The sequence below is a fragment of the Ornithodoros turicata genome, chromosome 3, assembly GCF_037126465.1.
Source record: "Ornithodoros turicata isolate Travis chromosome 3, ASM3712646v1, whole genome shotgun sequence".
NCBI classification, from domain to species: domain Eukaryota; kingdom Metazoa; phylum Arthropoda; class Arachnida; order Ixodida; family Argasidae; genus Ornithodoros; species Ornithodoros turicata.
Window position 1 is genome coordinate 35,087,329 of NC_088203.1, and position 72,089 is coordinate 35,159,417.

At 45.9% G+C, this 72,089-nt stretch overlaps 1 protein-coding gene and 3 long non-coding RNA genes across 5 annotated transcripts; 2 read left to right on the forward strand and 2 right to left on the reverse strand.

Moving 5' to 3' along the window:
* The first annotated feature begins 25,873 nt into the window (after window positions 1-25,873).
* On the forward strand, window positions 25,874-27,241 carry LOC135390206 (uncharacterized). The gene is made up of 3 exons (XR_010421770.1): window positions 25,874-25,958; window positions 26,833-26,900; window positions 27,081-27,241. It is a non-coding gene; the product is annotated as an uncharacterized LOC135390206 (long non-coding RNA).
* Window positions 27,242-28,865: 1,624 nt separating this feature from the next.
* Window positions 28,866-32,764, forward strand: LOC135390207 (uncharacterized). 2 transcript variants are annotated; one of them, XR_010421771.1, is made up of 7 exons: window positions 28,866-29,179; window positions 30,038-30,138; window positions 30,249-30,419; window positions 30,586-30,715; window positions 30,813-30,860; window positions 32,271-32,481; window positions 32,606-32,764. It is a non-coding gene; the product is annotated as an uncharacterized LOC135390207 (long non-coding RNA). The 2 variants fall into 2 exon arrangements; XR_010421772.1 differs by having other exon boundaries at window positions 30,324-30,419.
* A 13,812-nt stretch (window positions 32,765-46,576) lies between these two features.
* Window positions 46,577-50,298, reverse strand: LOC135390208 (uncharacterized). Its single transcript, XR_010421773.1, has 3 exons — window positions 50,221-50,298; window positions 48,051-48,133; window positions 46,577-46,605 (listed from the first exon to the last, which is right to left on the reverse strand). It is a non-coding gene; the product is annotated as an uncharacterized LOC135390208 (long non-coding RNA).
* Window positions 50,299-51,291: 993 nt separating this feature from the next.
* LOC135389291 (uncharacterized protein K02A2.6-like) lies at window positions 51,292-51,996 on the reverse strand. The gene has a single exon (XM_064619353.1). The coding sequence runs from the start codon at window positions 51,994-51,996 to the stop codon at window positions 51,292-51,294; it is 705 nt and encodes a 234-aa protein (XP_064475423.1).
* Between the last annotated feature and the right edge of the window lie 20,093 nt (window positions 51,997-72,089).

Genomic DNA, 72,089 nt, shown 5'->3' on the forward strand with positions numbered 1-72,089 from the left:
CTTCAATAGCGAAGGAAATGAGAACACATAACACAATTATCCCTACTTGCAACTTCCACTTGTTCAAGAAGAAAGGTTTTGCCCCAATTTCTTTCTTTCCTCAATACGAAGGCTGAGTAAATGTCAGCACAACAACTGTGACAGTCAGCAAGATGTTGACAGAGCTCAGAATTGATAACAGCCAGATTAACGTTGAAATTATTTTGCATGAATCTTGTGTTCAGACAATAAACAGTCCGAGAGTGTAAGAACGAAATGACATCCTACATTACATTACATAATTTAAAACAATGCGCTTTGATAAATATTGTGTATATTAGGAATGAGTACTAATAAATACTGTGTACAATATAGTAATAAATAAACATTGGATATACTTGTATGACTACACTGGCTTAAACATGTGCAACACAAACAAGCACTGGTAGCGTATCACGAAATGGGAGAAATACACAGGAGACAATGATGCGAGCACTCCTTACTGACACTCTGACCGAGGCTCTTGATCGGCACTTTGTGTTTTCACTGGAGCTTGTTTCACTTTTCAGTGTTGATTGCTGCCGTGCTGCAGTTGTCGCTGGAAGAACAGCTACTTGGTGTATTGTGGTGACTCATTCAGCTCCTCACTTGTGCCAATACGTTATGTTGCCTACAGAAGGGCATAAAGAGGGCACATAAAATGATGAAAATACCAGCTAAATGGTTACAATTCTCTAATGTAACAGCACTATAGCACAAATGCACTTTGACAGAGTTTAATTTTAGCACGCCAGTTCGGAACAAAATAGACAGTGACAGCCAGTGGCTTCACCCAATGTGGCTCTTTGTGTCACCCCCCCCCCTCCCAATAATGAATCCCTTCCTATACCAGATCATATGTGATGCGTAATAATATAGCACATGCTAAAAAAAGAAAGAAAAAGAAACTGATGGCAGAGGGCTCCTCATCTCGCTACAGAGAAAGAGAGGTATGACGTGCCACGCTCTTCAACTGTCCCACGTAGAAATGCATATGTGCATACGTGCAGTTTTGAAAAGCAGAGTTTGGCTATTGTGGCATGCTGCAATGACGAATAAGGAATACCTTAGTGTGCACACATGCGAACTTCCAATTTGCATTCGAACTACCAATAGGGAATGTGAATTTTCATGTGCAGAATTTTTATCGAAAAGTTACATATTCATGCAGTTTGAAGCTACGCAAAAGCTTCTATACTGCAGTATAGCTTAAATACATTTTTAATTGCTCTGGCTTTTTTACACTTTCTTTCCCTGTGCACAGAATCAGCACCAAGGTGCCAAGTGCCTTAGGAGCGATAAAGGGGGCAGCTCTAATGATAAAGATTCCTCAGAATCATGTCTACACCATAGGTTTTCGGGCACTGTACATAGTGACTAGCTAATTCTTTTGAACTTGCAAGATTCTTTCAATGGTTTAACGGATCATGTTAAAGATTATATGCACAAAGTGCAGTCCCCTTTCAACGAATGTGCATTTAAAGCAGAAAATTGACATACTTGACTGTTCTGTAGCTATGTTATTGTGATAATTCTGCATGTGCTGAGTGCAAGTACCTGCATTTTGCTTCCTCATAATTGGGAATTAGTAAAACACGTGCCCTAGTGTAGTTCCGGGGTGCACTATGATGTGTAGTGCAAACAATGTCGCTATGTGCAAGTGATCCACATACAGCAATAATTAGCCATACTTTATCCAAATTTCTAAGTATCCTCTGTAATGTATATCGACCTGCTTATATAGCGGACAATATAGGGTGCTACCGAGGATTTAAAAACTCAGTCAATGTGCAGGGTATGACAGGTGCTAACTATGCAAGGTTTCAGGGAAACTCTTGGGAAACATTTCACTATAAACTGTACATGAGCTCCCAGAGGTGAAATCAGCAGAGCGCTCTGAGCTCCTTGACAAATTACCACAAAGGAATAATGCAAAGAAACAAAAACAAATTTAGATGTCATGGTGCTAGCAGCAACTGACATGCCCGCTAATTTGCTTCTTTTGACGCACATTACATTAGCAGCAGAACCGCACATACATGTTAAAATTGATATTGGAGTGCACATTCTCCTCATACCTATTCCACTGTCGTTGGCGTGAAATTCGTTTCCGGGTTCGAGTTTCTTGTGGCTTTCGGGATTCCGGCTGCGAGTAACACCATGTTTATGAAACGGTCGTCAAACGAAGCGTAGACTGATCGCTGCCGTCTCCGGGCCTTTTGCGTCGACATTTCACTCCTCGAAAGCAAACGCCAAACACAAGCGTTATCCACTTGACTAGAAAAACAACCATTGCATTGTACTAACATTTGGGCAGTTCATACATAGCAGACAAGTTTTGCGGCGCGAGAACAGCACAAACAAACAGGACGCACAAAACTGCGCCGATCATGATTTCACGATAACCCGGTGACGCAGATATCGGTGTCGTGCTCTTCTTGCGACGCAAAACTTAGCTCGATGAGTTGAAGCACTGATAGTAAACAGGTACTCACCTTCTGCGAAATGTATTTCACGCTAATCGCCCACCAAAGTCGACAGATCGGAGGAGGTCGGCGGAGATCCACACCGAAAGAACTCGCCATTTTCAATGATGCCCAATGTTGTTGACACTCAAACACGTAAAAAGCAACATATTCTTTGATGAATATCAAGAAATTTATTTGATTTCTCCAAAATCCCACGAGCTGTTTTTCGACAGTGTCCAAATACACGTTCAAGTGTTTGAAAACAAGCTTTCAAACACAACCGAAGCACACTTTTGTATCACGGCACGGTCACACTGGTTATACACGCGTGTCTTTGAACATGTTCTGACGGCGTTTTCGCAGTGTGACCACAGCTGTTGAGCCATACATGTATGGGGGATGTTTGTCAGGCATTTTCGTCAAACATGTTTGAGGGAATGTTCGTGTTTGGTGTTTTATGTTTAACCAGTGTGACTGCAGCCTAAGTGTACACAGATTTTTTAAAATATATATAACACTTTTTCCATGATGAAATCAATTGCAATATAGCATATGCTGAAGGGCACTCCCTAGGAGGGCATTAGCAAAGTCCAAAGGCAATATTTTAATGAACTTTCATTAATTAACTTGTTAATTATAAAAGCTACAAAGTTGTCCCAATGAGAACATCTGTTCCTTTCGGTCACCTGATATCGTAGCCGTTTCGAGAACAAAAATCCGTTCGATAGATCGCCCGCAAAAAATTCGTGAAGGAACGCCATTTTTTCCTTTATTTTGTTCATTGCGCTTCTTAGACGACGCGTCTTTAGAAGAAAAGAAGAAAGAAAAATTAAGAAACGTCCCAAAGAACACACACGGTCCTCAGGATGTCCTCACAGTGTCATCCTGTCCTCACCCTGCTACAGCCACCAGCCACAGGCCCACCCCCGCAAATCTTGTAAATCCGAGGAGCAAAATAATATACGGGGTGTCCCACCGAAGTGGCGCCATCGAAGAAATTTGTGTTTTGTAGAGAGCCTTGGGAGATCGGCCATGAACTGAGTAATGTGCGGCTCATTTACATACGCTCACTAATTAACTAAAGATGCTAACTTTTAGCTTTTACTTCGCACGCTTACGGAACCTCTGTTTTACGCATCGGGACCTTCAGTGAAAACTATTCAAAGAAAAAAACTCGGGGGGGGGGGGGGTCGGTCCAACGTAACGATCGCAAAAAATCTTTTAATTACCGACGTCTATCTAAGCAGCATACTTGAATACTTTTGAAACTATGAGTTTTTCAGTGCTCACGGCACTCTATATGTAAACGCATTGTTAAACGTTCAAATATTCTGTATTTCCATCTCTCATATCGCCGTGTGTACATGAGAGTGTGGCGGTACGTGACGGGGGGGGGGGGGGGGGTGAAGGAGCACAGTGCCGCCTTATCCGTCGAAGACGAGCTTTAACTTGCGGAAACAGAACAAAAACAAATGTATCGGGTGACTCCACGGAGGCTGCCCTTATCTTGTGTTGCATTTTCTGTTTTCTTTTAATCTTTTTCCAGGACGCAAGAGGGGATAGTGTGCTCTTTCCCCCTCTCACATTGGGGATGAAGGAAATACGCGTCTCCGAAGATGCGCAATGAACAAAATAAAGAAAAAGAAACGGTGTTCCTTCACGAATTTTTTGCGGACGATCTCCCGAACGGATTTTTCTTCTGAAAACGGCTACGGTATCAGGTGACCGACAGGAACAGATGTTATGGGGACAACCTAATAGCTTTAATAATTAAAAACTTAATTAAGAGATTGTCTTAGGAGTTTGCTAATGCCCTCCTAAGGAGTGCCCTTCAGCATATGCTATATTGCAATTGATTTCATCCGGAAAAAAGTGATAGTTATATTTAAAAAATATGTTCACACTTTGCTTCGACGCCCTGTATTTGAGTGGTCTACCAACCATGATAGAAATTCATAGTAAAAAACGTAGGCCCCGCAGAGACATGCGCTCAAGGGATCTTTTTCTGCCAATAACTTTTGCCACATATTGGTAACATTTTTATTTCATTTCAATTGTCAGAAAATTAATTTCTTGAATTGAACCCTGAAATTTCCCCAAGCAACCCAACGTTTTCTTTGCGGAAATGGGTTCCCCGTGCTAATTCTACTCAGTATAGCACATAATCCCACTCGTAATGCAATGGCAGTTGCCGAAATAAATTCGCAGGAAATCCGTTTAAATGAGCCCTTTGCTCCGCCTCTTTTTCGACGGCTCTTAGTTTGAGCGCAAAGCTGCGAAGAAAGGAGGTTACATTGACACGCCACACGAAGGGGGAAAGGGTTACAAGCCTTACCCACGGAACAAACACGCGCTGTGAGTACGGAAATCAGAGCTATCTTATTAAAAATGAGATCACCAGACGGCACTAACCCTTTCCCCCCTCGTGTGGCGTGTCAGTCTAACCTCCTTTCTTCGCAGCCTTGCGCTCAAACTACGAGCCATCAAAACAGAGGCGGAGCCAAGGGCTCATTTCCACGGATTTTCGGCGGATTTATTTCGGCAATTGCCATTGCATTTCGAGTGGGATTTCGTGCTGTGCTGAGTAAAATGACCACGGGAATACATTTCTGCAAAGAAAACGTTAGGTTGCCTTGGGAAATTTCGGAGTTCAATTCAAGAAATTAACTTTCCATCAATTGAAATGCAATAAAAATGTTACCAATGTGTAGCAAAAGTTATTGGCAGAAAAAATCCCTTGACAGCATGTCTCTGCGGGGCCTACGTTTTTTACTATGAATTTCTATCGTGGTTGGTGGACCACCTTGTATATGTGCAAGTACTGTATTGTCTATGTGCGCCAATACCAAGGCTTTGGCTGTTCTTGCGCACGTTAATAAAGATTATTCTTATTCTTCTTCTTCTTATTATTATTATTATTATTATTATCATCCTTTGTTCAGCGCCTCGATAACAATTTCTTCCGGAACCTTCAGCCTGGAACTCAGTGGCTTCTGCGCATGCGGCGTAAACATCTGCCTTTGTGCTCACTGCAGGCAGTGGCGAATCGTTGTTCTGTTTGACTTACTGTATTGCTTGCATTTGACAGGTAAGCGAGCCATTTTGTTTATTTTGGTTGTTAGCTTTGCCCCTGACTGCATATCTGTGAGCTGATCTCATGTCTCTGCAATGCGTAGCTTGTTTCAGACCCCTTCCCAGGGACGGCAGGTTTTTGCGTTGCTCTGAATGTGAGAATAATTACCATCCCGGAACAGAATGTTCAGGGGTAGCGGATGGCACCTTCAAGGGTATGAGTGCAGAGAAGAAAGAAAATTGGAGGTGTCGCACATGTCGCGTTGCGGATTGTCGCTGTGCTCAGTCACGATCATCACATTTGTCTGAAATCTGCAGAAAGCTAGGTGAGCTGATTCCGCTCAAGTCTGCAGTTGACATCCTCAACGCTAAAGTCAGTGAGCTTATGGGAAGCTGCGGTAGATAACTTAGCCATTGTTAGACACACCCACCATACTTGCAATCGAAGCATCCCTGGATCATTTTTCGAAGAGTTATGATGGCCCGTGTGGAAAAGTAGCTGAGTTCCCAGTTTGGAGGCCAAATGAAACTGGCAAAACAAACAGTTTCAAACTCTTTAAACGATAGGGAACAGCAACCTAGAAGCCTAAACATGGAAATTCATGGAGTTAAATCCGCCCAAAATGAAGACCTTGCTTTGCTAATGGCGAAGCTGGTCGATAATTTCAAAATCACCGGGTTTAAACTCGATGATATCCAGGACCTCCACAGGCTCCCTGCAGGACGTAACTGTGTCCAGCCAATATTAGTCAGTTTTAAAAATACTCACACGAAGAATCAGTCGATGACCCTGCGTTCTAGACCGGGAGGTTTGGGGTGGTCTGGAGAAAGGATTTATTTCAGCGATACTATTTCAGCGATTTATTTCAGCAGAGGTACAGAGAGCTGTTCTGGGAACCTAGAAGCAAAGCAAAGGCATCGCACTACCGTTTTATATGGGTCAAGAATGGACGAATATTTGTACGGAAGGCTGAAGGAGAAATGGTTATTCAGATTGCGAACCCGGCTGACCTGGAGAAGATCGTGTGATGACTGACTTTGTGTTCGTAGTTATGTAGCAATGTGCATTTGTACCACAATGACCGTTCAGTTTTCACTACTTCCAGACTTGCGGTCTCTTCGGTCTAAGCTCGATGAATATGAACATAGTGGCCATTCCGTTTGTAGGATTGTACATTTGAATGTCAGAAGTATGAGAAAACATTGGAATGAACTGGTCGCCTACGTTCACACGCTTTACGATATTATAGATGTACTCTGCATATCAGAAATACATTTACACGAAGCTTAAGTGGGGCGATATCAGCTAGTAGGCTTTACTTCTTTTTTTAAAGTTAGACCAAATGAGAAGGGTGGTGGTTTAGTGATTTTTGTTAAGCAGTGCTGGAATGCTGCCACTGAAAATACTTTCTTTACCGAAGCAGAATCGCTTCCCTTGTCGGTGTCAAAAGAGAGTTTTTGCTTTAGCTATTCTTGCTTATTATCGTCCTCCTTCTTCAAATGTTCACTCTTTCTTGTGTGAGCGGAGAAGTACCCTCTCTGCTGCTACCCTGCAGGACAATTTCTGTCTGGTTGGCGACATTAATATAAATACATTAGATTGCAATCGTTCGACAGCTTTGGATTATCTCGATTTGCTGGCGGACTTTGGAATTCACCCTACCATACAAGCTCCTACCAGAGTCGAAACTTATTTATCGCAGGTTAAAGCGTCTTGTATTGACCACATCAATGTGAGGTGCAGGGACTACAATTTGTTAAGTGCTGTGGTTTCCGAGAAAATAGCCGACAATTACTTTGTGTACCTCTGAATCGCTTCCTCCTCTCACTGTTTCAGTCGCTTGGCTAACGCATCATTCAAGTTTATTGACAACATGATCATTGATATGGCTATTGATTCCTTCGATTGGAATATGACAAAGGATGGATGCAGTGACATTCAGGTTTATGATAAGCTGGTTGACGTTTTTCGCTGCCTCTATGATTCCGCTACTGTTACAGTTTCTCAAAGGAAACGACACCCAGAATACCGTTGGCTATCTAGTGCGATTTTAGCAGAGATTGCAGCAAAAAATGCTTTGTGGAAACAAGTGCGTAAACACCCTACTGAAGGTAGGCTAAAACATCAGTACAGAGCGCAAAGAAACAAGGTGAATGCCTTAGTAAACTTAGCCAAGAGAAAGTTTTATTGAGAACAGTTTTCCAAGAATCGAGGGAACATGAGACAAACTTGGAAACTTATGAATGAATTACGGAGTTCTAATAAAGATATTAATTCTGATGGGATGCTACTTAAAAGTTTTAAAATGCCAGCAGAGGAGCTAGCTAACAAGTTTCATACTCATTTCCCCTCCATAGCTAGTAATTTGAATGCTTGCGTTCCTTCTTGTAAGGAAGCTAATAGTATGGCTTCCGCATACCTCTTTGGTATGACAGAAGCAGACTTACTCTCTATAACATCTGGGTTTAAGGACAACAAAGGACCAGGTATCGATGGTATCAGGAACAGGCACCTGAAGGCTCACTTTGATAAGTTAAAACACCTACCGCTGTTCATATTAAATGGCTAAATATTAAAGAAACAACTCTTTACAACATGGCAAACAACAACATGGTGGCAAACGCAACGCCATGGAAAATTATCGTCCGATATCGGTATTGCCTATCCTTGCTCAAATCATGGAGAAACATGTCGCTAAAAGTATCAGTGCTTTCTTGGAAACATTTGACCTACTATCCGCTTCACAGAATGGTTTTGTGCAAAATAAGGGTACTATATGTTTGTTGGAAGACTTTGCTGATTGTTTGTATTCTACACTTGACATGAACCTTGTAGCTGTTGCGCTTTCTTTGGATTTGTCAAAAGCTTTTGATTCTATAAAGCATGAGCATCTTTTGCGAAAACTGTACTCGGTGGGGTTGAGAGGCGCTTTATTTAATTGGTTACGTAGTTATTTACAAGGACGTTCACAAAGAGTAATTGTTAGTGGTAAACACAGCAAGCCAGCAGCCCTAAATACGGGCGTTCCCCAAGGTTCCTGTTTGGTCCCTATACTCTTCATCATCTATGTTAACGGCCTGTCAGATGTGGTGAAGACCACTTCAATGTTTCAGTACGCTGATGACACCGACTTGCTCTGTACTCATTTGCGACTCCAAGATGCAGTTCGATCGTTACAAAATGATACCAAAAAGGTTATGGACTGGTTCTTTGTAAATTGTATCGCAGTCAATGCAACGAAATCAAAGCTAATATGTTTCAACAATCCTCACAAACGTATTGATTATGACATCGTTTTTTATTTGCACAGGTCTCACTGTTCTAACTGCGGTTGTGTACCTTTACAATTTGTATCCTGTGTAAAATATTTGGGTATATTTCGATACTGACTTGTCAGGGAATACACATTTGTCTGACGTTCAAAACAAACTGCGCGGAGTTGTATGTCTGCTCTACAATATTAGGTCGTGTATTCCTTGCTCAGTTCTCAGGCAGATATTGCTATCTTCGGGTCACTCCACACTGGTTTAACAATATTTTTCAACTGTTCATTTACTTGGAAGAACGGGATTAACTAGGTCTTAAGATATGCCTTAAAAAGCGTGTCCTTCCGCCAACAGACGCATTCAGAATGTTTATTTAAACAAAATAATCTCCCTACATTTGATAACTTATTTGCCCAGATAGTGATTCGCAAATATTACTGGACCGATAATTTCAAGACACTGCGGATTCTTCCAATACAAACCAGACGCCCTGAAACATATATTGCCCCTAGAATCTTCACTTCTTATGAAAAAGAATGTAGAGGAGGTGAGGTCCCTCTACATGAGTCCCGATTGGTGGTGATGGTATGCCACGGAGAGGCGATGACGGTGACCTATCTCCATGGCCGCGCCGGTGGAACTGAGAAGCGGGTGCTCCAGGCGCGTGTCCATCCTCGTCGTTGTCCACCGGCAGCTACATCACTCCCCCCCTCAGACGCGGAGCGGCGATAAAGCAGATGTCCACGTGTTGGCGACCGTGGTTAACATGCACGGTTGAACAGGATGACGGCACGGCACACGGTGGCGAAGCATCACAGCTGATGAGGCATCACGATCCGTTAGTCCGAGAGTGAGGAGAGTGAGGCGCTGGCGAAGTGGTGGTGCTGGGTTGCCGCTACAAGAACAAGAGTCCCAGGGAAGGAGAGGGTGAGGCTGTGCGAGCCGTTCAGAGATGCCGCGACTGCCGCGACCGGCAGGTGAGCGCGAGGCTCGAGTGTCGCGGCCGGCAGTGAAGGAGCGCCGGGGAGCGGTGAACATCGGGCAGAAGTGATGGCTGATGAAGCTGTGAGGCGCGTGTGTGCCGGTTGGTCGTGCTTTGTAGGAGGGAGTCAGTAGGTCGGTATGCAGCAGTCCGCTTGACGAGCCCAGGAAGCCATTCGGGAACGAGAAGAGGATGTTGAGGACGGATGAGAGCTGTGGCAGTGGGTCTGGACAGGTGAGGTTGAGGATACGTGGAGAGCATCAGGTTCGATCGGCTGCCGTACCACAGAGCTACCATAGCGGTCCATTGTAGCGTCGGACAGGAAATGGAGGGCTTCCAGGCTGCGCGGCAGCGTGCCGTCGGTGCTGAACTTGCGGGAAGGTTGCCAAATTTGTTCATAGTTCGGGTCACCAAATGTAGAGGAGGTGGGGTCCCTCTACATGAGTCCCGACTGGCAATGATGGTATGCCACGGAGAAGCGATGACGGTGGCCTATCTCCATGGCCGCGCCAGTGGAACTGAGAAGCGGGTGCTCCATCCTCGTCGTTGTCCACCGGCCGCTACCAGGGCAACGCTCCGTTTTTAACTCCCTACGAGCTGATGCTCTGAATTTATCATCTATTTCCTCATTAAAAGCATCATTTCTTTCTTTATTCTGTAGTTAAATGGGTTTAACATGCTCCTTTATTGTAAATCTTGGATTTTCTCGTTCGTTGATGCTATGTTTTGTGTTTTTACGTGCAGTTTTTCAGCGCGGTTCCCACAGTCAGCCAGGACTGCTCACAACCTCTTGTTCGCTTAGGTGAGTCCTCGCATTGTAATCATCTGAATGAAGTGAATATCATTATTATTATTCATTTCTTGGCCTAGCACTTGGAAATTGCTGAGTCTGCACCAGCGCTGGATCACGTGACCGTTGCCACCCGAACATGAGTGCAAGGGAATCTAGCGGTTCTAGTCGCTTGGACAACGCTAGAGGCATCGCCGTCGCTCGCCTTCTAGTTCCTTCATCTACTAACCCTTGTGAAGTTTGGTATGCGGTCCAATGAAGGCCCTCGATACCCTCGCGATGAGGATGGGACGACACCGGATATAATTGGGCAATCCGCTGCCCATCTGCTTCGAGGCCGGGCGGAAAAAGTGCTAGCTGGTAAATTCCTGGCGCTTGGAAAGCGCCACGAGAACATGTGAGATGTGGCAAACTGGCAAGAACAGGCTGGATCTGGCAAAAAGTCGCCACGAAATGACCACCCAAATTCTCCATAAGTGCCACAGGAGACGCTTCGTGATGTAATGTGAAGTGATAAACAAAAAATGGGGATGTGAGTTTCTGCGCTTCGTATTGGTTAAGTGAATCCTGTTTTCTCTGCAGATAGTGGCAGCCATAGAAACGGAGCTGTTTTTTCGTAGTTCTGTCTGGGAATACAAGTATTTTGGGCGCCCCACCTTCTGAAACACCGGAACATACAGCGGCTTACCATCTCCAAGAATTCTGTTGTTAATGGGCACCAAAACAAATCCCTCAGATACTAAAAGCCAAAAGGACGTCGCTTCCAAGTCCATTGCAAATAAGTTCGGATATATAGAACTCCCATATATGTCGCTGTGGGTACAGCCTGAAGCCTGGCGTAGCGTCTATTCGGCTCATACCATGTCCTACAGAACTCATGCTTGTACACATCCCACACTTAGCTCCTACCGGGTCACCTCATACCAAGAGAACACATACCACATTCAACTTGTACCAGTCTGAACTCATCCCAATTCAAATCGCGCCGAGAACCGTCGGAGAGTAACCTGCAACTGAAGGAAACAGTTTTGGGGTAACTCGTTACAAATAACTCGTTACTGTAACTAAGATACTTTTATCGGTAACTTTTAACGCTGCTAGTTGCCCTTGGGCTCCAGTAACTTCTTGTGGAACTCGTTCCTTTTTTCCGTAACTTTGTCTGAGAAATTTGGGGTACGTTCCAAGTGCCTTTTGTTCGATTCTGGTACACAGATTTTGCAAGCTGTGTCCTCCCTCTAAAATGAGACGACGGTCACGTACGCGCCGTCGTCCGTGCACGCTCCGTTGACTCCACGTCTGACTTCGCTGTAATGTGCCGGTAAACGCTACAAATTATTGCCGCTTAGTAAGCGATGAGCTTTTGAAAGGCTGAAGTACCTTCATTTAATTGTCAACAAAGAGATCAATTTAAATTCCTCATTGTGCTTTTATTTTGCGGATTTCCACTGCGAAGTACGCGTGCCCTTCAGCGCTCCCACAGATCTGTTTAAATATAGTTTTTTTTTCCACGCACAATATGGTTATCGAATTCATTATTGCATTTGAACATATTACCGCCAGCAATGGGGTAGAGTACCGCCCCTGACGATGAAACCCCGCGTTTTTTTCTATCGATCATAAATCACGATTCACGAACGCCCAAACGAGAGGATCCTGTTACTTTTATGTTGGTTTTATGTTGGTGTCAAGGTAACGACATCTTTCATTCCGTGATGAAAAATGTTCGCACTTTAATGCCTCTTTAACAAAGAACGAGATATACACACATACACAAAGCCTCAAATACAAAACTCCGGTTTTACTATCATGTATTTTGTTCAGCAGATCGCTTACTTAATCGCTAGGAATGCTTTCAATATAAACCAGTGGTAATAGCGGAATTCTATTTGTGCAGACCAATGTTGGGTCAATAATGGGCCAGGTTCCAGTTGCAAAATTGGACTAATCTTGGCATCCAAGCTAGCAAATATTTGCCCAGTCAGGGACCAATAATAGGGTGTTGCCAGGGTGGACACTTGGGTGGCTACGTAACATTTAAATAACGATGTCATAGGTCCACATGGAACACCGTGGTTGTTCGACATTCAGCGCGTTGGTGGCAACGATGCGTAGACCTTCTCGCATTTCTTCTGCTTGTAATCGACGAATTTCTTGGGTCCGCATAATAAGGTGTACACATACTCGCAGCACGATGGCACTCGTTGGGGGTCTCTCACCAGCAGGAAACATGCGTTACCTGAAATAAATTTCCTACATATATATACCAAGCGATTCGTGATACATCAATGCAAAAGGAAAGCCACTAAGCAATAAAATCCAAGGCCAGGTGTTGCCCGATTTTGTACACGTGCAATGTCACGTACAAGAGGTTCCGTCGCTGCTGAGATTTACGTGTTATATTGCAATCTCACCTCGTTCAACAAGTTCCACAAATGCAAATAAGTGAGATAGATCAAAAGAAAATCTTCAGATCCGGGTGCCGCCGATATTTCGTTTGCGACTCTTCTTCCAGAAGGACACTCTTTTGGTCTACCTTTGCGCGATATCTGAATTTTCCAACAACTCAGATATGGTGCGTTTTCCTGAGGAGTTCATGGCATTGGTGACGTTGATCACGTAATACGCAGGCTTAGTGAGAAACTGACACATCAAAACGCAAGAAATGTTACAGGTGAACGCCTCGGCATCGGCCTTCCGAGAGTGTTTTCCTCATATATCAACAGAGAGTTTTCGGGAACCGGCGCGTCCATACAGTCAATCGATCGGCAGTTGCATGGTTCAGCGGCAAGAAACCGGTTGGAGCTTCGCCAGAAAGAGTTGTCGGGAATCAGAGTGGGACATCGCTTGAATACATGTTGCGCTACCTTTCTTCAAGAATGAAGACTTCCGAGGCGTTGTAAAGATTATTTCCCACAACTACAACAGATCTACTCCCATGTGTATATTCGACGGATAAGAAACTGTACTATTTACGAAACAGTACTTTTGAGGAGTTCTAAATCTCTGCAGCATCCCCACATGTAATGATATTCAAAAAGGCGGGAGCCGTCGTTGCGGATATTTTCTACGACGAGTCTGTGACCTCTAGTCTGAATGACGATGGACCAGAAACATAGATGCTATGCGTGGATTTTTCAGGAAGGAAATTTGTGCGAAGACATTACACTGTCCATGGAATGCTTGATCGCTGCAGAGTAGACACAATCCATCGTATCGGCGTCGGTCATGTTTAAAGCTCAGCTACGCCGATTTTCGAGTGTTACGGAATGGAATGGTACTCACACGATGTGTTGATAAGGGAACACTGATTATGTGTGCAAAATAGTTATTACGAACACCTCGCGGTTTTTCGAAAAAGTGAATTTTTAGTTTCGCTGACATTCCGTCTTGTGGCCCGCAAACCCTGTGTCGACGACATATTCGTGGTCTGCACGTGCTCCGGCTTGGCATGACATTTCGCTTAGTTTCTTCCGCCAAGCCGGCCGGCTTCTTCCGCCGAGCCGTCTGCTGCGCAGATTGACATTGGGGAAGTGATAAACAGTTCGCTATTAGGGAGCCCAGTATATTTCTGGACTTCACTGAACCCACGAGGAACGTGAGTTTAGCTTCCTTCGACTGCAAAGCATTTGCTAGGCCAGAACAGACTTCCTCTTGTGTTTCGTGTTGTATGCTGCGTACCGAGAATGACTGAGGGTTTTGCTCCCGTCTGCAAGAACACTTCAGCATGCAGTTCCAATGTGTCAAACCACAACGTTCCGAAAGGCGAAAGAAAAAGCTATTGACTGTAACAATCGGTTAGCTCCGACTGGGTGCCACCTTCGAAAGCAGCGATTTGATCTGTTCATTTCGCTCATACGAATGTTACGGAAGCAATGCGCAACTTGTTTCACACGGAGTCGAAGATATCTCGTCCGGGATGATGTGCCAATCTTATATGCAGCAGGAGACTGCAGAGGCAGGACTAGGCAGCAGACCCAGGCAGCACAGCGCGACGACCCAACGTCGGTGCGCTGGCGGCGACCGACCCGACCGGGTCGGCTCCCGACCATGGTCCGGCATACGGTTTGCAACACGGGGATGTTAATGGTCCGTTATCGGCAGCCTGTATCGTACCGCAACGATTTCCCGAGGTGCAGCCAATGCACACTTACGGGTACCTCTTACCCCCAAACAAGAGTTAATTTGCCGATTTTTAAAAACAAAATCAATATGTCATTGTAGAGAACTCTTTATTGCACCATAGTCACAAGATACATGAGTTCTTTAATACATCACTTCACCAGCAATGAAAAAAAAAAAAGAGTGTTACATTGAAAGTATATAACCACCAGTTCCGCATATGTACTATTTACTTCACAAATATTCACTTAACACATGTTAAATGGAACAAAGTTGGAACTCGTTGCCAGTTAAGTTAGACTGTTGAAAGATGAAAGTCACTGAAAAGGTTAGCCAGAACATAATTGTAGGCCGGTTCCACGTTAGCTCAGACAGGGAGGTCCCATGGACCTCCTGAATTTTCATGATTTTTTATATATACAGTATTTAGACGCTCATCGCAGATGATGATCAACATTGGTAAAATTCATCATTCGAATACTTTCCGTGCAAAAAATCGAGAAATCCAGCCCTGAATTCGACTGTTGCAATTTTGCCATATTTGCACGTGTATACATCCTGAGTTTTAAAAGATATCGTAGTGCAATTTTTTTGTGCTTTAGTATACCTACCTGCCAGCACTCCGAGCGCAAATTTAGGCACACAGGTGCAACACTGTATCGTATAAAAAGCGGCGAACATGCTCTGTCGCGCAGTTTTGTTCAAACTCCGACGCTTCTTGCTCTGGCTGTAGATATTTCCGACACGTTCGTACACAGTGGTGTAACAAAAAGGTGTACCCACCCCTCGCTCATCGAATCAGAAGCGGCAACCGTATTATTCGTGGCAGAGAGTGAGGTAGCAGGTAGAACTTTGTAACCTTTTAGGCACAACATATGCGACAACTATTACCTCCTAAAAGGTCTAATTGCTCCACCCTTTTTTCTGAGAGTGCAGTATGGCACATGTAGTGTGACTCATACCCTTGTCTTTATAGGAGAAAAATTAATGTATCACGAAGGTGCCTTTTCTTATGGCTTTCTTGCTACGAAGGCCTCTTATTGTGAATACCTGAAGTCCTTTTAAAAGAAAAACAACACAGCATACCAGATTGTATCCCTTTCAAGCAAGCATCACAGCGCGATAGGTTCATAGTGTTGTAACCGAAGTGCGGGGTGGATTCTGAAAGTGGAAGATAGCTTGAGGTCAGGGTTACACTGAGAAAAGTACACCACCCCGCAAGATGCACATGTTATTGAATACAGACCAAATAGCTAAACTTACAGTTTTCAACATGACATGACAAGATCGCTAGAAAAATCTTGACCATCATCACTGGCTCTGAAGCAGAGATCTGGTGTTGGGCACTTCGGTGATACCTTCATCAAGGCATTGATTTCTTTAAGCACGCCCTGGTAGTGGTCCAGCATGAAATTCTGAATCAAAGATCAGGATAGCTTTTCGTTTACTCACAGTTTCAAACAAATTGACATATCATGCGTTGATCACATTACGCAAACGGATTAAAGCAGAATAATTTATTCACTTCGGATGTTCCTTTTTTTCTTTTCTTTTTATTTAGAATGACTACAGAAACGATCCTTGAGCTGAAGTCCTCCAGCATCCCAGTTTTGTACGCACGCAGGAGATGGAAAGCACAGCTGCAGCACGCAGTCGTCCTGAGAAATGGTTATATATAATGGTTATATATATATATAGGATAATGGACTCCGTTTTGGTGAAAATATGGTTCAGTAAAGTGAACCATACTTTCACCAAAACGGAGTCCATTATCCTAAAAGCAACGCATAAACCACAATGGAGCACTGAAATCGAAACTATGCGATGCTGCGCTGCTAAGTTTCGAGAGAAGCCTTCTAGAACGGTGTCATTCATGTTGAAAAGCATCTATGAGTAACGTTTATCAATGCGAGGAATACCACAAAAAGAAATAGCACTTACCACTCGATGAATCGCTTAAAAATGTTGGAATTCCTCTAAAGTTTCGGGAGCACGGCCGGATACATTCGTTTCTCGCAGCGAGAGCGACGGGGACTCAACACGGCTGGATGATCGAGGAACATCATTGGCCAGATTCGAACTGTCGGTTACGTGATTGCATCACTCGGCGCCTGACAGTCTGGGAAGAGAAATCCGTTGCTGCACCCCGGTCATGTGACTGATTATCGTGAAGTGATCAGATCAGCATCGGGGAGCGATCCTATATTTTGGTCACATGACCAAGGTCAGTCCAGACCGGGAAATGATCAGAGCAGCATCGGGGAGCGATCCTATATTATTGTTTACATGACCAAAAGGAGACCGAGCGGAAAATGATCAGGGCACCGTCGGGGGACTACCTTATCTTCTCTTATGTTCTACCTCCTCAGTTCCCACACCGCTGGGAACCCGTCGGGCACTATCGCCCGTTCAGGAGCCGAAGCCCCCATTGCGTTCCCATTCTTTTCCCGAGGGTTTGTGCTGCCTGGGAGGTAAGTCGGGTAAGTCAGTCATGCGGTGCAAATGCAATCACATAGAAAAGAAAAAAATATGCTATCCGTCAGTTACTGCGTCATCTTTTAGAGATTAGGCCCCAGCGGGTGTATTCTCAGAATAGATTTGGAATTGCCTTATTTGTTAAATGATTTCGCAGGCATTCTGGCACCAGCGAAAAGCTTGCGCTCCACGTCACAACTATCACCTTCTGCTGAAGGCTGAAGGTTTCAAGCTGAAGGCTGTCACCAGTGCCAACCAGACGCCCCTTCAAAGTTCGTCTGCTTTTGTAGGCGGAACAGTGACACCTGGTACTGAGACATATCATTTTCTGATGAATCAAGTGCATTGCATCACTTGTGCTCGACTTCGTTTATTCGTACACCCTTTGTGTTGCTTGCAAGCTTAGAGCAACCATGCCCGAGGTATTTGTGTTCTTACTCCAGCGCTTTCAGAGTACATTTAAGCAGTATCATTGTATCATATGCACAGCAGCACATCTTGTGTATTTTGAGTAAGGTATACATTTAAATATTGGCTCAGCTGTTGTATTTTGGTCACGAATGAGGTGTTCTTCACCGGCCTCGGTGGCTCAGTCGGTAGCGTGTTCGCCTTCTGATCCCGAGATCGCGGGTTCGAACCCGGCCGAGGACGCCAGGGTACAAGTTGCTTAGACACGCCGTCTTCAGCGAGGGACGTTAAATACGGGGTGCCGTGTGGTGAGCTTTCATCGCACGTTAAAGAACCCTCAGGTGGGCAAAAGCAATTCACAGGCCGACCGCTTTGGCGTCGCTCATGATCTCAGTTGTCTCGCGACGTGAACAACCAATATATATACAGGGTGTCCCAGCTAAGTGTACACCGATTTTTTTAAAATATATATAACACTTTTTCCATGATGAAATGAATTGCAATATAGCATATGCTGAAGGGCACTCCCTAGGAGGGCATTAGCAAAGTCCAAAGGCAATGTCTTAATTAACTTTTATTAATTAACTTATTAATTATAAAAGCTACAAAGTTGTCCCAATGAGAACATCTGGTCCTTTCGGTCACGTGATATCATAGCCGTTTTCCGAACAAAAATCCGTTCCATAGATCGCCCGCAAAAAATTAGTGAAGGAACGCCATTTTTTTCTTTATTTTGTTCATTGCGCATCTTCGCAGACGCGTATTTCCTTCATCCCCAACGTGACAGGGGGAAGGAGCACAGTGCTGCCTCATGCGACGAAGATGAGCTTTAACTTGTGGAAACAAAACAAAAACAAATGTATCGGGTGACTCTATCGGAACTGGCCTTATCTTGGGTTGAATGTTCTGTTTCCTTTTAATCTTTTTCCAGGACGCGAGAGGCGATAGTGTGCTCTTTCTCCCTCTCACATTGGGGATGAAGGAAAGACGCATCTTCTAAGAAACGCAATAAAGAACAAAATGGCGTTCTTTCACGATTTTTTCGCGGGCGATCTATCGAACGGATTTTCGTTCTGGAAACGGCTACGATATCAGGTGACCGAAAGGAACAGATGTTCTCATTGGGACAACTTTGTAGCTTTTATAATTAACAAGTTAATTAATGAAAGTTAATTAAGACATTGCCTTTGGACTTTGCCAATGCCCTCCTAGGGAATGCCCTTCAGCATATGCTATATTGCAATTGATTTCATCTTGGAAAAAGTGTTATATATATTTTTAAAAAATCTGGATATACTTAGCTGGGACACCCTGTATATATATATATATATATATATATATGAGGTGTTCTTCGAGAGCCCTCAAGGGTTAGATTCAGGCAGTTTCATGTGTCAAAAGCACATACCTTTTCTCAGTTATGAGTAAGGTAACTCGAAATCTTGCAGTTGATGTGTTTCGGGCATAAATTATGTTTCTCGAGACGTGTCAGGATTACATTCTAACAGCATCATGTGTGCGACACTACATTCTTTTTCGCAGGTTTAGGTAATGTAAATCTGTCCGCTGTTGCGTTCTGGCATTGCAACAGAAGCTTGTGCTGCATTCAAGTGGCATCATGTATACAGGGTGTCCCAGAAAACGTGTCATTGAATTATAATAAAAAAACTACACCACCTAGAGTCATGCGGTCAACGGTATTTGTTCTTACTGGGTTTTTGCCACCTCCTCATGTGAATGTCGTGTAACGTAAGTTTAATTATGTAAATTTTTGCGAGCTTAAGTCGGAAATTTGCCTAGTAAAAGTCACTTTTTTACCCCACCAATGTGAAGAGCGTGTCTAATTTACTCAAATTAATGATAATTGACAGGGATATTCAGGAGCTATCCCATTGGAAAAAATAGCAGAACATCATGCTCTACGGAGGTCGCTCAGAATAGCGCACGATGAATTTTTCAGCGCAATCTGTGTCAGTCCGACGAAAGGAGGTTGGAAACCCAGCCCACCCCGGCATCGCAGAAAGAGATAACGCAGGCATGGCTTATCACGTCCGACTTTCGCTGGGATAATGCTTTCCCTCTCCCAGTTTTAGGAGCTGTTACTTTTTCTACTATCACTCTGTGGGCTGGCTTCGGAACCTCCTTTCGTCGGACTGCGAGCGATTGCGCTCAGAAAGACATCGCACGTTATGGTTCGGTGCTCCGAAAAGCATGATATTCGGCTATTTTTTCCGATGGGATAGCTCGTGAATATTACTGTCAATTATCATGAATTTGAGTGAATTCGGCACGCTCTTCATATTGGTGGGGTAAAAAAGTGACCTTCCCTTGGCAAATTTCTGAGTTCACTTCGCAAATATTTGCATAATTAAACATGGGGTACATGACATTAACTTTACAAGGTGGCAAAAACCTAATTACAACAAATGCCGTTGACCGCATGATTCTAGGTGGCGTAGTTTTTTTATTATAATTCAATGACACGTTTTCTGGGACACCCTGTACAAAAACTTGTTTTATGCCTTTCTGTAGCTGCTGTACTAATATTGCGAGTACAGAGATATTCCTCAGAACATATCGTAGCATTTGTCACGCAGATACCCTACCCCTTGGTATACTTAGTTTTAGATTGTACCGAAACAGTCCACCTGGAGCATTATTTTTCAATTGGCAGTGACATTACTATCACAACACAGCACACACTGCACGTCTAAGGTGCGTGTACAATGCATCAAACTTATTCTCAGGTACAGGCGAGCTGGTACACAATTACAACGTGAAACAATTGACACAGAGATCGTAAAGTCATGCCTTTTCCTCCGTGCCTCGGGTTTCATGTTGTTATCCTCACATGCAGCTCGTTTCGCCTGTGCTGTGCAGCATGAGCGAAAGCACATATTGTTTTTGGTCACATGACACGGGACATAAATACTATACAGCATTCTACATCATGTAATCTAACAATTGTTCACGTTTGGATATTTTAACCATGGAATTTACTTTGCGTGCACCATACCATGTCCAAATACGGACAACTGCTAGACAACAGCATGTACTGTTGCCGTATAGCATTTATGGCTTGCGTCCTGTGATCGGAAACAATGGTATCTTTTTCTGCTACAACCGGTAAACTACAGTAAAGATTTAGAAATAATGTGTCATATCATAAACCACTATGGGATATGGCGGTTTGAAAAACTGGAAAAGACCGTCATTAGAACAGGGGACATGTTCCACGGTTCATTTTTTTACAGTGTGTGCTGTACCACGTAATACACTGCAGGCCCACCACAGTAATGCTCTGAATACTGTTTTGCTCAAAAAGGAACGTGTGCGTTTCTTGTACTAACTTTCCCTTATGCAAAGTCGTAGAAAAATGTGTTCAGCCAACGGTGAGGGAGAGGACATTATTCTGGACTCTCGTTGACCTACACTCTGCTGTGTGTGAAGGTCATTTTGAAGAGTGTAGGTGGTACAGGTCCCGACAAAAGTTTACGGAACACGCGAGCGGTGTATTTTCTCCTCGGTACGACACCCTTGCGGCCAGCGGAAGCTGGCAAAATCAGACCAGTCCACTGCCTCAGAGAGGTGGACGACTGCGCTCTTAGCCACACACAGCAGTAGTTTCGGTATGATTACTCTTGTATGTGCCCATGTGCCCCCAAAGTGAGTCAGGATTTTACTGTTGTGCTCGCCAACAACACTTGATTCAACGATTGATGAGACAGGGAGCTCGCCGCTATCATCGTGATAACAAGGATGAATCATGGTGGCAACACTTTACGGTGTATTGCTTTTATTGGAAAGCCATGATATGTAGACAAGAGAAAGACATATATCTTGTAAGCAGTTACTTTATTATGGACGACGCATGACGAGCTGATAAAAAAATTGAACTCTGACATTGATAATTGATTTGTTGATAAACAAAGGACGTTGAGTCACGAATTGTTGACAAGCACAACTGTTAAATCCAACTCACTTCGTTGAAAAAAAAAAAAAAAAGAAAACGAAAAAACAGTAATCATACCGAAACTACCGCTGTGTGTCGCTAAGAGCGCAGTCGTCCACCCCTTTGAGGCAGTGAACTGGACTGATTTCACCAGCTTCCGCTTGCCGCTAGGGTGTCGTACCGAGGAGAAAATACACCGCTCGCGTGTTCCGTAAACTTTTGTCGGGACCTGTACAAGACTGTGTTCCCGCATTCTTGGCAGTGTTGACTAATAACCATAATAAAGTAGAGAGTACATTTGTTCCTTCATATATTTGTGTCATGGCAAAGTATGTAGAGATACATCTGTCTCAACATACAGGTGCCGAAACTGCTTTTTGTGCCTAAAATATGACAAATAGTTCTCTGTTCAACACCACTAATCATGTGTCAGCCTCCTGACATGTCTGTGGCATTCCAAAGTGATTAACATGTCCCATAGATATGTGCACTGCTGCTGAAGATGACTGTGTACCTTCTATGGATTGTTGTTTCAAGAAAAATACTGTGTGATTTGCGAACAGCCCTGGCTGTACCTTCACAATTCTACATACAAATATGTAAAGTTTCCGGAAGGAAACATGATGAAGGTCCATAGCAAAAAACATGAGACAGGGGATAGGAAGGGACATACATAATGTCTCAACATTGTGTGTGTATGTCCCTTCTGGTATCTCCTCTTCGGGTCTTGCCATCATGGAGACTATCACCAGCTCGCTTACTATTGAACCGTTCTTTCAACCAGAAAGGTCACTTTCATGAACTGGATGGCAGCCAACGTGCTGTCCAGTGTTGCGGATTTGGCCGCTCAAATCGGATTTAAATCAAATCCACATTTTTTCTGAAGGTAGTAAATCAAATTCAAATCAAGTCCGGATTTAATTTTGACACGTTAAATCAAATCCTTTTAAATCCGGATTTGTTTTTCTGGGCCTAAATCAAATCCGCATTTAAATCCGGATTTATCGAATCTTTTGACAAATCCGTGAGCCAAAATTCATGCAATAGCATTACTAGACCTATAACCGTGTCTACAAATTACTAATACTGCACGTATTCACTAAACAACGCTTAAATAACAGTGTGAGTGGCACAAAGAGCAATAAATTTCGTCTGATTGACGAGGATATAAAGGGCAAACCTATCAATCCGCTGGCCGAAATTTTATTCATATTTTAGGACATAATTTTTTCAGTTTAGAAAGACATTTTCGGTTACCAGTATCAGTCACCACGTATCAGCCTGTGTCAGGGGCGGATCCAGACGCTCGGTTCGGGACGGGGGCGGTTTCTTTGTCGGACATGTGTAGTGGGGGAGGGGGAGAGGGAAATTCAATGTATAAACTGACGTTTTTTGGGGGGGCGATTGGGGGGAGCAATTTGGCGAGTTGCTTCTACTTACAGCAGTCTGCTCGCTCTACCACAAGAGCTATATAAATGATATCTATACCATTTGATAGAGAATGAGTTAGCGGTTCTAATGAATCTATCAAGGGAATGCGTGTACCCGCTCATGAACAATAAAAGTTCGAAATCGTACATTTTTTGCCGGAAGTGCTGTGTTCGGTAATTTTTTCGTGGCGCGCATTTAAGTAGGAGTCACGGGACTTTTTCCGCGTGCTCTCTTGAACCTATAGTTTTTATCAGCCAAATTTGAAGGATGTGGTAAAACAAGAAGCCCGTTGCTATGAGGTGAAAGCTGGGAAAAAATTCGAACCAATATTCGCCGCCGCAACCTTCCGCCTCTCCATATCGGAAACGGTTCATCGGATGGAGCTCGAAATTGTTGCATTTGTCATCAATCGAGATGCTATCTAACATATATTTTTATCATGGAAATTAAAAATTGTCAATTTCCCACCCTTGTCGATTTAAAATGGAACTACCCAAGAGTGGACAGAGGGCGACCTCACTGTGTCACCTCTAGCGTTCGCACGCCCGTGCGGGCAACGGTCATGCAAGCGTGCTCCCTCTTAAAGGTTGATGACGCGCAGCCAGTTCGGATCGTTGGGATCGTTGAATGTGGATGTTGTATTTCACGCGCGACCAGCCGCCGTACGATTAGCTGGAAGCTAACACCGGCCACGTTTTGGGAGGGCATGAGTAGTTCCCCCAGAGCTAGGCAGTCCCGAGCATCGCCCGAGCCCAGAGCTGCGTCGGCCTGCAGTGTGATAGCATTAGATTCCTCCACACGAAAAAAACTCGTCCTCCGTCATTTGATTCCTCGTTGGCTCCGCCGCGCGGAATTGCGCAATGCCAGTAGAAGAGGGGCGCAAAGGGAAGCCCAACGAAAATACATTTAATGCATGAATGATGGGAGTTGAGTTGAAGGCATCCAGAAAGAAAATAGTAAAACTTTATCGAAAATCAGCCGCACTTTGTTGCATTGCCAACACGTAATTCGTTAAGTGCCCTTAAATTTTTGCATTACACCAAAATAGAAAAAGTGATACTAATAAAAGTGTATTGAATCGTAGATGACTGGCTCACTCTGGGAGGGGCGGTGCACAACCCCCATCTCCATCATCACGTACCGTGTTGCTGTTGACTCGGGCTTCACGGGGCACGAACAGTGTGGAGTTTGTAGGTATGGTACACCTTCCCAAAAGCGGATTTTGGGTCAGGAATCTCCTCGTCATTCAGCACTGGACGAACACGCCTGAGTGAAGGAATTCCTATCGCGGGCCTAGGCTCAGCTACGTCCAAAAACACACGCCTGCGTCGATTTCTACCATCAGTACTCAAAAGACCACAGGTCGTTGGTTACTATACCCTGGGGGTCACAATTAAATGGATCGTTAATAAATCGTGGGACATGTTACGAATACTTATACTAAACATGTAGCCCAGGAAGCCGACAACGACAGTCTGCGCCATCTGTGGAGTGAACACTGAAACAATTGAGCATATTGTCTTGTGGTGCCCCCTAATCTCCCCCGAAGCGGCGACAGATTCCCTCTCCGAAGCACTCGGTTTTGGAACCGACGAATATATAGTCAGAACGAAAAGGAGACTAGAATTTTGGTGGAAGAATAGTGAGCAAGATGGAACGCGTTACCTGTTAGAACTCCTATTAGAATCTGGCTAGGATGCGTAGTACACGCTACGCAGTCCACCCGATAGAAAGGGGATAGCCTCCAGGATCATCACCCTAGTAGCACAAATCGTTTTGTAAACGTCGAGGAAAGGTCTAGCCACAACCACATTTTCATCTTGGAGACGTCTTCAATCTGATCTACATAACGTCTTCTACCCCCGGATAAGTTGACGCTTTCCCGAGTCTTGAAGACGTGTTTGTGGCCGTCTTGAAGACGTTCAAAAAATGTTTAGAACACTAATTGGAATGTGAGAAAATTCAGCCCTGTGGATATCCACCGGGTACAGTTTTCCGGAGATCTACCCCTTTTTTCATTTTTCAACCTCAGTCACCGTCACCACACGTTCCATTTTCTGTTTCTCCAAGTAGAACAGCAAGCAGCACTGCCACGTGGCATTTTGGCCAAAATCGAAGACGCGGTTCACCGCGGTGGACCGCGTTAGCAGAGGTCCTCCCACCGTAAGAACAGCAGGCTCCCTCCACGGCGTTACACGTAGGGGAACCAGAGCGTAGAGGTGGTCTATTCCCTTGCAAAGGGAAAACAGATACTATACATTGCTCGTCTTAAAAACTCCCGTAAACACGATAGCCGTGCTCGCCTCTGAGTCAAAATGGAAGGTGAAGTGTCTAAGTTTATTTCAATTACGCACACAAACAACACTGAAGTGGGAAATTTCTGGGAGTATTAACTCACCGTCAACTCAACGCCTGTGTTTCCTACTGCTTTTGGTTTGAGACAGTCAGTAGGTCCACCGAAAGTAAACTTATTCAGTGCACACAAATCGTCCTCGTCTAAGATACGTCTTGAACACAGTTGGCGAAGACGTATTATAAACGGAAACTCGGTACTTCTTGCAAACGTGAACGGAAGACGTTTACGGGAGGCCTTCCTTTAGGATATCTCTTCAACAGAGACGCCGAAGACGTATTATAAACGTTAAATCGGCGCGTCTTATAAACATACTATAAATTACGGCTTCTAGACGTCGCGTTGACGTCCTGATCGTCTTCTACCCTAATTTGACCAAATAAAGACGTTTCCGCGACGTTTTGTGCTACTAGGGCAGCAGCAGCAGCAGCGTTCAGCGGGCTGCTGGCTTCCTCGTGGTTTCTTGTGTTCCACTCATGTCTATGTTATCGTGGAGTAATCGGCATCTCGTGCGTGACGTTTGTTGTTGTGTTCGCTCTCTGTCTGACGACGCAAAAGCTGTTGTGCCAGTGCCGTGACTACATGCCGTACAACTTGCCGGACCAGCCCGGACCAGGACCATGCCGGTAATGTATTATTTATTTGTTTTGTGCGACTTATTCACGTTAAACTAACACTAAGGCGTTGTATTCTCGTCTTTTGTGTTTTTGCGTGCTCTACCTCTACCACATATATCTTCAATGCAGTGGGTGTATCTTAGCAGTGTGGGTGCAGGATTCAGTTCCTCCAGCGCTTTGTCTGCATAAATGTGATAGATATTTGTGCAAAAGAATATTGTGTTTCTCGTTGTGTATGTATGAACAGGAATTGGAATTCGAAAGTAATCTTTCCGTTTCATTACGTTTATGTCGATTACGGTTGTTGCGTCGTTTCACCGTCAGTGCACAAATGGTGTTGCATTGTAGGATCAACAGATCTGGATGTGTATCATGGGTGGGCAGTTGCAAGCAATCAAAAAAGAAGAGCTTGGTAGTGTCCTGCTATGTTTTGAACTATCCATGTTCTAAAGCATTGAGGCTTTGTTGAGTGTAGCGTGTCTTTGCCGTCTGTTCCAGTCTCAGAATAGTTATTTTGTTGTGTATGTGTTGGTTTTTCTACAATTTTTATCGCGCTGCCTTTAGCTGCTGAGAGCCATCGATCACTAAATAATTTTGCTCATTTAGCAAGTGCTAAAGAGGGTCAGAATGAATGAATGACATTTTTATGTTGGAAATTACATATGTTGACAAATTTAAGTCATCACTTGGACAGGTAACAGATGTTTGTTGATTGTTGCTGCACTGACAACAGATAAAACTGTTCCATTTTGAAATATAGATCATGCTATTACTGCGAACAACCCAGAATCATTTTTTAATGTTTTCTTAATTGATGAGTGCACAGAGTGATTTAGTAGCTAGCTCAACTTTTGAGAAACTCTCTGACCCTATTTCCTTTCAGAAATTGGTGCCTCATGTCAAGCACACAAAAGAAAAGGCGAGGCAGCATTTGCAGCACATCCCTTCATGGTATAGGGCAGCCACCTCGTCTCTGTATTTTTCGTGCCCTTATTTACACTTGGATTTATTTCGTGCCCTTATTTACACTTCTATCATTCAACGAACGTTCAGATTCTAGCCACAGTCAATTTGCAATTCTGCTTGAAATACTAGCGCATATACTGAACATCTCCCACATTTTCGTTTCAGATGGCATGCCACATTGAGGGCCTACATTGAGGGTCACCAGACTGACCTTCTAAAAGAAGCAAAGCTAGAACTAGTCAGGTGAATCTTTGGAGATTTGGTTTTGGAGATGTGGCCCAGCAAGGCAAAAACAGAAAAGTGATACAATAAAGAAAATAAATCTGTGAATAGTGAATGAGTTCTTATGCATTTCTCGGTCTACACCACGATGCATACATATTAGGGCCAGACTGCACTGTTTATGTGCCTCTCAGGATACGACACTGCGTGCTGAACAGGATTTGCAAGAGCGGATGGGCCTGCACCCATGTGACCACACTGGACTCTCCAGTAAGACCAGTGCCCACACTGGACCGTCCAGTAAGGCCAGTAATACTGAACTTTCCAGTAAGACCAGTGTCCAGAGATGTCCAGACTGGGTTAATAATCCGGTATGACACTGGTTACTGGTTTCCAGTCTGTCCAGTATACTGTTTTTTTCACCAGGGTTTACGCTTCAGTTTACAGAACGCTTAAATGCTCCAGCTTAACGGTTTACATTAACGACACGTTTCAACGTTTTGCATTAACAAAACGTTTTGCATTACACAAAACGTTTAAACGTTTCATAATCCCTGTTGAAAAAAACAGTAAGATTTCAACTGGAAATGTTACTGGTCAGACCGGAAATGCAAACTGGTCACACTGGAAATGCCACTGGTCACACTGGAAAAGATTGGATATCGGACTGGCAATACTGGAAACCAGTTGATACTGGTCACTGGATACACTGGATTTTCACTGGATACACTGGAAACCAGTGTACACTGGTCACTGGCAGTACTGGATTTTCACTGGATACACTGGAAACCAGTGTACACTGGTCACTGGCAGTACTGGATTTTCACTGGATACACTGGAAACCAGTGTACACTGGTCACTGGCAGTACTGGAGTTTCACTGGATACTGACTGTACTGGATTTTAACGGGGTACACTGGAAACCAGTCTACCGCACTGGAGTTTCACTGGGACAAGTGAAACTGGCGCTAGATATACTATAATCCAGTGTACACTGATTACAGATCATAGTCCCACTGGAGTAGTGTCCTATAGAGATCAGAGATGTGTTAGTTTTACTCATAACCTTCAAAAAGTAATTAGTCGCGTCACTTCTTTATAATGCATAACGCTAAATCGTTACTTTTGTACAGTATGCAGTTACTGGGTATTAGTCATTACATTGTCTTCAAGTTGTTAACAGAGTTACATTAGCCGTCAAGAATATAATGGCATTATACATTACACGCTGTACGCACACTTGGGTCTCGAAAACATAATGAATTACGCGCTGCCTCATTTTTGCAACGCATTACCGGTAATGCGCTACTTCAAACATGATATTACATGGTTAATCAATTATGCGCTAGTTGCAATCAATCCAAGTAAGTCGCCCTGATATGGAAGCTATGTGGATTTCTGAATCTTTGACGTCGAGACGTCAGCGTTGATAAACGAATCCCAGATGAATCTGGGATTCGTCAGTTTATCAACGCCAGCTCATTTCTTCGCTCCGATTTTATGTCGGCACAGTTCACATAGAATGCGGCTCAGGATGCATATTCCCCACGGCGTCAGTCGTGACGTTGCCCACTTCTGTGAAGTCGACAACAGCGAGCTCTTTCACCATCATCACCACCGTCGCTCAATTAAAAAAAAAAAAAAACGAAAACACTTGCTGGATTATCGAAGCTCAAGGCATTCGTGATATTTCGTTATTCAACCGAATTTGTCGGCTTAATAACATAAAAACCAGCAGTGTTGAAAATTCAAGTCATTAAAGTCACCAAATCGTCGCTTGTTTCGGTTTCAAACCGCTGCGTCTAGCAACCATGAAGAAAGAGCACAAAGCAGCGTTCAGCGGGCTGCTGGCTTCCTCGTGGTTTCTTGTGTTCAACTCATGTCTATGTTATCGTTGAGTTTAATCGGCAAGATATACTGCATTTCGTGCGTGACGTTTGTTGTTGTGTTCGCTATTCGTCTGACGACGCAAAAGCTGTTGTGCCAGTGCCGTGACTACATGCCGTACAACTTGCCGGACCAGCCCGGACTAGGACCATGCCGGTAATGTATTATTTATTCGTTTCGTGTTACTTATTCACGTTAAACTAACACTAAGACGTTGTATTCTCGTCTTTTGTGTTTTTGCGTGCGCTACCACATATCTTCAATGCAGCGGGTGTATCTTCGCAGTATGGGTGCAGGATTCAGTTCCTCCTGCGCTTTGTCTGCATAAATGTGATAGATATTTGTGTAAAAGAATATGGTGTTTCTCGTTGTGTATGTATGAACAGGAATTCGAAAGTAATCTTTCCGTTTCATTACGTTTATGTCGATTACGGTTGTTGCGTCGTTTCACCGTCAGTGCACAAATGGTGTTGCATTGTAGGATCAACAGATCTGGATGTGTATCATGGGTGGGCAGTTGCAAGCAATCAAAAAAGAAGAGCCTGGTAGTGTCCTGCTATGTTTTGAACTATCCATGTTCTAAAGCATTGAGGCTTTGTTGAGTGTGTCTTTGCAGTCTGTTCCAGTCTCAGAATAGTTATTTTCCACCGTATGTGTTGGTTTATCGACAATTTTTATCGCGCTGCCTTTGGCTGCTGAGAGCCATCAATCACTAAAATAATTTTGCTCATTTAGCAAGTGCTAAAGAAGGTCAGAATGAATGAATGACCTTTTTATGCTGGAAATTACATATGTTGACAAATATAAGTCATCACTTGGACAGGTAACAGATGTTTGTTGATTGTTGCTGCACTGACAACAGATAAAACTGTTCCGTTTTGAAATATAGATCATGCTATTACTGCGAACAACCCAGAATCATTTTGTAATGTTTTCTTAATTGATGAGTGCACAGAGTGATTTAGTAGCTAGCTCAACTTTTGAGAAACTCTCACTGACCCTATTTCCTTTCAGAAATTGGTGTCTCATGTCAAGCACACACACAAGAAAAGGCGATGCAGCATTTGCAGCACATCACTTCACGGTATATGTGAAAGCATACTTCGGCAAATAAGGTGAGCAACTATTCAATGTCTGTAACGTTTTAATTATGAGTGTTAATATGAGTTCCCATTAAGAACAATATTCGCATATTACGTGATGAAATTGTCAAACACACGTCTAGGAATGCATCAGAAGGACACCACGGGATGCTTCAGAGTCTGGATGTACCATATGTGATGAAAATCTTGCACCACAGAGGCTGCTCGATGGATGGATGGATTACAACCCTGATGAAGCAGGGAAGTTCAAGGGAACAACAGGTGCACGACACTATCATTGCTGGACAAAATTGGTGAGTACAATATACATTCATTGCGGAAATATGTATCCCTTATGGTTACAGCAGTGCATTTATTGTTAGATAAAAGTCATTATTAGGGACTTAATGAGGCCGAGGGCAGCCACCTCATCTCTGTATTTTTCGTGCCCTTATTTACACTTGGATGTTTGCCTTGCAGAGGTTGAACAGAAAGATGCCGCACAGGGAACGAGCATGTCACTCAAACTGTTTGACCGGAAAACCTGGAGCAAGAGGAAACTTCCGCGCAAGACTACAAAAAAAAGTAGACTTGGAAGTCCATGTATACGGTGTGTTCTCTTTTTTGTTCTTTAGTGCGGTTTGATTATTAGTACTGTATGTTTGTTAGATAATCATTTCTTAAACAACATGTTTCTTCTTTTTTAGGGAGAGCACCTTTGGTGGAAGAGGCTTGTCGACCGACACTGTTATTTGGTACTTAAATATATTTTATCTATTTATATTACTACACAACAAAATCAGCCAATTTCAGGTATGCAAAGGAAGGACAAGTGCACACCACGCATTCCATCACTTATATTGTGCCCTGGTTCATTTCAAAACCTGCACCGGTTGTCATGCCTCCCTACATGCCATCACACACATTGCGTTCTGTTGTTGACAGTAAGGTTTTATGAATCTTGTTTGCTCATCATGTTGTAGAGGCAGTCAAACCTCCCCAGTACCGACGTTCGTGGGACCAACGCTTTAGTTCGCAAGACAGAGGTGTCCGCATGTGAGAGATACAAGACATTAGGGCCGTTGCTTTACGCCAGGAATTGTACATATAAATAATAGCCTGAAGTGTTGAAAATATCTCGAAGAAGTTTTGAAGAAATCTCGTAAATAAACATGTGCTCTAAATTCATGCGAAATCGAGTGGAAAAACTTCCAGTACGTTAAATGCTCAATTTGGGGAGAAATTGGGCTCAGCTACTCAAAAACTAGCTCTACTGGTTCGGTACAAATGGTTATGTAATTGCTGCCAAACAAGTTAGTGTGCATTCCTACAGATATCTCAGTGAGGGCAATTTGACGGGTAAAAATCGGATTTCACCGTAAAAAGGACACCTTGAATTGGCGAAAGAATCCGGTTAAACCCTGAAACTAATAATTATGCACCTTATGCAAAAAGTTCAAACTAGCCTTGTTAGAGAGAGGCGATAAAGTACCCAAAATGTGACTGCCTTCTCCATGAGGGATATACCATGGTCTGTCGATACCAAGTCACCATGTTAACAGTAATTGTTTTGCTGTAGCTGCTCCTGTGTGCCAAAATCACTTGCCATATGTATTTTTCTGTCATGTGCCATTTATAATTGCTGAACAAACTGGCATGTATCAGTCTCACTGATTGCATTTCGCATTGTACTGTGGATTCCAAAAATTAATTTTGAACCTGCGATATCATGAGTACCCGTGTAAGCTGCCTGTGCCTGCTTCCTGCCTTCACCAACAGAGGGGCACGGATCACTGCAACGTATCATGTCAATATTTCTCGGTCCACATTCAGTTTCTGAGGGTCGAAAAGACTAGGTGCACTTGTGGAGCCTTCATTTACCCTGTTTGGCCGGACTCCAGCATTCGCAGCCAAAACGTCTGGGTGGCGGGCAACAGACATGTATAATACAATATGGGATATAAACAAAACGCAATGATTGTTTGTATCTTGGCTGAAGTACATGGTGTACTGTATTCCAATTGGCAAATTGTATGCATTGCAATAGCTCGTGTTACATCAGCCTTTGAGTCTACGGGCACTTCATGCAACATATTCAAAAGCAACGAAGGATTGTGTGTCCAATATTTTCTTTCGTTGATACTCACTATGTGTACAAATTCCAGATTCACCTTGGGGTTGACAGTTTTGTTCCTGAGAACTTCATGTGCATACAGCGGGGCAGAATCAACAACAAGTTAGTCAACAATTTGATGCAGCCTTTCTGGACACAAGATGGAACGGCGACTAGTTGCTATTCAGGGCAACCGTAGCAGAGAGCAGGCATTCATGCGCTCGTCACAGGCAACACCAGAGAAGTTGGACTCCATTACATAAGTAAGATCATGCTGCAGTTATTTTATATCATTCAACGAACGGTCAGGTTCTAGCCACAGTCAATTTGCAATTCTGCTTGAAATATTATCGCATATACTGAACATCTCCCACATTTTCGTTTCAGATGGCATGCCACATTGAGGGCCACCAGACTGACCTTGTAAAAGAAGCAAAGCTAGAACTAGTCAGGTGAATCTTTGGAGATTTGGTTTTGGAGATGTTGCCCAGCAAGGCAAAAACAGAAAAGTGACACAATAAAGAAAATAAATCTGGGAATAGTGAATGAGTTCTTATGTATTTCTCGGTCTACACCACGATGCATGCAGATTAGGGCCAGACAAAACTGTTTGTGCCTCTCAGGATACGACACTGCGTGCAGAGCAGGATTTGCAAAAGCCGATGGGCCTGCACCCATGTGACCACACTGGACTCTCCAGTAAGACCAGTGCCCACACTGGACCGTCCAGTAAGGCCAGTAATACTGGAATTTCCAGTAAGACCAGTGTCCAGACTGGGTTAATAATCCGGTATAACACTGGTTACTGGTTTCCAGTCTGTCCAGTATACTGGTTTTTTCAACAGGGAAGGTAAGGTTTTTCGGACTATACGTTAATCTAAACGGCGTATGAAACGTTTAAACGGAAACGGTTTAAAGGGACTATCGCATCCGTCCCGGTCGATTCCGAAACTGTAGTGCTTTTTTATTCCGCGTTCATCACTGATAATAACGCCGAAAACTCGACGCGAATTGGCAGCCTCGTTCCTGTGTAGTTTGATAAAAAACTTGGCAAGAGCAGACGACGCATTCCTGGATTCCCTCTCCGGAAACGTCACACGGACGAGGCCAATCACTGCGCGCCCTTTGACATGGAGAATACCAATCACGGAGCGGCCGGAGGGACCTTGGTGGCCTTGGCAACCGACCGACAGGCGGGCGGGCAGGCGAGGCGGAATTCTAGGGGACGGCGTCTTCTCTGTTACCCGGTCGCGTAATGTTGTTTCTGGTTAACGTTGAACGTGTTCGTACAGTCAGGAGCGTAACGCCGTGTTTCACGTAACATGGTTACGTCTGCACTCACACTGGTAAGCGAAAGTCAGCGTATTTACCGAGGACTTTTCACTTAGTATAGTGCGATGCGAACGACAAGCAGACGATCTCGAAGACAATCGCCAGCGCTGCGCTCCCATTCGTGCGCCTGGCTTACGTCATCATCCTGTTGGCTGCAGATGGAATGCGGACCTTTAAAACTCGTTTACTTAATATGTTTGCTGTTTTCGGCAAAAAGAGAAATTTGGCAAAGTTGACTCTGAAGCGGTGAGGAACATTACCCTATCGGTGTCATACATACGTTCCCGGATGCGATAGTCCCTTTAAACGAAAATCAGAAAAACGTGTTAGACGCCGAGCCCTAGTTATGATTATCTGCTGTTCGTGCGAAGATGAGACATCAGCAAAGGGTGGCACAGAACGAGGCCTCAGAGGGGCCGGCGTCTGCAAGGGATGTTCAAATATGCGGTCTTCGGTGTGTGGAGATTTTGTCGCGTGTTAAAGAACCCTCAGCTGGGAAAAATTCACCCACAGACCGACCACTGTGGCGTCGATCATGATCACAGTTGTCTCCCGACGCAAAGCCGTGAATTACCTGAAATTAGGTATTAGGTAATTCACGGCATTTACAACCACAGACGTTTACATGTTTGTCCATTGTTCTTGCGGACAGATACGAAGTACCTCCCCCTAATACATTCCATCGTGTAAAGCCAGAAAAGGAAGAAGGAGTAACATCTCTGCGAGTAATACCCTGTCCTTTGCAAGCAACGCAGAAATATGCTCTCAAGATAAGCGCCAAGTCTGTCCTTCAACGCTGGTTATCATCAGACGGGACGCGTGGTTTTCTGTGATAGTTCCGTCTCACCCTTGCGAATTTGTCCTCCTTTCCTAACCACCTGCTTGCGTGTAATGTTTCCCTGAATGGGCATGTGATGTTAGGGGAAGTCCTTTCTTTAGGAGCGCCTGACCAGATTTTCTGGCCATAACGTAGAACAGGATAGCGATAGTTCCGAATTGCTGTTAAATGTGGCGCCGGTGGAAAGCAAAGCGTACGATATTGGGTTGGACATTGCGGATAAGATAGTACGAATGCAGATTGACACAGGGGCAACTGTCTCTGCTGTCCCTTTTTATGTCTACCGTATACTGTGGCCTAAAGTCAAATGCATGCCACGTTCCATAAAGCTTCACTTGTACCGCGGCACTCCTTTGGAAGTAAAAGGAAAACTCCTAGTAGATGCATAATGTAAAAACCCCGAGACTAGGGAACACGAAGGGACAGACACAACACGAAACGTCCCTTCGTGTTCCCTAGTCTCGGGGGTTTTTACATGATGCATCATCTTCACCAGCTCGCTTGCTTCCTAGCCATTTTTTCATTGTCCTAGTAGATGGTCGATACAAGTCCCAGGAAGAGGCAGGAGTTGATTGTAGTTGAAAGCTGAGGATGTTCCCTTGTTATTGGGTAGGTCCTGGTTGGTGCAGTTGAAGATGGACTGGCTCACTGCACTGTGCCTTATTTGCTGAGAGAGGCTGTAGAATATGAGCTGAGACAGCTGCAGGAAAGTGGTGTTCTAGAACCTATGAAGCAATGCGACTGGGGTTTGCAATAGTCGTTGTACCTAAAGGTAGTTCATCAAACGTACGAGTTTGTGGCGACAGCAAGGTGACGGTGAACCCTTCCATTGGAAATGAACATTATCTGCTCCCTGTACCTGAAGATTTATCTGCCACGTCAGGCTCATGGCAAGGTGTTTATGCTTCTACGTTGTGCAACGGCTGATCAGCAGCTCATGTTACACAGCGACTCACAACATCTACTAACGATAAACACGCATTTGGGTCTGTACACACGCCTTCCTTACGGCATCTCTAGCGCTCCTGCAATTTTTCAGACAATAATGGATGGAATTTTGTCAGGACTAGAAAATGTGCGTTGTTACCCAAACGATGTACTGGTTGTAGCACATTCAGTGCAAGAGAGTTATGCACGGGTTGATGAAGCGTTAAGAAGGTTTCACAAACAAGGAAAGGTCAAGACTGAGAAACGAAAGTTCTTCGAGTCTTCTGTGCAGTATTTTGGCCAAGTCATCGATGAAAAAGGCATTCGGCCTTCGGATGGTCAGATTGAAGTCATCAGGAAGACACTAGAGCCCCGTAGCGAAACCGAGTTAAGAGCTTATCTCGGGTTATTGAACTTTTATGCCAGATTTGTGCCTCGCATGTCAACACCTTTGAAACTATCAAACAACGACAACAGCTTTATTTGGAGATGATGAATGCGGAGTTTCATCGGCAGGTGCGATACGCTACCCCTGTGCTGGTGGTGATATGGGGAATGAAATAATGAGTCCCTTCACAATAAGCAGTGAACTCCTATAGTGTCCAAAAAGGTCAAAAGAGCTTTGAGGGCAGAGTGTTTTTGGGCTGGACTTGGCCAGGGACCAAGCAATTTTGCGAGAGAGAGGGCGCGAGAGTCCAGCTGATTAAGAGACCCGGAGAGTGCGGTTCGGGAAGGTTGGTAGTGTGGGCAATGAAAAATAATGTGCTCCAAGTCTTCTATTGCACCGCAGTGACAGCAGCTGGGAAAGTCAACTTGTCTGAAGCGGTCACGCCACTGAGCTGTAAAAGCCACATCTAGTCCCATCTGATGAATTAATGTATCATTTGTCACAAAAGTGTGCCAAATGGACTGGGTCAAGTGAAGCTGATCGAGCTTCCCAGTTTGGCAAAACGTGGTTGACGCACGAAGACGTGCTTACATTTTTTACCCGACAAGAGAAATTGAAATTGTGTGTGATGCACCAGCCTACGGGTTCGGCGCAGTTTTGTATCACAACTGTCCTGAAGGCGAAAGGCCGAAAGCATACGCTTCTCGCACCTTAACAAAAGCTGAGCAAGCATAAGGGCATTTAGAAAAGGAGGTACTAGCCGTCATTTTTGGGCTGAAGAAATTTCACCAATTCCTATACTGCAGGGAATTTATGATCGTTTCAGATCACAAGCCATTCTCCGGAATACTTGGTCACAATCTACCACTATCCCACCACTGGCCACTGTAAGGACGCAAAGGTGGGCACTCATTCTTTGTGCTTAAAAGTGCAAGTGGGTGTATCGGAAGGGCACTGAGATTGGTAACTCCAAAGGTTTGTCAAGGCTGTCTTTGCCGGCAACAGAAAACGACACAGCAGATGTAAATTTCTTTTCGTCCATAAATGAATTTCCTTTGAATGCAGACGTAATTAGAAAAGAGACGACTGCGTCGTAGTCGAGCAGGTAGAAAGGTGACCGTCTCCAAGAACGAGATAACGTTTAGCGATCGAAGCCACGCGATGAGCTCGCGCATACAAGCGACGACCATGTCTCAACCTTGTCGTCTTGATATTACACCTCCCATTTTTAAACAGCAAATCACAAAACATATTTACACGAACTTACGAACGGCCCCATAATCGTAACGTTCTGTTTTTTTCACCACTCGTCCTGATCTGGTTTGGGTCACTGACTGTCCGCCGTCTTGTCCCCTTGTCACTGCCGGTTGTCTTGACGTTCGTTGGGCATGTATGGAGGCATCTCCAGTTGTCTCCTGCGGGTGTGTTCGGGTCCGTCTTTCTAGGCCATTTTCGGTCCATCAGGACTGAAAATGTACGATCTTGGTGTATCCGCATGTCCGATGACGGTGCCGTGTGCAGCAGCGCCGGCTAGGATGCGAACCGCTGTTCCTGGTTTTAGTTGAGGTCGCTCCGTTGCGCGATGTCGGATGTCGTACCTCTGCGCCTGGGAGCGTTGGAGCTTCTTGTACCGCCTCCGGTGCTTTCGAACCTGGGGCCATGGTGGAACAAGTGACGCTGTATTGACTGGAACGTTGGTCATGAGAAGTCTACCCATGAGGAGCTCTGCCGGAGAGTAGCCGCATCTCCTGGTGTACTCCAATGCGCCAAGAGCGAGCTGTTAATATGTGGAGGAGAGCCCATAGCCGTTTTTACTCTCCGTTCCGCCTGGTCGTTACCTTGCAGAAAGTGTGGACTTGACGTCACAAGTTTGGCCCCCTGAGTGACCAAGAACCGTAGGAATTCGGCCGAAGTAAACTGCCGTTGTCCGAAACGGTCGTTGTCCGAATGGACGATATCTGGAATTCCATAGCGTGCGAACCTAGGTGCCAATTCAGAGGTGACGTCGGCTGACGTGGTAGTCTTCAGCCTGACAACCTCGAAAAACTTAAAACAGTAAACAGTAAACTTAAAATAGTCTACTACTACCAGGTAATTATTACAGTTACCGTAGAAAATGTCCATCCCTATCACTTGCCACGGACGCTCCGGGAGAGGGATCTGCAGGAGCGGCTTCGTCTCCGGTACCCTGTGTTACTGGCAAGTCGGACACCTCTGGATGTACTCCTGCGGGTGATTGCTGATGCCAGACCACCACGTCGATTCACGGGTCCTTGCTCTGCACCTGGTTATTCTCTGGTATCCCGTGTGCAAACGCCCAGGAACTTCGTTTCTGAGGACTGGTGGCACGAGTATGCGGGAGTATCGAAGCAAAGTCCCCGCACCACCAAAAGTTCGCCAGCCGCGCTGACGTATCTCCGTACGTCTTCTGGTAGAGTACTGGCCTCTGGCCACTGTGTTTCACAGTACTCCATGACTTGATGAAGGGTCACATCTTTCTCCAGGGCGTCCCTTATGCGTGGCAGCATGGTGTGAGAAGCAGGTAAAAACTCGACGGTGAGGATTTCGTATTCCGCCACAGCATGCTCCAATCGTCCGCCGTTGATGTCGTCGGTGTGTGAAAGTGGATTTCTTGACAGGACATCCGCTGTGTATAGCTGCTTCCCCGGTACGAACGTCACAGAGAAGTCTTATTCCAGTGCCGCATACGTAATCGTCGTAGGCGCGTAGTGAGCCTCTTGGTGTTGAATATTTGCACAAGGGGTTTTTGGTCAGACTCCACTTGAAAGCGAAGGCCCAGGACATACGAAACTTTTCGCATGCCCACGTCACCGCTTGAGCTTCTTTCTCTATCTGTGCACACCATTGCTCAGTCGGACTCAGGAGACTCAACGCATACGCAGCTGGATGACGTCGACCGTCAGTTTCCTCCTGAACAGCACCGCTCCGAGGCCGTAGGACGACGCGTCCACGGACAAGGTGTGTGGTCTCAACGGAGAATAGTACGCCAGAACGGGAGTGGTTGTGAGTTCCTTCTTGGTCTGTTGAAACGATTGCTCGTGCTGTGAACCTCAGTACCAAGCGGCATCCGAAGAAAGGAGTTCACGAAGTACTTTCGTCTTTTTGGTCAACTCCGAAGGAACTTCATCAAGTGCGTAAGCATCCTGAAGAGCGGCCGCAGCTCACTGGCAGACTCAGGTGCCTGCTTTTCAGGGTCCACGCAGATTCCCCGTCCGTCCAGAATGTGATCCAGAATGTGCATCCAGGTCCTACTGAACTGGCACTTCTCCTCGTTGAGGGTGATGCTCGCGTCTGAATGTCTACGCAATGCTGCATGGAGGCGTCTGTCATTGTTGTTGATTTTTCCTGTAGATCAAGCCATTATCCATAAGTTGGATAAATGCACACAGTGCCGTCGGGGTCTTGAAATATCCGTGACATCTCTCGTTGGAAAAATTCCGGGGCAGTCGCGATACCAAAGGAAAGACGAAGAAATTGGTATCTTCCCAACGGGGTGATGAAGGTGGTCATTTCGCGACTTTCTCGTGATAGGGAGGCTTGCCAATATCCAGCATTGGTGTCGAGTGTGCTGAACACCTTAGCCTCCGTGATTTTGCTGAGGTTCTACCGTCGGCACCATCACGGGCTCACGGACGACTTGCTGGTTGAGCTCGGCGAAATCAACACAGATGCGTAGCTTGTCGCTCTTTTTCCTGACAACAACCATCGGTGCGCACCATTCCGTGGCATGCTCTACCCTTTGAATTGCGCCTAAATCTTCCATTCTATGTATTTCGGCTTGTACACTTGGTAGCAATGGAAGTGCTACACGTATTGGATAAGTTACTGCATATGGCCTCGGTCCCGCAACAACATGAATGCTATATGTTGCCTTCATCAGTCCTAGGCCTCCAAAGAGCTCGGGGTACCTTGACGCAATGCAGTCGTGTCCGTGGTCGTCTACGATTTCGAGAAGTTAAGGGAGAACCTCCAAGGCCTTGATGGCTGGTCGACCTAGCAGAGCGTGTTGCAGGCCGTCGACGATGAAGACTTCCTGCTTGGTCGTCTCGCCGTTCCAGCTCATGTCTACGTGTACTTGACTCAGAGTGTTTATCAGGGACCTCCCGGGGCCACATCGCATCTCTGGATACAGGGCTGACTCTGGCACGGCAGTGACATCTGCTCCGGTGTCAACCTTAAACTTGATTGGTCTGCCGTTGACCAGGGTCGTAATAAACCCGGCATCTAGACGATGACGGATGCTGTAGACCATCCAGGAATACCTCTTCGAGCGCTCAACGCCAGTGCTTGGGTCGGCGACCACGCCGTCCGCGACCGGATGCTGTCTTCGTCGCCGGTGTAGTCTGGCAGACTGACGCGAAATGGCCCAGTTTCCCACAGTGGCTACAGACTTTCCCCTGTGCAGGGCATTCTATCCTCGGGTGGAATCGCATCGACCCACACCATTTGCAGGGATTGGACTTTGGCTGTGCAGGTCGTTGAGGTGGAGGCCGGGCTTCAGACTGCCGTCCCTGTGTGAAGCTGGCCTACCAGAAGTGACAGCGTCTAACGTGGTATTCGCCGTCGGGGTCCGCGATGGCGGTTCGTTCCCGCGAAGAAGATTCTGCCGCCTCTTCACAGCCTCAGAGTTTCGGGCCATGTTCACTGCTTTCTCCAGTGGAAGTTGTTACAATCCAATTGTAGCCGCTCACTCAGACGACTGTCCCGGAGGCCAACAACCAGCTTGTCTCGAATAAGTTATTCTTTGAGTGGGCCGAATTCGCGGAACAACTCTAGTTGGTGTAGTTCCTGAACGAATTCTTCCACCGGTTCGTGTTCCAACTGAGACCGCAGGTTCAAGCGCGGGCGCTCGTAGATCACGTTCCGGCTTGGAACGAAGTACTTGTCGAAGGCTGACTTAAGCTTGTCGTAGTCGTTGGCTACTTCGTCCGTCAATCGCATGGAAATGAGGACGTCTTCTGCCCCCGTCCCCATAGCGTACAGGAACGTGTTCGCCTGTGTCGAGCTGTCTTGCTTATGCAGGCCCGATATGATCCGGTAACGCTCCCATCTCGTCACCCAGCGCTGCCACCAGGTTGTCGAAAATCAAACTTCTCCGGAAGTTCTACCGCGAATGGAATGAACGCAGGCGGCGCAGGCGTAGTCGTAGGTTCGTCGGCTGCTGCTGCTGAGTCTTGGGTGGACATTCCAAAATACGTGGGCTGGGCTGTTTCACTGACGTGTGACCGCTGCCACCATGTCGTAGTCAAGCGGGTAGAAAGCCGACCGTGTCCAAGAACGAGAGAACGTTTAATGATCAAAGCCACGCGATCAGCTCTCGCATACAAGCGACGGCCATGTCCCAACCTTGTCGTCGTCTTTATATTACAGACGACAAAGGATAAGATAGTGTCTAAAGTGTTGTACATGACGTTAAATGATTGGCCAGCACATGTTAGTGATGAGGGGTTACTTCCGTATTTCCAGAAGGGGTCGAAATTATCAGTTGATTGTCAACGCGTCATCTGGGGAAACAATAGGATAATTTCCACTGTTTTGCAGGCAGAAGTGCTAGACTTACTGCATGAAGGTCATCCAGGGGTAACTCGAATGAAAATGTTGGCTAAACGTCATATGTCTGGTGTCCTCGCATCACTCAAGATATCGAACGTTTGGTCAAAGAGTGTTTCAGTTGTCAAATGACGCAGAATACACAACGAAAGGCTCCATTTCATTCATGGGCTCTATACATTTCATTCATGGGCTATATACATAAAATGAACGTTGGATTTTGCGTACAAATGTAACACTTGGTTCATAGTACTGGTGGACAGCCGTTCTAAGTGGGTAGAAGTTGGCATAATGTCGTCAACTACAGCAGAGGATACTGTGCAATGGCAGCGTGTTTGCTCGTTTGGATTACCAGAGGAGATAGTAACGGATAATGACCCTCAGTTTGTGTCAGACACACCTTGTAGTTTTCTGAATGCTAATAATGTTCGCCATCAGCGCATCCCGCCATATCACGCGGCATCCAATGGCACTGCAGAAAGATGTGTCCAGACTATCAAACGATGCTTGGTAAGTCAGGTGCTGGACGAGAAGAGCAGTGGTCATGTCAAGTGCCTGCAGCATCGCCTGCACATTTTCCTGTTCACCTATCCCCCAATGTGGTTATAGGAGTTTCTCAAGCTGAAATCTTCCTGTCCTGGAGGCCGAGGACACGTCTGTCGTTGCTGCACCCCGATATGGCATCCCATATGCGCAGACACCATGATCGAGTAAAGGTTACTGCGGACAGAAACCGTGGTCCATATCGGTTCCATGAGGATAGCCCTTCCATGCAGGAGATCTATAGTACAAGTACATGAATCCCGGCCAAACGACAGCCAGGTGGTTAACTGGAGTAATCGTTTCTCGTGTCAGCCCCTCAACATACATCGTGTTGGTGACCGATGGAGAACGTTACGTGCACGTATAGACCACCTGCTGCACCATGCATTTGATGTTGTTCCTAACAGCCAGGTATCGGTGATGCCATGTAACACTGATGTATTTGACTTGGACAACCCGGCCTGGAGGAACCTCTCGTAGATAAGACTAGGTTGTCGGAATCTAGACCGGAGACACGCGCGCGGGGGAGGGGGGGGGCAACACTTGACGCTGATGCTCCCTATTCGGACTCTAATTTGCAATGCTCTGGCTCTTCAGTACGGGTGGGCAATAGTAGTCCAAACAGTATACACAGTCCGAAAGGTACCGATGTTCCTGAGGGTTATGTTCCTGAAAGTTGCAGAGATCGCAAGCAACCTGATAGTTACCAGAGTATTTAGTTTCGGGGGTATGAGTTGTTATTGGGTGCGTTAAGTAGGTACCCTCTTTTGGTGCACACAAATCGGGAGTATGAGACACCCGGAGCGGCCAGTAAACAGCGAAAAGCAACTTTGGAGCGCTACACTGTTCGCTCGCTGATTCCTGTTGTCTGCTGATACAGTGCACAGACGGAGGGCACGTTGTCTTACTTTGAATCTATAAGACACGTTAGAAGAGTAGAAGATGCGACGGCGGTTGTGAAGACTTTCCCTTGCAACAGAAATGAAATGGAAAAGGTGGGAATATGTAACAGACACCATAGGAGCTATATACTGTGAACATGACTTCATGGCATGAAGGTGTCCGCATTCAAGCACTGCATTTCCCGCGAATAACCACCGATCTCCGTGTAGAAGTTGTCCACTAATAAAAAATCATGGTAAGTGTTATAAAAATATTACAGTTTACCGAAATCGGAGCATTGGGTCACATATGTATAGTGAGTTTCTATTTTGCTTCCGAGCCCACACTTCGAAGGTGGTCCTGCCGGTGCTCAACAGGAAGTACGACACGGATAATCTCAAGCACCCGGACGCTTGTTTTCTGTTTCCATGAGCCCATTTGAAACGAGAGCTCGAAAAGCAGCACGGAGCCTCACACTCTCTGGTGCTCGAGCGGTGAGTAGAGTCTGAAGCACTCGCTCCCCGAGGCGCCTACTTAACGAACACCGTGTATCAACGTACAAAAAAATAAGGGGTACAAAGTGTTATACATTGCGAAATGTTTGCACTGTGTTTGCAATCGTTGTGCTAAGTAAGCGGCCCGGAGTGCGAGTGTTTCAGACTCCACTCAGTTAACGCGACACAAGCACCACTCGGGCACACGGGAGTGCGAGACTTCGAGCCGCTCCCCATGCACCCGTTTTGAAATGGGGGTTTGAAGCAGACGACAAGCGCCCGAGTGCTTGGGATTTTCCGTGACGTACTTCCTGTTGAGCGCCGGCAGGACGACTTTCGAAGTGTGGGCTCAGAAGCAAAATACGGACTTACTATGTTACCCGATGCTCTCATTTTGGGAAACGGTAGTATTTTCGTAACAGTTATCATGTGTTTTTGTGTGCGCGTTTTTTTTTTTTTTTTTAGATTAGTGGACAACTTCCCCACGGATGTTGGCGGTTATTGGCGGGAAATGCAGTGCTTCATTGCAAATATCTTCACGCCATGCAGTCATCTTCACAGTAAACGGCTCCTATGGCGTCCGCTACAAATTCCCATCTTTTCCGTTTCATTCACTGTTAGTGGGCGTTCACACGGGCCGATTTTCAGCACCAACTTAGACCAACTCGAAGCAACGTCTTTGGACCAACTTCAAGACGGTACCGTCTCCACGTTCACACGTACCAACTCGTTAGCTCCGCCCACAACCAACCTTACGGCAATCGGGGTGTATGGGTTCAAGTCCAACCGCTGGTGACTTTTTTTTTAACTGTCATTAATCAAAACGAAGTCGTTTTATTTCGCCAGAAGGTCACCAGTATCTCAAAAAATGCCTGTTGATATGTTTATATGCCGCTAGCAACCAAAAAAAATTAAAAAATTATCATGTACGCCTGTAGGATTTGACCCCATGCCAGGCAGTACGACAGGAACGAAATCGCTTCACGCCCTCGAGGGTCACGTGGCAATGCTCCTCGCGTTGATTGGTTAGACCACCACCAACTCTCCTAAGTTATCGCTCGGCGACCGATTCCCACCAACTCGAGTTGGTCATGGTCGGTGATGTCGGCCGACTGCCACCAACTCCAAAGTTGGTCCGAGTTGGTGCAGAAAGTTGGGCCGTGTGAACGCCCGTTTACAAGGAAAAGTCTGCACAACCGTCTTCGTCTTTTGCAACGTTGCTAGAGGTTCAAACTAAGCCAACGTGTCCTCCGTCTGTGCACTGCATGAGCAGAGAACAGGAAGCGGCATCAGCGGGTCAGCAGTGTAACACTCCAACGTTGCTTTTCGCTGTTTAGGGGCCGCTCCGGGTGTCTCATGCTCCCGATTTCAGTGCGCCAAAAGAGGGGCGCCTACTTAACTCAACTAATGTTAGGCCAGCGCGTGAGCTCGCTACCTCGGACGTAAAAGACAAAGTTTCTTGCTTGTCCTCGCATGCACTTCTTTAGAGTCTCTCGACATGTGCTGTACATTGCTGGTAACAGCGGCAACAAACATTTTCCTTGGAACAAGTTTCATCATTCCCTCGTAAGACACAATACAGGAATATGTATAGGAATGCTTGCAAACGTGTGAGAAACTACGGCTTTTTTGATGAACGAATCAAATCTCTCGTGGGACCGGGTACCCATTATCGAGCCATTAGCTATGAAGTGTGAAGAAACTCCCATTTCTTGTGTTGTCAATCCAAATGCTTGTTTTGTAGGAAGGCTCCACCAGCGCTCTGCGCTCAAAGCTCCTTTGACCTTTTTGGGCACCCTAGAACTTCGATCCCTATTGTGAAGGGGCTCATTATTTCATTCCTCACATCACCACCAGCAATGGGGTAGAGTATCGCCCATGACGATGAAACGCCCCATTCATCATGTAAAAAAAATTTGTTGTTGTTCTATGACACAAAAGTACTCCAGGTTTCTACCAGTGCCCAATGATCGAAATGTTCTGGCTAGCAATAGAACTATATGAAAGGTTTTACGTTACTCCCAACTTTACCAACGCCTCCCCACCATCCTGACAGTTGGCAGCACGCGCATATCGAGGGAGGAGGGTAAGAGGGCCGAGGCCTCCCTGAAGCTCCACACTCTCAGAAAAAAAGGAGTAACAGGGGAGTAACTTCCCACATTTACTCCATTTGCACTCCCCCTGTCAGTCGCTTACGCCCTCTTTCTTCCTGGATTTGCCATGTAACTCCCTCTGTGCAAATAGGTGCTCCCTCTTGCCGGGCCTCCTTCTCGTACGGTGACTTTCGAGTTATCAACTTGTGTACTACGGCGCAGCCATCCATATATAATTTTTGTTATATATTCCATGGCTTTGCACTGAGACTCTCAGTTGGTGAAGTTCTCACCGTTACGTGAGAGCACATCGTGAAATGTGACCTTCTGACACATTAAATACGTCGAATATTTATCCCGGAGTCTACCGCGCTCGAGAGTGCTTCCCAATGAAGGTTACTGAGGGAAGCTTGGATGTTTTGCTCTAGTGAGTAGTCCCGTGGGACTACTGAATTTCTTAGATGGAGATATCACACCCCCCTACCTTTTTTACACTATAATAAACCTTCCCTTGCTCTTTCACGCACAACTTTTCCCATCCCCATCGAGTATGCACTATGACGAGCTGCTTATAAGCGGATATACAGATATTCCGAAATAAGAAATTTCACAGATGATTCCAAAGCAGTTGCAGAGGAACCGGCATAAATCGGTTTCATTGTGTCAGCATGATGCCTGTAACTGGTGTCATGGTTATTCCTGGGAAATGGAGTAAAGTGGAACTCTCTTTTGGAGGGTTTAAGTTTTAATCCAAAAGAGAGTGTCCTACGAGACACGCAATTTGCTCCCCTAAAGGAGCTGTGACGATACCATTTTTCCTCAGAGTGCAAGGTTACTTGTGTAAATTGCCCTCTTTGCGCACAGGTCATCATGATTTATACTCAGACGTCGTCGTAATAACCAGAACCTTATCTGCTAGATCCGTACCATATGAGAGGCTTCTAGTGCCCCCATTCTATCATATACTGTGTAAAAACGGTCCGAATGCCGGGGGTGCACATTTTTTATCACCAGTTGGTAATGCATCGGCAGTACAACAACAGTTAAAAACAGATTTAAAACATCCCGTTTCTATTGGTTTCTACTGTTTTATCGAACATCTACTTGTTGAATGCTTTGCCCGCTTCCCCTAGAAACTCTTCCTCCCCTGTAAAAATCCTGAAAACGCGCATGCTTGGCAGGCTTTTACGTTTTCACTCGGGACTAACAAGGCCTCGTCGAGGAAAACCAGGAATTCGAGAACCTACCAGGAATGTAGAAAGGCTGGACCAGGAAACATTGATCACATTGGTCATACAGGTGTCGTAGCTCCACAAAGCCTGCAATGAGAGTAAGTAACACATTAATTATATTGGGTGGTCAGTGCAGTCCTGGTAAGGAAATATGTCGATCTTGATGAGAAGCTCTCGATCCTAAGCCAAGGAGAATTGACTGAACTGAGTGGTGGACTGAAACGGCAGAGCTGTAAGCAAATGTCAGAAATACTAAGAGGGAGTTCCTGTGCTTGTGGTGTGAAGTGATATACAACGCTGACATTGATTGTAAGGTGTGGCTGAAACACGTAAAGCGTTGTTTGGTCAATGAGCAACTCAACACGAATTGGAGACGTCCTGCAATATTTCCGCGAGAAACGGATGAAGAATTCTGCGATTTCTTCTGAAGAGCCGGAAGGAAGTGGGGCAGTCTCCACATTGCGTGTGAGGCGATCGATCGCGAGGGCCAACCAACGGTGTTCAGCAGGTGTTGGTAGGTAGGTTCTAACTTAGGGGGACTCGATTAGGGAGTAAGTCGGCAGAAGAGGACGAGGAACATTTGCGCGATTGGATGGAAGAGCAGTACACGACATACTTCCGGACTGAAGTGTGCATCCAAGGGGCTTATTCGCGGTCCAGCTGGATTCTATACCTTAGTTTCTGCTTCGCCTGTCTTGCGAAGAGCTGGTTTTCCAAAGGTGTATAGGTGCTCTTCGAACCAAGTAAGGACCAGAGGGAGGACCTGCGTTCGAACAACCAGGTATTTGCAATTTCCAATAAATATAAAGCGAAGTTGTTAAGCTTGAGAGCAACGTCCCAGGCATTGTGCCTCGCTCGACGTTCATGCGAAAACAACCACTCGGTAAAGTCCAACTCGCCTCGTCCAGTAGACATGGGTGGGCCGCGGTGACTGCGGTGGGCTGACGGACAATCACCATATTAGTGCCGTCGCTTGGAGTAAGGGGAACCACAATGAAGAACGAACGGTGCCAGCGGAGTTTCAGTGTTGCGAATGCAGCACATTTAGCTTACAAGCTGGGTAGGAAGCTCGACAGGAATCTTCGAGTGTGAGTTGTAGGGGATTGTGCCGAACTTATAGACAATGTAAAGAAGACACTGGAACACCAAGTGGTTCCTTGGAAGAATGCGATTGGAATGATCTTTAGAAAAAAAAAACGATGAGTATGTGAGGGTCACGATTTGGTCTCACGATATACATAACCGCGTACTAAGAGTTATTATTACGACTTAGGGAGGCAGAACCCCTACAGTCTCCTAGGTTGGACTGGTTGGAACTAGTAACCAAGCCGTAATTTAATTGAGTCAGACCACTGGCAGAATGAGTGGAGGCCGAACGCAAATTCATTGTGTTTTCTTTTTCGTTTTTTATATTCTGTTCGGTACTTTTCGCAGATTTGACAAGATGGGGCTGGAGTCACAATTCTGGTAATTTTGTGAAGATATCACGTCACATTCTGCTAAGCCATATGAATACAATGAAAGGCTCTCACCATTGTCAACAGGAAAACGTACGAGGTTTCCGGTGTCAGTCCCGGGAGGTGAACAGGTGGGCAGCTTTTTCTTCGTATAGACACTGCAGTCAATCGAAGGATATCAATATAACGTACGGTGACCAATGAGGTTTTTCACTATGAAAAACCGCTAACGCCAGTTCGTAAAATTTCAAACGCCAGAGTTATGTCCAGTACCCACACATTATATGCAATTTCTTGGTGATGTGTGAGAAAGACTTGTTGTGCTGAAGGATGCCGCAGATTGGCCGAGCTTTGCCATCAGCATACGATAACTGCACATTGCATACCCTTTGCGAACACGACTATGAGTTACCCAGCTCACGAATGGACTGTCATAAAAGAACTGCGTACGTCTTTAGAGAACGCGAAACGTCGAGGTGGCATATCACGAAACAACATGGTACATATAAAATCGTGACGTTATTGTTCAAAGTGTGTATATACACTGTCTCCGATCGTGAATAGAGTACGGCCTATGACGAACACACAGGCCGCCCATTTCACTGAATTAAAGTGGCACCGCGACGAGTGAGTGAGTGAGTGGAGTACGAACAAATTAAGTGGAAGTAGAAAAGAATTGGGGCGGGCTCAGTCGTGACCGAGCTATAGTGTTTTACATGAAAACGTCACGATCTCCGATACAATTGCCCCTTTGCGGGATCTTTGTGAGCGGAACGGTACGCGTGGGCCAAACTCGTTTGGCTCGAACGGCACTGCGAAGGCGGCGCGCGCAGCCTCCAATCGCCGCTGCGCCTGGGGTTCTCTGGCGGTCTCTGGCTCCTCCACGATGCTGAGCCCACCCACCCCTCTCTGGGTGAACTCCATCGTCTGTGTCGGTCACGTTGACACTCGCACAAGTGGAAGTTGCCCCGCTGGTAGAGGGTAAGCGCTTGCTGTGTGCGCCGACTGTCGAATTTGCCTGCGCCGCTAATCTTCTTCGGCGCTCCCGTAGATCTTTCGATCGCTCTGTGCTAGACTTTGCGGGATTTCTGGGTTCCTCTCTAGGCGCGCTTTGTGTTGGTAGCTGTTTCTGTAGATTCTGATCATATTTTAGTTTCATATATGCCGGCATTCTTGCAGAAGTTTCGTATATCAAATTTGCCAATTTACAAAATTTTGGTTCGTCTTGTTGAAGCCGATATCCTTTAAGGTCCAGGTAGAACCACTCAAGCGCTTTCCAACGACACCTCGTTGGGCGTACTGGCTTCACCGGTTCACCGGTTCACGAGATAGACTGCCCGCAAGATACGCGTATCCCTGTATTTCCGTCTCTCTCGCACGCTGGATTTAGGCGGTTGGTTGCTATCGGTTTATCATCCACCGAGTTATCGCGACATGAAATTCGCCATAATTTCGTTGCATCGTAAATTTTGACCTGGATACCAAACCGAACTTACAGACGTTTTCACGTCAAAATGACGTTCACTCAAGACTGCCTCATTTCTCGTGTCTGCGATGCCTTCCACGTTATTTCATGGAATTTCATAATTTCGCTTTCACAACGAAACGCTTTGTTTAGTCAGCGCTGTACTCTTGGAAAGTTCTGAATCTGGAGCACACAGACAGACAAACACAAGCCTCAGGGCGGCTCAGAATGAAACCTTGAAAACTTGGCAATCATCAAATATGCCAGACCGCTACGGGAATCGGAGCATGCACCTCTTAATCCGGTCTTATCGCTACACCTACACTCGCACAGCTTATACGTGACTCGCTAAGGGGCCTCATGCAACGAACATGGCACGCACTCACTCGCTTCACATTCTCTCCTACATGTATGTTTTCTCATATCAAAACACATGCATACGACACTGGATGAGGCAACGGCACCTGATGCGACTTTGATAACAAGGCTTGATGCGACTGTGGTGAGACATCAAACGACTGCCATATTTAAAAGTTATACTTTTGTGCTGGAACTTTTTTTTTTTCGGGGGGGGGGGAGGAGGCGGGTCCGAGGGATATGCAACGGGGATACAATTTATGAACCCGTCGGTTCGAAGAAGATGAGGTAGCGCTGCTCACGAACGACTCGATCATAAGGCTCCCTGTGTCGGCACACCTAAATAATAAAAATGACGTTTCGTACTTACGGTGTATGTCGTGGTTCGTATAAGTATTCCCCACTCGTAGAAACGTTACTTACACTTTTCCTTTGCTGACGTAGGTTACATCGATGGCCCCTGAAGCGGTCTTCCTTGATCTGTAGCACATGTCCCCAAGGTATGGGTCCTTTTTGTAATTCTTGTAAAGCAGATAGTTTGAAGATCTCACGGGGCGGGTTTCGTCGCACTGTAAAGCCGGTTATCTATCTGAGTGCTTGCTGGTGCATTTTTTGCATACAGATACATTACAGATGCTTAGACAGAATGCATTCATTCTTTCCTAAATATACAGGGTGTTTATTTTTATTCCTCACAGTTTTTTGATAAAAAGCTATGAGAATAGCCTGGATGTCGGTTTTGCACTTGAGTTACACGACCAGGTGGACATCCTCTTGAAGAAAGTATACAACAACAACAGGACTAATCACGTAGAATTAATTAATTAACGCTTTAGTTAGGGGGTTTCGGGCAAAAGCAAGATAGTAGAATGAGAGACTATCCTCTAGAGTGACCATCCGAGACTAATTAGCGAGCAGTGTGTTGATGTGTGTTTGCTGCACGTCGTATGGCGCCGAAGAAGTCGAAAAAAATTGTTGCGCGGTGAAATGTGCGTTCCGCTATAAAAAAGCACCGCCTGGAACGAAATGTTATTCGTTTCCCGATAAGTCTCATGAAACGGTGAGAAGACTGAAGTGGATCGGTGGAGCTAAACGTGTGGCAGTGAAACGCTGCCGTCAAGCATGTCCGCTACAAGTAATGTTAACCACTGTTGGGAAGCTAAGCGATATTCATTCATTGTGTCTTTTAGTAAAGATAGCTCGCAGTGGATGCCCATCAATAACACTGTCATACGTAATCACCATTTCGCCGACGGTGCTAAGCCAAATGATTCAATTCGTACACAAGTCATTCGTACATTCCGTCTGTCGTGGTCGAGGTGTGTCCGCCAGGATGAGAGCGCAGAAGAAAGCGACCGTCTCCGAGAGAGAGAACACGTTGAATCCTTTATTGCCCCAAAACCACACCACACGCGCAGACTGCTCTGCGTTAAGTCAACGTCGTCGTCTTCACACGACACCTTCCCCTTTCAGTCTGAAAGTCTGATTCTTTCACTATGTACAATAGCCGTATCTGTCTGGCTTCTTAACCACACGGCCAGCCCGTGTCTTGACCACGCCTTGGTCCTGTTGTGTTGGCGCTGTTGGAGGTTTGCCGACTGTCGTCGGCTGTTTCTGCCCGGCTGCGGTTGAAAACGACTCCTGTAGGTGTCTCGTGGTTCGCCTTGTGGGGCCACCCTCCATTCCCACAACATACGACCTCGGGGTTCCTGCTTGTCGAAGAATCGTCCCATGTGCTCCGGCGCCCGCCAGGATGCGGACCCTTGTACCGCTCCGCAGCTCTGGACGCTCCGCCACCCGGTGTCGCGAGTTATACACAGTTGCCCTTGCGACCTGTTGTTTCCGATACCGTCTTCGGTATGTGTGGAGATATGGCCACGAAGGGATGAGGGATTTCGGGTTCACAGGGACGTTCGATTGGAGTCGTCTTCCCATCAGGAGTTCGGCCGGCGCGTACCCACAGCTTCCGGGTGTCGTCCGGTGTGCTAGGAGGGCGCTGTTGACGTCCAGTTCCTTTTTCAAAAGGGCCTTCGCCGTCTGGACCGTGCGTTCGGCCTGTCCATTGCTTTGCGGAAAATGTGGGCTCGACGTGACGTGCTTGATTCCTTGCGTCGACAGAAACCGCTGAAATTCTCCTGATGCGAATTGAGGGCCGTTGTCCGACCGAACAACGTCAGGCACGCCAAACCGTGCGAACATAGGCCGAATCTTCGCAATTACGTTTGCGCTCGTTGTGGTCTTGAGTCTGCTCAGCTCAAAAAACTTCGAAAAATAGTCAACGACTACCAAGTAGCTTCGTCCATTGGCGTAGAACAAGTCCATGCCTATCGTACGTACGAAATTTCTCACACGCCCACGTTACCGCCAAGGCCTCTTTTTCCACTTGCGCGTAACGCTGCTCAGTCGTAGTCAGTGCTCTGGAGGCGTACGCAACTGGATGACGTTCGCCATCCGACTCGTCCTGTAGGAGTACCGCTCCGAGACCATACGACGACGCGTCTACTGACAGCGTATGTGGCCGCAATGGGGAGTAGTACGTGAGAACAGGGGTGCTCGCGAGCTCTTCTTTTATCTTCTCGAAAGCTTCCTGTTGCTGAGGGCCCCAGTACCACGCAGCATCTGACGCCAGAAGATCGCGGAGGGCTTTCGTCTTTTCGGCCATGTGAGGAAGAAACTTTGCAAGGTGGTTGAGCATGCCGAAAAATGAGCGCAGCTCGCTAACCGACTGCGGTGCTGGCATCTTCCGAATGGCTTCGGTCTTGTCCGGGTCTGCAGAGATACCGTTAGCGTCAAGTATGTGCCCAAGGAAGTGGATTCTGGATCTTCTGAATTGACACTTTTCCTCGTTGAGAGTCACGCCGGCATCCTTTAGCTTACGTAGCACAGCGTGCAGTCGCTTATCGTGCTCGTCTTCGTTCCGCCCGAATATCAGAACGTCGTCCATGTGGCACACTGTGCCTTCGAGTCCTTGCAGGATCCGGAGCATCTCGCGTTGGAAAAACTCAGGGGCAGTAGCAATTCCAAATGGAAGACGCAAAAACTGGTATCTTCCCAGTGGCGTTATAAACGTCGTCAGTTCGCAGCTTTCTGGGGAGAGAGGCGCTTGCCAGTAGCCAGCGTTGCAGTCGAGCTTGCTGAAAACTTTTGCCTGTGTGACCTTGTTGAGATTCTCTTCAACTGTCGGCATAAAGATGCGCTCGCGGACAACCTGTGCGTTTAGTTCGCCGTAATCTACGCAAATGCGCAGGCTTCCGTTCTTCTTTCTGACGACGACCATTGGCGCACACCATTCCGTAGCGTGTTCAACCTTCTTGATGACGCCAAGCTCTTCCATCCGGTGCAACTCGGCTTGAACGCCCGGTAACAGTGGCAGTGCGACCCGCCGTGGATAAGTGACGGCGTGTGGTCTTGCATCTTGCTTTAGTCGGATGCTGTACGTAGCCTTCATTCGCCCCAGAGACCCGAATAGGCACTGAAACTCCGATGGGACTGCGTTCAGTCCGACATCGTGGTTAACCGAGAGTAGCTGTGGAAGCACATCCAATGCTTTTATGGCAGGGCGGCCCAACAAAGCATGCTGGAGACCCTGAACGACAAAGATCTCCTGGGTCGTCGTCTTCCCATTCCAGTCGACTTGAGCTTCTACTTGCCCAAGGGTATTTATCTTCGCCCTTCTAGGACCGTAGAGTGATTTGAGAGGCTGAGTAAGAGAGTTGCGGGCTTGACTAGAAAGCGCAGTGGGCGGCACAGCCGTAACATCCGCGCCAGTGTCGACCTTGAAATTCACAGGTTTACCATCAACTTTGGCTATGATGTACCATGCATCAGAAGACGATGGGTTTCGGATGTCACCAAGGAAAACCTCTTCAACCGCTCGTCGTGCTTTGCCTTGCTGTCGCCGACGAGTTCCGGACTTGTGTGACGGGGATGCTGACTTGCATACCGAGGCGAAGTGCCCTAATTTCTTGCAGAGATTACAAGTTTTCCCTTGAGCCGGACAGTCAGTCCTTTGATGAAACTGGCGTGAACCGCACCACTTGCAAGGTGCAGATTGTACTTCAGGGTACCCAGTACGTGGCTCAGTGCGGGACCGGCTCCCCTTTGTCGCTCCAGATTTCGCCGAAGTCAAAGCCTCCACGACGGTTTCCGAGGTTGTGCCATTTCCGCGAATGAGACTCTGTTGTCCCTTGACGGTTTCGGAGTTCCGGGCCATGCTCACGGCTTTCTCCAAGGTGAGACTTGCGTCGAGTTGCAGGCGTTCGCTCAACGCCCGGTCTCGTAGGCCGACAACAATTCTGTCTCGGATCAATTCGTCCTTCAATGGACCGAAATCGCAGAACTCTGCCAGACTGTGAAGCTCCTTCACGAACTCTTCCACAGTTTCGTGTTCCATCTGGGATCGAAGGTTGAAGCGCGCGCGCTCGTATATGACGTTCTTGCTCGGGACGAAGTACTTGTCGAAGGCCGCCTTCAGTTGCACGTAATCGTTGGCCGCTTCCTCGGTCAGACGCAACGAAATGAGCACGTCCTCTGCTCCGCTACCCATCGCGTAGAGAAACGTGTTGATCTGAGTTGAAGCGTCCTGCTTTTGGAGTCCGGATATCACTCGGTAGCGTTCCCATCGTGTAACCCATCGCCTCCACCCCTCTGGCCGCCTAAAGTCAAACTTCCCAGGAGGTTCCACCGCGAACGGGTTGAAAGGCGGTGCCAGAGGGCCGGTTGTCGATGCGCAGGCAGCTTCTGTGAGTCCTTGGGACGTCATTGCAGCGTCGCTCGATCGTACAGCGGCGAAGAAGGACACGCGTCGCCTTGACCAGCTATCCCACCGCTGCCACCATGTCGTGGTCGAGGTGTGTCCGCCAGGATGAGAGCGCAGAAGAAAGCGACCGTCTCCGAGAGAGAGAACACGTTGAATCCTTTATTGCCCCAAAACCACACCACACGCGCAGACTGCTCTGCGTTAAGTCAACGTCGTCGTCTTCACACGACACCGTCTATTATCCCTTCCGTTTAAAGGGAAGCCCGCTCCTTCAAGCTCAAGCTCCTTGCAAAAGCTAATAATTAAGGACAACCCATTCTCCCTCTACACTTACTCATTAAAGGGGTTGGGACACTTTCATAGATGCCGTTTATTACATCATGGACGAATTGCACCGCACGTGAGAATAGTAAGGAAAAATAATTATTATTTTACGTGTGGTAGACATCGAAGCTGAGCTTCGACGTAGAGCTTACACTTTGTATCGAAAACTGACCTCAAATCGCACATGTGGAAACTGTTTTGCCATGTCGCCGACGAAAATGGCATGAGGATCCCAAATGTGGTCGCTTGTTCAAGCTGTAAGCCTGTTAGCAGACTTGTAGGACGTAAGGTTGGAACATCGAACTTTCTGAAGCCTGTGTGCCGTGGCCTTACCTTACAGCGAAAATAACATCAAACACGCTTCCCGGTGCAGCGAGTGACGAGCTACTGAAACGCGTTGTCCGCTTTGTAGCCAAATATGTCATCTCGTGCAGTGGATTTCTTACGTTAGCAGAGTACGTAGTAGATGTGGGAGCGAAGTACGGCTCGGTGGATGTAAAACAAGCGATCCCACATCGCACCACGGTTTGTCGTTCTATGAAAGAAATCGCAGCTCAGGAGCGACACTCTTTGAAGTCTAAGCTGCGTGAAATATTCAGCAACAGTGGTGGAGCTGTCACCCTTGACATTTGGAGCGATGACTTCAAAAAAATGGTGTACTTAAGTGTGCAGTGCATTTCACTTTTGAATGGGACTTACAATGTCGCGTTCTAATTCGATAAGAAGACGGCTGACAACATTAAGACCTCCCTATAAATAAAAGACCTCGCTAAGATAGCTATTCTTCGAAATTATCGGCTACACCCAGTTTCGGACAGGATTGTTTTCGTTAGTGATCGAGGAGCAGACTGCAGCTGACATGTCTGACGTTGGCGCTGTTATTGCCGCTTGTCGAGAGCTGACTACCTACTTGAAGCGGTCGGGACAACAGTACCTCTTCCCGAAGTATGTGAAGGGGGACGTCAGCACCAGGTGGAATAGCAGGTGGCGTATACTACAAACAATCGACACCCAATGGGATTCTGTCGACTCTGTTTGGCGGACTGGCGGATAATATTTTTGGAACCGTTCAAGCAAGCGTCAGATGCCATTGAGGGATCGAGCTATCCAGCTCTCTTCCTTGCGGTGCCTTGGTACTTCAAACTGAAGAACGTCCTTTATAGCCCACTCAGCAGTGAAACGAAATGGGAATCGGTTCTGAAGGCATATGCAAAAGCTTGTCTGCTGTCCAAGTTTGAAATCACCGCTTGGCACATGATTACGCTATTTCTTCACCACAGGTAAAAAGGAATAAAGGTGCTCACTGTCAAGCAGAAGCCATCGAAAAAGTTGGCGACCTCTTGGAAGCTCGGAGGAGATGGGGCTCGTACCACAGAGTTAGCGGCCGTGATGACCACTGAGTTCGCGAAAGATCCAGATCTGAGGATCAACTGTCAGAATTCATGGATGACTCAACCGACGAGAAGGAGAATTGTGAAGAGATTGATGCCTACCAGCAGATAAAAGGGAAAATTGATCACGCGGATTTACTGCAATGGTGGAAAACACAGGAAACAGAGATCCCTTCTTTAGCAAGAACGGCTACGTTCGTGCACAGCATACCTGCGTCCCGCGTGCCAAGCGAGAGGGTCTTCTCGATCGCGGGCCACTTCCTTCAGGAAAGGAGGACATGTCTAAAGTTATACAAGGTAGATGACGTACTGTTTCCCAACCGTCTGTATGTAAAAAATAAATAGAAGATCTATTTCCATGTAGTACCCTTCAAGCGAACGTTTCTTTCCACCAAAGACATGACCTTCATTTGCGCGGATGAAGCTATAAACCGCGCGGGTGCGGATATGCAACTGATTTTGTGGATGTGGATGCAGACCTCTAAATTTGCACGAATGCGGTTGCGGTTGCGGAAAGCGCAAGCGCGGATGCGGTAGGGATGCGGATACCACGAAGGCTAGCCGCGCACACCTTTAACTATAACCTCAACGTGACACAAGAAACAAAGCAAAGCATTTACCTTGCTCCTGTTGTAATACTTGGAAAGGTCTCGACGTGATGGGTCCAGACCATAAGGATTTTGCCTATCTCCCACAGCAGCTTCTAGTTCAGCCACCACAACGAATAGGAACGACACAACGGCAGCTACAGCACAGCACATCATGCTTAGGGGTGTTGCGCCAAAGTGAAACGCACATTCTATGGGGGTGTTTGTGAATACCCAGCTGTGAAAGATGAAAGATGCTACCCAGCTGTGTCACGCGAACTAGATAGACAGAGAAATGCCACGTGCCGACCCATTTTTTAGAACGTGGGTTGCTCTCGTTAGTGTCATCGTATCGTAACACCAAAGCTAAAGCCTGAACGTTGAAAAGAATGGGACCGCAGTAATTCATGCGGCGGACGTGCACTGTGAGAAAAGAAACAGGTGAGAAGAAGATACTAGTTCCTTCATGGTACTTGTGGGTGTACCTCTAGCACTGCGGGAAGCGGGTGATACGCACCGTTATTCGGACAACCCCTCCAAGGTACATTTTGAATTTATTTCTTTTAATCAAGACGACCTCCATCTATGAACAACACGTAAGTCTCGAATGCCCACGAAACAATGAAATTCAAGTATAGCTCAGTAAAAGCATCCAACACCAGAACCTCAACCTCAAAAGGGTCAAGCTTCGAGTCCTGGTGTCGGTACCCGCTTTATTGGCAACCAGAGTGTCCGCAGAAGCTCAGCTAGAGCTATTTTATTCAACATAACAGGAGCTTCGGTTCAAAGTGTGAAATCAAACAAGGTATTCTGCACATAATATATCGTTCAGATCAGTTTTAGGCTAACTCTACAATAGTACGAAATGTTAGCCAGAACAGTTAATTATCATGTGAGCGAAGCACTCACACAAGTCATTCGTGCAAATTTCGCGGCCTGTCCGACAAGGTGGACGTCCGAGCACTAATAGCACCTCGCGGGAAATGCTATTTCCTGAAACCGGAGCCGAACGCTAGCAATCGCGTTCGTTGCTCAGACTGCCGTTCTTCCGTTGCCCTTGTTTGAAGGCGGATAAAAATACAAAATAAAAAACTATCGAGGAGTGATTTTTTTGAACGACTTGCCACAAGCAAGGGCCGCACCTTCCACGAGTGTCACAATTCAAGTGTGCATCGCACCGATGGACGTGTATGCGAGAATGTGACACGTCACAAATGACATGTCTTGTTCTCGGTGACGGAAGGTTTCTCGTGCTTTCTCGGCTTGCCATGGCTAGGTGTATTGCATTCGGTAGTTTATTTAAATTCTCCCGTGAGAAAGCCGTTCACTTGCCGAAGATGAAGCTTTGGTTATGGGCTTAGAAATATATTTTCTTTCAAATGAAAACACTACAAAATCGCTTCATAGTCCCTTTAAAATTCACCTACTTCTACGTTTAATCCTGTGAGTGTTGCAATACGCAGTTGTTGAAGTCGTGTGTTTAAACAGTACATACTGTCGTTTGTTTATACACTGACAGTGACGAAACGACGAGCGCGCACAGACAAAATGTTGATGCAGGCCCATTTGCTGCACATCTTGCTTTCATGTATGCACCTGTTATTAAAGCGAGAGCTGTTAAGTTCTCACTCCTTGGGTACCAGCCTCGGTAGCTCAGTCGGTAGCGTGTTGGCTTCCTGAGTTCAAGATCGGGGGTTCAAACCCGGCCGAAGACAGTAGCAATGTGGCGGAGGTAAACGTTCCTTCCAGCACCTTGTGTCGAAGATTTCCGGCGCACTTCAAAAGAACCCCAGGTGGTGGAAATTATGCGCACTCCTACCCATACCGGGTTCCGGGTACCTACCCATGTCGCCATACCGGGGCAGACAAACCTTACGTGTAACATCACGGCACCATTATTCACTCCTGGGGAAGCGGTGTATGTCGCCAGCAGCCGCTTACCGAAAAGCGACGGTGTGAACACCCGGGATGTGTAATCTCCGGGTATGAGGGTTTGCGTAAAGTGACACTCGCCTCCGGAAACGTGTGTATAAAACAAGTACCACAACATTTCGCATCGTTCCACATTTCATTTGTCCAATTTTCTCTCCCGAAAAGTGTTTAAATATTAAACAAACGAGTTTTCTAGGTTAGCACTGCCTCCACAGCTGGAGAATTCCGAGCGGTATAAACACCATGGTGACGTTCTTTTGTACACAAATCAGGGGGCGGCGCGTAGTTGACTGGCTTTGGAGACGAGTTCGTCTGCTTCGCTTTGGCATCATCAATACCAAGTGAATACTCTTTCGAAAATACGCTGATTTTCCCTTATTTGTCGGACTTCTGACGTGATCATGTCGCAAGGAGCGTGGTTTTACGTGCCTGGCAGTACATATGCGCCGCCGCTAACCCAGAGGTGACATTCCACCAGCCGGGGAACGACAGTATCACAAAAGCGAGAGTGGTATCCGCGCAATCCGCGGCTTCATCGACAGGCTCACTTTTTTTCTCACGCTTTGTGCATGGTGGTTTGCATAATAACTGAATATGATATGTGGATGTTTAGTGCTAAAAATTATTGTAGCGATGCATAATGTTTGAAAGTAGAAAGAGCGCTTTTAAGTCTATTTCGTGATTCTTTATTTATTTAGTCATTTAGTGGGTCTATGAATTTGAGGTAATAGTGCTTAAAGGGACTGTCTGGTTGAAAACACGGGTGTAGGAAACAGCGTCTCATGGTTTCTAACGTTCCTGAGACCAGCATAAAAAATATTTAGGAAGAAATCGGATCGTGTGATTTATAATAGATTTTTCTCTATGCCGCGGTTAGTCCCATGTAAAGGCCGCTTTGAGCTGTTTCGTGACGTACATAAGTGCAAAACCGTAGGCCACTTCCGCTTGTCCGTTTGCGCACCAGTTGCTGCGTTCTAGCGTCTGTGCGCTCGTGTGATCCGAAACTTTGCGGTAACTTTTTGTTAAGTGCTTCCTAGGATTGTTATCGATGGGAGATAGTGTGAAGCTACGTGCACTGTGAGAACAACCGTGGGGATACTTCTGGTTCCTGGTTCTGGGGGGAGGGGGCTTTATTCCTCTACTTTCCCAAGTGTTATCGTTTAAAAGGCGATAAAAACCGGGCTGTTTGGTGGTACATCTAAAAGCGATAAAACCCCGGTGCAGGGGACACAAAGAGACAACACAGACGAAGCACTGACTGACAAACAACTTTAATGGCAGGGACACATCTTAAATACACCAAATGCACACCCGACCCCTAGTGGCAGCCAAGGCCGTCATGCTGTAATCACAAATTATCACAAGGTTATCAAAAAGATATCACGCAAACAAGGCACCAGGTAAACGCCCCCCCCCCCCCCCGAAACAGAATTCGCGTTAGTTATCAATGAATTGCTGGATTGTATCCGTTACCAACACGGAAGGCACGCTAATGCAACTATCTCCAGCCTGTTTTATCAACAAGGCTTCCTTATAAAGAAGAACACCTAACTTATGACTTTTAAACATCACTTTTGTGTTTTTGAACAGCGGCTCGCACCCGGAACAGGTTCTTAAGTGTTCCGCCAGCTTACCATACCCCTTTCCTCTCGAAGCTCTATGTTCCATCAGACGTATGTTAACACAGCGTTTAGCTTGACCAATATACTGACGCCCACAAGACAAGGGAATTGAATAAAAACACGTAGATTATTATGTAAAACACGTAGATCTTTTTGTGACTTGCACTGTTGATGTTGTTTATTCAATTCCCTTGTCTTGTGGGCGCCAGTATATTGGGCAAACTAAACGCTGTGTTAACATACGTCTGATGGAACACAGAGCTTCGAGAGGAAAGGGGTATGGTAAGCTGGCGGAACACTTAAGAACCTGTTCCGAGTGCGAGCCGCTGTTCAAAAACACAAAAGTGATGTTTAAAAGTCATAAGTTAGGTGTTCTTCTTTATAAGGAAGCCTTGTTGATAAAACAGGCTGGAGATAGTTGCATTAGCGTGCCTTCCGTGTTGGTAACGGATACAATCCAGCAATTCATTGATAACTAACGCGAATTCTGTTTCGGGGGGGGGGGGGGCGTTTACCTGGTGCCTTGTTTGCGTGATATCTTTTTGATAACCTTGTGATAATTTGTGATTACAGCATGACGGCCTTGGCTGCCACTAGGGGTCGGGTGTGCATTTGGTGTATTTAAGATGTGTCCCTGCCATTAAAGTTGTTTGTCAGTCAGTGCTTCGTCTGTGTTGTCTCTTTGTGTCACATGCACCGGGGTTTTATCGCTTTTAGATGTTATCGTTTGAAAGCACTGAGGCTATCTGAACTGCGTCGGCCCGACTGGGAACCTTCTGCGTCCGTGGTGGTGATATGATGAAGGAAAAAAAAAGAGGGGGATATCAGCTACCACGAAGTCGTAAACTCCAGTAAACTCTGCTCTGATCACTTGACCGAAGACTGCTTTGCGGTGTCCGATATCAGTAGGAGACTTAAAGCGGAGTTTGGACTTTCTCAGCTCAGAAAGCGACCGCGACGAGTGCTCATACCGACGACGGAGTCAGAGCTGAACCATCGTGCAACAAAGCGCCGAAAAGGGTAAGAGTTTAGGCCCTGTTGAAACAGCATTCTCCTATTCCGCCTCCTTTAGGGGACCATAAATCGGATAGGGCAATGGGAGTTCATGTCTATCGAAGAGCCAGGTTTGTTTAGGACGAGAGTAAAATTGTGCTCATCTTCTTCTCTTATTTCTTTTTATATTACAGCGGAGGAACTTACCTGATACATGCAGTTGCAGGAAGTTCCATTAAGATGATCAAGCTCCTGCAGTTACATTCCCCCATCTTCCCAAATATAGTTACATCATAAAGCACTTTTTTTTCAGTTCACCAGATATGTAGGGCGCAACTCTGCTAACTGTTGGCGGCATTTTTGTGGGTGGGAGAAATGCACTTGCCCACTTATATATTAGAATTAAGATGAATCGTACACTCTATTACTGCAGGAGGCCTAATGAGCCTTTGGGATATTATCCTAATAGTTTCAGCAATATATCTTATCGGTTTCTTCAACGCAAAAGATTTCTTCGACTACGGTTTCCTAAATCACCAACTTTACTCGCGAGGAGTTGGACCGAATTCATGAGAAGGCACCCCTCTTGAGCTCACAGCCAAGCAGAATGTATCTCTCACTCGCATGCGACATCCCTCTAAAACATGAGCGTATACTGGAAGCTTAAGAGATTCCCCCAATAAATAAATAAATAATAAAATAAACATTAGCTCTGACGGAATATCATTGTGTTAGCTAGCCACACAGGATCTGTGATGTTGGCCAGACAGGATGCTGTTGGACCCCTGGCCCGGAAGGGGGGAAGGTCATCAGAAGCAGGCAAGAGGTACTGGCTATAATTTAGAATATGGGTAATAACGACCGGCCAATGGTCAATTTTGGGGATAGCAACTTCCAGTAGAAGAATAACGTCCCTTTTTGTTCCACAGCCGCATAGCCTCCAAGGTCAGGATGACAGAAGTGCTGGCGAAGCAAAGTAGATGAGTATGGCTCCGGCATTGGCGGTCGTTACAGCTCCTCCGGCGCCCAGGAGATTGGCGCGAGACGATCTTGAGCCAGTCAACAGTTCCAACAGAGACTTGTGAAAATGCTTTCGGGACAATCAGCTCGTCAGTACACGGACAGTGAGCACATGAACACTTAGCAGAACAGTTCGAGAGATTAAAGCCCACGTGAATCCAGTTCCCAGACACCAACAGGAAATAGTAAAGCCTCCCCGACACCAGTGATGGGCAGTACTCGAAGTACTCGGTACTTAAAGGGAGACTCCGGGATAATCCGAAACTATTATAATGGCTGTGTAAATAAGTTCGATACAATCTTCCGAAATGAGAAATACAGTTGGTTTGGCAATCAGGGATTCGTTAGTTGTCAAAAGAGCTGGGAAGCTCAAAACGAAACCGAAACTTCTGAAGGTTCCCTCTACTACCTCCTGTACCATGCGTGACGTCACCGGTAGTCTCGTGTAGGCCACCAGCTGTTTTTCGGGAACGCGCTTTGTAACTTCTTCGTGTCGCGTGGATGACCAGTCGTCTGCTTCCTCGATTTCGTTCTAAGATATTCGCCAGCGCTAAAGGCAAAACCTACAGAAAGCCGTACACGAGGAATACCGGTGAGGTGAAGCACAGTGTGCTGAACTGCTTTTCCGTGGATGAGCGCCTAGTCACTCGAAGGAAAATATGCATTTTCTAATCCTCTGGGCCACTTGGGGATGTGAAATTGTATTCACTGAAATATCCTTCACTCCCCTTTGAAACAAATTCTATTGACTGCCAGCCTACCTGCCAAGACTGCGCCGGGGGAGAGGGGAAGCAGTAGCACGCGGGGAGGGGGAAACGACGGCGAAAGGAGGAAACTGTGAAGCATAAAACAGACGCCACTTTTGTGGCTTCTACGAGGGAAACCACGTGATGCGACGTCATTCCCCGCGCTTTCGAGTGGTCTCTACGTAGAAACCCCAGAATTACCGTTTTTCGTGTGTCTGTAGAAGACACGATGGAAGATCCATTTCTAAGAGTGTATCTTGTGTATGTATCTTGTTCGTAAAAGGCAGGTGGGTCAAGTTGCCGTAAAATCGGCGTCAAACAGCGGAGGCTGCCATCTTGTGGAACGCAGTTGCCAGACCCGGAAACCCGAAGTTCGCCAGTTACGGCGGCACAAAATGACGCTGTTGCCTCTCTGTCATATTTGCTTAAACAAACGAATTTCTTGAAAAAATGATGCAGTAAACAGGTAAACGTTAGTAATAACTTACCCATGTTGCCTTCGACATTCTTAGCGATTGTTGTAACGCTCGCATTGTAACGCATGCACAAGCTAGAATGATAGTTTCGGTTTCGTGGTTGAGGATTTTGGCGTGCTACATATCTATCATATGCAGGCACATCTGGAACTACATGTTGAGCCAAAGTCTGTCTGAAAATTGTTTGATATATTTGCAAAGGAGGGGGAGGATGGAACGTTCAACACTCCGCATTACAATACTGCTAAGGGCAAAACCTAATTGATAAATGCAGGCGTCCAAAGATCACGAAAGGTGATCACACCTCGATGGCATAATCCTGATGTGAAGCCTCCATGGACCAGAGGAGAAGGCATAGCAAAAAGAGAAAAGCAAGACATCTACCAAAATGTTGCATATCAATGACTTGATGCTTCCTCTTTTCCTCTATCGTGATTACACAAGCAGCTCAGTTCTAAGGTACAGCAGTGACGAACTCTCACCCTCTTCCTGCACCAAAACGAGTAGCCTACACGCAGCGTATATTGGTATGATGGTTGACCACAGTGGGAACAGCATACTTCTCCGTATGGAAAGCAGTCTCGATATAGCTTATCCCTCCTGATTGGAGAAAATCTTCTTCACTGTGATGAGCATACATACAGGCAAAGCGCATATGTTGCTTTGCAACCACTTGTCATCTGTGCATTTTAGATTTTCGCATAGAGACAACACTTTGGAAGTGCACAAGTGAGATATTTTACTGAAGGCACAGTGCGCGTGATTTCAAAGTTCTTCGGAACGACGTGCCAGTCAGACACAGGTAACGATCATGGTACATGACAGAGCTCATGCCAGATATATTGTACATGTCCATACATAAACAAATTTTACTTCAAGGCAATAAGTAGTTACGTCCAGCACAGTAATGCCACTATGTGTGCACACATTTTGTGTACGCAATGACGGTGTTCCACATTTCACTTCTATCAAGTAGGAAGAGTTTGTGTCCAAAAAGCAACAAGCATATGGGTGGGTGAATATGAATTTTGCAGATATTAGTAACGTGTAATACAAACCATTCACTTACACTAATACAATTAAAAACTTGAATGATACATGCAATGAAAGAAATTTTACCAAGAAGTCGCACTTGGTCAAGTCGTCTTCCAGAATGCAGTTACAGGCACCAAACCCCCAATTTCATCTGCCCATAGAGAGTGTCTCGTGCTCGTTTCCAAAGTTATCCGTCACCTTTTCTTTTTTTCACTTCAGCCCAATTTTCCGGGCTTGTTATCGGCAGTGATTTCCCCAGAGATTCACTACTGGGGGGGGGGGGGGGTGCCGAGCTTTCAAGGGGGGGGGGGGCATGCTTGGTGAAGGTTCAACTTACGGAATTTTTCTTAGACACGGAAAGAATCGCGGCACAACAGTGACATATCTGCACAGCTTTCCCGGTTTATTTGTACATGTTATTACTTTAGCACACAGTACATTAGAATATAGATTCATTGTGAACGCCATTTCAACATTAAGATACATAACCACACGACCGACAAAGATCAGAGACTACCATCTTGTCAACGAACACCTAGCAGTCAACGGTGAAAACCTTAGAATACCTCGCTTGGTTGAGTTGGGCGGAAATGGCTCTTGATGATCCACATTGAGTTTGTGTGCCCGCACGCGTTTTTGCTCGTACATACGCGCAATATATGCATTGCACAGTCACTTTCAAATGATTTTGGACAAAGGCATGGTACGATCATCTGCATGACTGTGGTCCTACAGCCCAAGTTTGACAGCACAGGATGTAATTCGCTGCGCCGGACTCACTATCAGTACGTGTTGGTGGCCGAGCTGGGTGGGGTCACCTGAAAAAATTTCAGGGGGGGTGTTGCAAAAATGCAGGAAGGGTGTACACCCCCCCTGAGGGGGGTGTAGGGAAATTCCTGGTTATCGGTTTTCTTATCATGGTCGCGTGCGACACGGGTATTGCTGGCATCAGATTTGTTCTCCTCTCCTTGCCCAAATATTTTTCCTCGTCAAGCAACACACGGACCACCCTTTAAAATTGGCTTCCTTGCGTACTCTCCTGCTATCAGGCAGCCTCTGCCATTTTTCAATAAGGCCCTAGACAGGGATCGAATTACTGCACGAGAACCAAAAGCAATGTTGCGCGCAAAGCGCAACAGTTCTGGAAACCGGCCTCTGCTCGTGCGGCCGGGAGTTTCCGGACTAGACTTCTACCTTTCCTTCCCTCACTCGCAGGAAATGGGGTCGCCGCCCGCTCCAGCCGCGAATGGCGAAAGAAAAACGGTGATTAAAAAAGGGCCACGTGTGGGAAGAGAGTGGGAGCGGAGGTAGGAATGAATTTAGTGGTCGCCCACTGGAAGCGGCCGTCTATTTCGGGAAACGCAACTGTATGTTGCGTAACTGTAATTGCGTAACTGTATGTTGCGTATGGTGCGAGTAACACGCACCAAATGTGTGTGTGTGTGTTGCGTTACGATTTCTTTCGGGTCCTCATGAGCGCTTTGCGCTCACCGTTTATATTCGAAAAACGGGAGAGCACAAGAACGGCTCACAAGCTAATTCTGTTGCGCTTTGCTCCAAATGGTCTGCTTCGTCTCCAGGAAATTTTGAATCGCTCGAAAAAAAAAACGTTTCTTTTTTCCCGAAAAATTGGAAAAATCGAAACAAACGCGGTTACTGCCGCGTCGAAGCATTGCCGGCCAAGCCACAGCATACAATGAGCTAGAAAATTTAGTTGTGTTCACCGTCTAGGCATAAATGCAGAGCAGAGCATCCCATGAGACTGCTGTCTACTCAGCTATAGGTAATTGGAACAACCCCGTCCACTCCGACCAGAACTCCGACATTATGTGAACGCGATGGCGATCGCTTGGAGCAGCCAGACGGAGCTCTAAGTTTGTGGTTATTGGCGGATTAGAGGCACCTAAGGCACTGTTGGCGGGTTGGAACGCATCGAAGGCACAAAAACTTACATTTCTGAATTTTGTCACCTGGAAATTTTGGGCTATTTTTCCGGAGACGAGGAAAAAACCCGAAAAGAACAGTTTTTTTCCCAAAATTTCCGGGTTTTTTTCGGGGCTTCGCATCTCTTGCAATTTATTGTATTCAAACTGATGTGTAACGTGTATTTGAACCCGTTTCCTCCAATGAAGTCTATCAGTTGAGAGCAGTGGTTCATCCAGAATCCCAAGCATGGAAGGGTGTTGGAAAAAATTGGGGAGGGGGGGTCATTATTACAGTTTCGTCATTACAGCTTAACATATCATTACCGACATATCTAAACCTGAAATCACAAGCGCACCCCCTGTAGGGGATACACAGACGAAAAAGTTAGGGGGTGTCACTGAACATTTGGGGGGTGTTAGGGGTGTCTGGATAAATCACTGGTTGAGAGTTAGCAGTCGTCCGTGTCGTCATTCTTCTGTCCGCGTCTTTTTTCTGACTCAGAAAACAACAATAAGGGGGCATTCGTAGACGCGACACAACACTATGGTGAAAATGACGAAGCAACGGGAACTTAACGTGCAGTTGTTGCGGTACCTTATTAGAGAGCGATCCAATGAGACCGTTCTACGTGAACGAGGGGAAATGGTAAGCGGAGGCTACGAATTTATACGGGAAACGCAACTAGCGCTGGGAACACAGCAAAGCATCCTGAGCTGACTGATTACTTGGTGATATGGTTCCAGCGACCCAACTACCAGGTGTGTGCACTTTAAAGGGGTGGTGTGCACATATTTAGTACTTGCACATATCGCTGCAGCAACAATGGCAAGAAGCTATCTTCTAAGTATAGGGTGTTTTCACATGACTTCAAACGAATGAACGTCACTTTTTCTCCCCAGCTGGATTGTCTAGCGCTTGCTCCAAAACGAAGCCTCGAATGGCGTTTTAAAATCCTCTTCCACAGCTGCACAGATTTCTTAATTGTATGAATGCCTCAACTCATGTGAAAGCGAAGCAAACAAATTTTGTTAAGAAATCTGTAATCAGTGATCTACAATAAAGTAAACTTCATTTGTGCATATGCTTTGTGAACGTAATCACTGTTTCACATCTTACGTCTAATATAGTTAAAAACGATAAAACCCCTTGTGCAGGAAAAGACGAGAACGGAACACAAAAAAGATGAGTACCCCACACTGAACTGCCAACCAAAGAATTTTTATTTTGTGAAACGAAGCCTTAAATACATGAGACCTCCTCTCCCCCTTTATTCCCTCTCACGTTGGACTTCCTGTTTACACCCTTAGCCCACAAAGATAGATACAGGGGTTACTGACGCAGTCACTACCTGCTTTTTTCTCATGTGCCTCTCGAAAGAGAAGGCTACTTTGTTTTTTACACCTGAACAAATTTTTTGTTTTTTGGAACTCTGCCTGACATCCCACACATAATGTAAAAACCCCGAGACTAGGGAACACGAAGGGACAGACACACACACGATGTCTTTTCACACAAGTCACACACGTCAAACACGAAGTCAAGTCAAACGAACACAAGTCAAGCACGAAGTCACGTTTATGTCTGTCCCTTCGTGTTCCCTAGTCTCGGGGTTTTTACATTATGCATCATCTTCACCAGCTCTCTTGCTTCCTAGCCATTTTTTCATTGTCACATCCACATGTCAATAAGTGGTCCCCCAATGCACCGTATCTATTGGAGGTATTAGTTGAATGTTCTTTTAAACGAGTGTTCATGCACCTTTCAATTAAAAAGAATTGAAAAAAACCCAGTGCTTTATCAACCAGCCAAAACACTCGCTTTGTTTATGCACCTTGATGATTCCCCGATATATACCTTATCACACTTTCGTGGAATAGAGTAAACTATATGAATATGGCATTCTGCAACTTTCTTCCCGTGATCACCAACTAGGCCAAGTTTTAACCGTTTTTCATGTTATATCTAGTCAATCAGGCTTTCTGTTAATTCATGTGAATCACCAATCAATCTTTTTTTCATATTACGTCAATATGCTTGCATATGTTACAGTGGCTAGAAGGAGAAGTGTGCCGGGCGCCGGGAAATAAGCGCACAAAACTGCAATGAAAGGTCCAGGTGGCGCTGGTCGCAGTAGGCGAGTTACCTCCCGAAGGGCCCCGACGTGGAAAGTTGCGGAGTTGGGCACTAAACCCGAGGATTTCACGTTAGCTTGAAAAGGAATCTTGTTGGTGCTTGATTCATGTCCTCTTAATTATGCAGCGATAACTACGAGAACACGAACATGCGCAATTTTTAAACAAAGAAAAAAATAGAGCCATGATCGTACAGTACTGAACACATTTATATTTTACCGAGACGTCATAGCGAATATTTTCAAATGGCATATTTTCAAGCAAAAATAGCGTATTTTTGTTGAACATAAGTGAGGGTACAAGCGAGCTGGTGTATACATGTACGATTGAACGGAAACATCTCTTTGATTTCCGTTCAATCGTATTTTCAAATGCTTCCGTCGCTCTCTTTTTGACACATTCTCCTTATTCAAGATAATTTGAGAAAGAAAAAAAAAGACTTTGTAAGAGAATGCAGTCTAATCAGTTCATTGCAGTGCACGTCACAGCCAATTTGTTCAAGCTTTAAATTGGTCAAGGACTTGCATAAAGTCGAAGATACTGCGGGCGTAGAGCTTCTGAGTGGAAAAATATAACGTAAATGCTGCTTCCAGCACTGAAATGAGCTTGGCCAGTCCATGGCCAGGATATAGTAGACGTCGAAGCAGCTGGTGAACTCACTTTCTTGGATCTGCGCGGCTTATGAAAATGATCTCTTAGTTTATATATAGCTCTTATAACCATGGCCTATCCAGCCTATTCGTTCCCAATCTAGCAGACAGGAACCTGGATAAAGGTGCGTACAGGGTTTATTATGCGCACTGTATACATTTACTTAACAGCTAGGAATTCTTAACCACTTTCTAACAAGCCCTTATCAAATTCTGTATAAAGCACACTGCATACAGCTTTTATACGGCGATTTTTCCGTTTTGTATCCAGTTCAGACTAAATCTGTGTGTAGCAAAAAGGGAATTTTGGACACGGAATTCCATTTGATTTTTTTCTGATGCGTCATGTCATTGACCATTCTTTCATGTGCCGTACGTTGACAGAGATTGCAAAATCGTTTCCATCACTGTTGATGCACAACGTGTTGATGTTGTGCACCTGCGCAACAGAACCCAGGATTATTTTGATGGGTGCACTTTCTTCATGAAATACTTCGGCGCGTCCGGAACAGGGTTGGAACTGCATCGTTCGTTGGCAGCGACCTGTCCCTCAGAATTTCGACGTTTTCGTCGCCAATGATGTGCCGAAGAATCCTCATGGTATACCGTTCCTCGAATTACCGTTCACACACAACGCAATCAACTGTTAGTCCTTTCTCCGCGCGCTTTACGTTACGCGTCGACTCTTCTCTGCGGATAGTTTCTTTCGGTGGTCGGAACAGGAGGACCTCATGTTCGTCCTCACGGTGGCATGGACCATGTCGTGAAGACTGGATACCCAGACTTCGCTAACTGACACACAAAAGCGCCCAAAGAGACACAAATTGAACAACCAAATGCTCGAAACGTCACACGTTGAGTTGACAAGTAAGCGTCTGCTTCCCGCGACCCGACTCGCCTAGTGGTTGCAGCGCCCTCTGCGACGCCAGAATTTGTCATTGCGGTTTGCGCTTCCCTATCGCATGGCGTGTATATGGCGCCCGGCACACTTCTCCTTCTAGCCACTGTACATATGTGGAGAACTGAAAGGTATATGCTACGTGTGCATATGATTGTCATCAGACTGGACGGTGGGAAAGGTCTTTACGATACGGGTGAAACGGTGGAGTACGGGGTGAAAGAAAGACGCATCTTCTAAGAAGCGCAATGAACAAAATAAAGAAAAAAATGGCGTTCCTTCAGGAATTTTTTGCGGGCGATCTATCGAACGGATTTTTGTTCTGAAAACGGCTACGATATCAGGTGACCGAAAGGAACAGATGTTCTCATTGGGACAACTTTGTAGCTTTTATAATTAAAAAGTTAATTAATGAAAGTTAATTAAGACATTGCCTTTGGACTTTGCTAATGCACTGCTAGGGAGTGCCCTTTAGCATATGCTATATTGCAATTGATTTCATCTTGGAAAAAGTGTTATATATATCTTTAAAAACTCTGTTCACACTTAGCATGGACACCCTGTATGTGCGAATAGATCCAGTCTACCATTATCATACATTGTGTGTTATTATTCTACAACTCAGTCGCAAAAATATTTGTAGTTACGAATAGCGTTTGAAACAATTTCCATTGGCAAACCTTCGCAACATAGCTTTCAGGGTCGTTGCAGAAGAAAATTGTTTCACAAAGCACTTGTGACAGAAGGCATTCTTCACTTGCGAAAGCAAAAACGAAGCTGCCTACTTAAAGTACTGCCGTTCATTGGCAATCACAAAACATAATCTGCGCACTAACGAAGAAGTGTTTTAGCCAACCTACGCAGGACGACGGGCATGAATGTACAAATGTAGTCACTTCTTCGCACAATGTCGTCGTAGAGAGATGCTTCGTAGGGTTACGCTGGGCACCTTCTTCTACATCATCCAAAGCAGCCTCAGCTGGCTGGCGAGCACCACAATATTTAACGATCACAGTCCACAGACACAACTGCACAGAACGCACAGTATCGTACGTCCGCAGTGATTGGAAATACCGTGAACACATCCACACACCCATTGAGGAGCGACGGCAGCCATAACTCACGCTGGATTGGATACAGATTGAAGTGGCTATTTTGAGAAATAGCATGCTCGGTGCACATTGTTTGCAGATAATTTCTACTTCGGTACACATCTAGGTGGCAGATTTTGCGATGTTGGCAACAACCGTCCCACAAGATGGCGATCCCCGTTGTTTTACGTGGGGAATGGGCCGAAACACATAGCAAGATGGCGACTTTGACCCATCTGGATGGAACGCACATCCCTCACTGAGCTCCTCATATTTAGCCATTGATCGTGTTCCTTGTTGGAATATTTTGTTCTTTCTTGATTTTGGTAATACTCATTTAGTAAGTCTTTGGGATTAAAATGCTTAATTGCTACGATGAGCTTTCATGCATGGTGTTTTGTGCTTTTCTGCAATAGTTTTTCTGATTTTTATGCAATCATTACAGTGGAATAAAGGAAATAATCTTGGGATAGTGCATCCATAAATAACGCGTCCCCTGCCCAGAGCGCAGCTGTACGCGTCCTTGAACCGTGAAGCTGCATGCCTGGGTGATGACGTCATGCCGCGGCTCTATAGAGCCGCGGCATGACGTCATCACCCAGGCATGCTGCTATGGAGAAGGTCCACCTGAAACAATATATTGTTTCAGGTGGACCTTCTCCATAGCAGTTGCGCTGGGCATTAGTGAAAAAAAAACTAAAAACAGTGTG

Coding starts and splice junctions, on each gene's coding strand:
- LOC135389291 (XM_064619353.1), bottom strand. CDS start 51,996: ATGTTCGCACGGTTTGGCGTGCCTGACGTTGTTCGGTCGGACAACGGC.